This window comes from Callionymus lyra, chromosome 9 (assembly GCF_982586985.1).
Source record: "Callionymus lyra chromosome 9, fCalLyr1.hap1.1, whole genome shotgun sequence".
NCBI lineage: Eukaryota > Metazoa > Chordata > Actinopteri > Syngnathiformes > Callionymidae > Callionymus > Callionymus lyra.
The window spans coordinates 20,555,083-20,627,171 of record NC_141826.1 but is presented as its reverse complement, the minus strand read 5'-3'; the positions used below and the strand labels follow the sequence as shown (position 1 = coordinate 20,627,171).

At 39.6% G+C, this 72,089-nt stretch overlaps 1 protein-coding gene and 1 pseudogene across 1 annotated transcript in view; both read left to right on the top strand.

Moving 5' to 3' along the window:
- Positions 1–29,806, top strand: part of cplx1 (complexin 1) — a 46,229-nt gene extending 16,423 nt beyond the window's left edge. Inside the window, exons 2-3 of the mRNA XM_087799121.1 lie at positions 21,614–21,789; positions 24,641–29,806. Coding sequence (XP_087655247.1) covers positions 21,614–21,789; positions 24,641–24,835 — 371 coding nt within the window. The 3' untranslated portion in view covers positions 24,836–29,806. The remainder of the gene's footprint in view (positions 1–21,613; positions 21,790–24,640) is intronic.
- Positions 29,807–57,391: 27,585 nt separating this feature from the next.
- LOC148072192 (E3 SUMO-protein ligase ZBED1-like) lies at positions 57,392–59,796 on the top strand (annotated as a pseudogene).
- Positions 59,797–72,089: the final 12,293 nt, after the last annotated feature.

Below are 72,089 nucleotides of genomic sequence, written 5' to 3'. Positions count from 1 at the left end.
ATGAGTCAGGTGCTCAGGTACCCTGGACAAATGAGGAAGCCGGACTGGATGCGTTTGGATGACTGGGGTCCAGTTTTTCCCCAAAAAACGACAAATAAATGCTTCTTTTTGGGCTGCAGACCTGGTGGTTACGTTTGGTTGCAACTTACTCAGAAGCGGTTCAAGCGTTTAAACTGCGGCGATCTAAAATAAGTTGTTAGTCAAAACCCACCCGCGACCTGTTTTCAAGCAGATTCACGTTTCAGTCGTCGACAAGAAAATTATCTAAAGAAGAGACGTTGTAATACCAGATATTCGGCTTTTCTTCAAAACACGTATCACTTCTATTCCCGCCGCGAAACATCAATAAGATTAGCACAACGACGACGCTGCCAAAGCTCCATGGGTTAGCTGGCTCACTGAGAACCTTTGTGAAGGTGCACACACACACACACACACACACGCACACACACACACACACACACACACACTGACACACTGGGGAGATGTGGGTGTTGTGAAAAGACTGTATGGGATGCGGTACATGTGTGGGAGTGTGAACTTCTGCTGCCTGCCAGAGGAGTCATGAAGCTTGAAGTCGACGGTTTTAACAAACAGGTTTGACGGATTCTTTTGTTTTGGTTTGATTTGTTGATGAGTCAGATTCAAGCAATCGTTTCGTTTATCTTTCTTTTCTTCCCCACAAGTGTAGCGTTTTGAAAATTGTGTTTTGCACTTTTTGAACACGTTATATATCGTGAATAAGTACTACTTTTTTTTCATTATAAGTTTATTCTTGAAACATACATCAAAGACGAATATCACAAGCATCATGAAAAAAAAGGTAGAAAAAAAGGATAAATTGAGTGAAAAAATTGATTTGTTTGTTTAAAAGTAAAAGTTTAAAATTCACAATCGTACAGATTTTTTTTTTCGTTTTTTTCTTTAAAAAATAGATCCAACCTTTCAAGCAAAAATATTACAAAATAGCAAAGGTAATTATAATGAATTGCATAAAATATTGTTGGTTGTTTAACTTTTTACTAAGTTTCAACCAGTCAAAAATAACATGACTAATACCATCGTTACTATCGTTACCATCGTCACAATCGTTACTATCGTTACTATTGTTACTATCGTTACTGTTGTTATCATCGTTACTAGCGTTACCGTCGTTACTATCGTTACTATCGTTACTATTGTTACTATTGTTACTATCGTTACTATGGTTACTATTGTTACTATCGTTACTATTGTTACTATCGTTACTGTTATTATCATCGTTACTAGCGTTACTAGCGTTACTATCGTTACTATCGTTACTATTGTTACTATCGTTACTATCGTTACTATCGTTACTATCGTTACTATCGTTACCATCGTTACTATCAGTACCATCGTCACAATCTTTACTATCGTTACTATCGTTACTATCATTACTATTGTTACTATCGTTACTATTGTTACTATCGTTACTGTTGTTATCATCGTTACTAGCGTTACCGTCGTTACTATCGTTACTATTGTTACTGTTGTTACTGTTGTAACCATCGTTACTATCGTTACTAGCATTTTTATCGTTACCATTGTTACTATTATTACTATCGTTACTGTTGTAACTATCGTTACCAACTTTACTATCTTTAGCTTAAAACATTCAGCTCCACGATTAATCTATTTGAAGAGCGATCGGACGCTAAAAATGGATTCTCTTTACCCGTTTCCGCCCGTCCTGATTGCCGCTCTTTGATTCCTGAGACTGGCACTCGATTCTGAACAGCAAGTTTTATCTCGATGCAGATGGCGTCGCGCAGCCATTCAACCCTTTCAATAGCGTGTTTTGCGGTAATTTATTCACCAATTTCAGGAGTCCAGATTGGGGCCGGCGATAATGACCTCCTGTCAGCGCCTCTGAATACGACTTTAACGGCGCGGGATGGGACTGGGGCTGATGGTGCTCGAGAAGCGACTCTAAAGGTCGACTCGTTCGCAAACTGTTAGCGTGACATCGCTGGAGTCGTGTCACCGCGGCGGCTCCCCGCAAGGTAAAAGTGATTGAATCGATATCAGCCCGCGGGATCGTGCTACGACACACAATAGCTCTCTGTTGCCGTGGAGATTAGCGGAGGGAATTGGCAGCTTTGTTATCGGGGCGGCACAGTTTAGACATCACAGCCAGGTTTTGTCCTGCAAGACAATAGAGAGGAGATCCAGCGTCAGTCCAGCCACAGTAATGGCGACGCTGGCGGAAGATGAAAACATATCGTTGGCGGGTACCTTTCCAGGGTCACCGTGACTGATCCTGTTTGGATTCAGATGAAAAGTCGTGCCTGAGCTGCAGATATGTTTGTGACCTTGTGGAACCTGGTTGTCACGTTGCAGGAACAGGTGACAAAATGTGCACAAGATTTCATATCCGTCAAATTCCTGGTGCGATAATCACATTAAACAGATCTAAGCTCTTAGTGTGAAACCTGGTCAACCATCTGAGTGACTTACTCTGTAGCAAATAAGTCACAGGGACCATGTGATGTTGATTCTTTGCAGCAGTTAAACCTGGTCAACAATCTGAGTGACTCCCTCTGTAGCAAATAAGTCACAGGGAGTGTGTGTTGTCAATTGTTTGCAGCAGTTAAACCTGGTCAACCATCTGAGTGACTCCCTCTGTAGTAAATAAGTCACAGGGACAGTGTGTTGTTGATTTTTTGCAGAAGTTAAACCTGGTCAACCATCTGAGTGACTCCCTCTGTAGCACTTGAGTCACAGGGACTGAGTGTTGTCGATTGTTTGCAGTAGTTAAACCCAGTCAACCATCTGAGTGACTCCCTCTGTAGCACTTGAGTAACAGTGACTGTGTGTTGTCGATTGTTCGCAGAAGTTAAACCTTGTCAACCATCTGAGTGACTCCCTCTGTAGCACTTGAGACACAGGGACTGTGTGTTATCGATTGTTTGCAGTAGTTAAACCTGGTCAACCATTTAAGTGACTCCCTCTGTTGCACTTGAGTCAATGGGACTGTGTGTTGTCGATTGTTTGCAGCAGTTAAACCTGGTCTACAATCTGAGTGACTCCCTCTGTAGCAAATAAGTCACTGGGATTGTGTGTTGTCAATTGTTTGCAGCAGTTAAACCTGGTCAACCATCTGAGTGACTCCCTCTGTTGCACTTGAGTCAATGGGACTGTGTGTTGTCGATTGTTTGCAGCAGTTAAACCTGGTCAACCATCTGAGTGACTCCCTCTGTAGCACTTTAGTCACTGGGACTGTGTGTTATCGATTGTTTGCAGTAGTTAAACCTGGTCTACAATCTGAGTGACTCCCTCTGTAGCAAATAAGTCACTGGGATTGTGTGTTGTCAATTGTTTGCAGCAGTTAAACCTGGTCAACCATCTGAGTGACTCCCTCTGTTGCACTTGAGTCAATGGGACTGTGTGTTGTCGATTGTTTGCAGCAGTTAAACCTGGTCAACCATCTGAGTGACTCCCTCTGTAGCACTTGAGTCCCAGGGACTGCGTGTTGTCGATTGTTTGCAGCAGTTAAACCTGGTCAACCATCTGAGTGACTCCCTCTGTAGCACTTTAGTCACTGGGACTGTGTGTTGTCGATTGTTTGCAGTAGTTAAACCTGGTCTACAATCTGAGTGACTCCCTCTTTAGCACTTGAGTCCCAGGGACTGCGTGTTGTCGATTGTTTGCAGTAGTTAAACCTGGTCAAAAGCCAGAGCCGATCCGATACTCACTGAGATGTTTAAGATTCAGTTCATGTTGAGTTTGATGACTTTTAAATCATTTTTAAGTATCTAATTGACTCTAATCTCATCCGATCTTCACGGCTGCGTCTTTATCTTCGTTTGCTGGAGGAAGCTCCGCCACGTAACTTCCTCGTCAGCCTCATCAGGAGCCCATTCATCCGACCCCTCAGAGGATGAATGAAATATAAATGAAGGGAGGGGTGGAGGTGAGTCAGGACGTGGGGATGAAGGCACTTAAAGATCTTAAAGCCGCTAATGGCGGATGATTCCAGAAGCGTTGATGAAAGACAACGTTAAGAAGTCGTGACACGACAAGTGTTGATTAGTGATTCTGTGTGACCTGCAGGGGGAGATGTTCTGATCCAAAGGTGGCATCAAAGTTCTTACACCGGATCATCTTTAGCATTTTTGAATGGCGTGAAACATTGTCTGTTATTATATATTTTTAACCTTTGATGTTTTTTTACCTAACCATTCTAACCAGTCTTTGTTTCTGTGTCCCCTTAACAGTATCTTTCAACAATTTAAGATAGTTTATTATTTGCTGGTTTAATTTTCTCATTTTGAATATTACGAACTTTTATGGTTTTCTTGTCTTATTTTCCACTCATAAGTCTATTCAAATATGTTAAAATGTAATGATTTATTCTTTACAACCACTGTTTTCTACACATATATATTTCTTTGTTCTTTTCCAAAGCATTGGTGCTTAAAAAAAAAAACGATGAAATTAATTCAATTTCATCAATTTTTTGTTATTTTTTTTTAATGTATTTTAAACTTAGTTTGCGGAAAACAAATGTTTTTTTCTTTTGTTTCCCTTGTGATATGTTAAAGTTTCTAAAAAATATTGTTGAAATACACTTTTTAAAAGCCTTTTTTAAACCAACATTTCATTTAAAATAAATATATTTTCCTTTTTGGGGTAATAGTTATAATAATAATTACATCTTTTTAGTCATTGTCAGTTTATTTTGATGTCATTTTTTTGTAAAGTTCCTTTATTTTCCTTTTTTGCGTCTTTAATTTTTTGCAATTATTTATTTATTTATTTTAACTTTTCTGTGTTAGAAATGCTTTATAATTATACTACAGGGTCGCAGGGCCGGGTCTAGGCAGGGGCAAGAGGGGGCCTGGCCCCCTCAAATAAATGTTGTGCCCCCTCAAACCAGGGCCGGGTCTAGGCAGGGGCAAGAGGGGGCCTGGCCCCCTCAAATAAATGTTGTGCCCCCTCAAACCAGGGCCGGGTCTAGGCAGGGGCAAGAGGGGGCCTGGCCCCCTCAAATAAATGTTGTGCCCCCTCAAACCAGGGCCGGGTCTAGGCAGGGGCAAGAGGGGGCCTGGCACAATGCCCCCTCAAGATTTGTGGCTGCCCCCTCATACATGCCTGTCTAGACCCGGCCCTGCATGGTCGGCGATTACCTTTTAATTTCACTTCCAGCTTTTTCTACAGGAATTTTCTTTTCGTGTCTAATTATTACAGTTGGTTACTGGTTCAAAATGAGCAACAGAACCAGGAACAGTTCTTGATCTGTTGGCCATCACTCGGGGGACTTTATCTCTATAGAGACTCCCACATAGCTCCAGAGTGTCATATATACGGTCCAGACCCTGGCCCGGAGCCTGCTCACTCGGAGGAGGTTAATTCCCCGAGTCAAGCGTCCTGTCACACGCTCTGGAAGCCGAGCTCGTACCAACAGCTTGCGTGAGTCGTCGTGACTGGAGGACACGGATGTCGGTCAGGGGGTCCGAGTCAGTGCTCCACTGTTGATGTGGACTCGGACCCTCGCGGCCGCTGAGGTCGTCCGTGTGGTGGCGAGTGTGGCGTGTGTGTGTGTGGGCGGCCGTGTGTGAATCACACACACTTTGATGAGTAATGAAGGTCGTTTATTTTCTCATAATCTCCAACAAATTACATCCTCGAGCCTGAAATAAATCACTGACAAGTAGACGTGAGAAAATTACATTCTGGAAAAAGGACTTAAAATGGGTCCCATAACTTAAAATGTATAATACATTAGTATAAATCGAACATTTGAATAAATTGAATATACAGTAAGTGGATTAATGATCAATTTGTCCTGTTTTTTAAAATAAAACATGAACAAATCATTCTGTCAATTATTAAGAATTAAATTTACAAACTGATCTTCTATAAATCTCTTTAATTTAACACATTATTTGTATAGTTACAAATATAACTATGCTACAGTATATTAGGATAATGACGTCAACAACACGATCTGGAGTTTATAATCCATAGGTTTGTGTCTTCTCGTTTCAACTATTGTAACAGTTTATTTTGGTGTCTAAACAAGAAGGAGCTGTTCTAGTAGAAGAACTCACATTTCTCCGATCCTTAAAACTCTTCACTGGCTCCCAGTTCCTGTCAGGGTCAACTTTAAAATTCTGGTTCTTACTTTCAGATCTATTCATGGTAAGACTTTCCATCTGATCCAGCCTTACACCCCAGCTCGGGCTCTGAGGTCTGTGGATCAGAATCTACTGATGGTTCCTGAACACGCTTCTAGACCAGGCTGTTGCTCTTAAGCTTTGGAACGATCTTCCTCTATGTTTGATGATCTACTGACTCCTTCAAGAAACATCTTAAGACATTTTTACTTGTGCTTTTCCTAATCTTATGTGTCTTGATCTTTTAAAGTATATATTTTAACTGTGTATTGCTTGTGATTGTTAAAGTGCTTAATGACCCTGGTCTAGAAAGGCACTTTACAAATAACCATTACATTACATTATAAAGCATGAATAGAATTCTCCATCAGATTGTGATCGCAATAAGACAAGCAGCCCACAACAGTTTTTCTGCCTCCTTTTCCCGAGTGATTCACTGTGCAAACAAAATAATTATGCTCCAGAAAAAAAAAGCATTTCTATTTTCGCTCTGGTGGAGGCAGATTCTCTGCAGACACACTGGAATCTCTTTCAAGGTGGAGAAGCATCAACCATGTCGACGTGATAAACGGGCTCTAATGATCCCCCCCGAGGAGGACCTGAGTTCTGAAACGTCTTTCTCTGTGGTCTAATAATACCTGGCCGACCTTATTTTGACCGCGGCGCTGTTTAGACGCGAGCAGGTTTGGAATCCTGGAAATATTTACTCGCAGTTTTTTACAGTAATGAGCCTGAAATGCGGCCATGATGGAAGAAGTCCTCGGACGACCTCTTGTAAATCAGTTTGGCTGATTCTCACCAGAACCACAGTTTCTGTTTCTCATTATGTTTTTTTCCACTTTTACCGTTTTTTGGTCTTTCCAAATGTTAACCTTTAAATGAACCTTTAATCAACTTTATTATCACCTCATTTCCATTTTTTTTAGTATACTTTGAGAACAGTGTGTATTGGCAATGATACGATAAATAGTGATACTGTAGTAACGTAGATATATTTGTAGTATTGTCGAGTACTTGACTCAGACCACATGACTCTTGACGAAGTCGTAACTGCTTTTATTTGTTTTGAAACCAAAATACGTCCAAACATCAGCTTTAAAAGCTGCTGGAGTCGACTGTATCCTCTCGTCCTTAGTTTTTAGTTTAACCTCTATTGGAAATGTTTTAGTTTACCTAAGTGGGGTTGTGTATTTGCAAAAAATCGAACGATACGATGCCTATTACAATACAGGGAAAACAATATGATGTATTGCGATATGTTGCGATATTGTAGTAACAAGTATATATTTGTAGTATTGTCGAGTACTTTGGTGTTGCAAAATTTACAGACAACATGACTCTTGATGAAGTCGTTACTGATTTAATTTGTTTTAAAACCCAATTATGTCCAAAAATCAGTTGCTGGAGTCGACTGTATCCTCTCGTCCTCAGTCATCTTCTGCCAGGATTTCATCCTTCCTTTTTCAGCGTAGCACGTAATGACTGCTGCCATCTAACCACCACAAGTTGAATTACAACATAAAAATGATAAGAAACGCTGTGCATATTTGCACGTTAACTGTAAATAAAAATGAACTGAAAATTGGCCTAACTTTGAGATCCTCGACATCTCACCTCTCTTGATCCTCCAGTGTCCAGCTGGTTGTGAGTTGTGTATTTGATGAAGATACTGCTACACGGGGGAACCTTCATAACCCTCACAAACGCAAGCTCGCATTTTATGGTCGACACACCCGAGACACTTTCCTGCCTGTCACTGTGACACCGACCCCGGTACCAATCTTTTGGCCAGGCTACTGCGTTCTGGGAGCATTTCCCACCCCCCTCCGGCAACAACGCCTCTTCCTATTAGCATCCTTTTACAGTAACGCGTCTTTATCTTGAGTCTTTATTAAACCACATCCTCATTAAGACAAGTACTGCCCCCCCCTGCACCTCCCCTCCTCAGTTCTGCCACTTGTTCCTACCATCAAGAACTTTAAGAATAGATTTAGATCCTATTTGGAAAAAAAAGCGTTGTTCGAGGTGTGAAGTCGTTTCATTTCGCCGCTGTCAAAGCGATCTACTCTTCACACCCATCCAGCCGGGGTCACTGACAAGATGAGTCAGCGGCGCCACAGCTGACAACAACAAAAACGTCAGCGACTCTGTGCTCTTCTTTCACCACTGCTTTCACTGCTCCGTATCACCCGGGGAATTTTTTTTTCTTAAAATTCCGGGAACGGCATCAAGGAGAGTCCGATCTCCCCGGAGAAGTCTCCACAATCCCACACTGACCTCAATTCCTCGTCTTACACCTCGCTTCTTTTCCACGCTCCGGAGCCACTTCAAAGGGACTTGAGGGATGCAGGGGGTCCGGTCACAGATAGTGAAAATACACAACTCAGCCCGGGAGTGTGCTGTAGATGGAACTGCTCCGGGGGAACGGAAAGATGGGACTTTTAATACTGTGAGGAAGTAATAGCGGGAAAGTTGCAGAAATATTCATTAGCAGACTCATTAAAACAGAGCTGAGCCAGAGGGCACAGAACCTCATTGACTAATCAGTGGATCACCTGAGAAAAGCATCTCTACAAATGAGGTGGTAGAACCGGGTCATCCTGTAATCACCTGGTTGGCGTACATCCACCGTGTTAGTTGTTAGGGGGTAGGAGGGGAATTCAACTCTCAACTATGGACACCAGCTTCGTAGTGGCCGAAAGATCACGGATACAAAAGTCAATTTTCTGAAGGACTCTTAGAAAGACCCACCACCAAGAAAAGACAGTTGCCTTGGGTGGAAATTCTGTGATGGGTGAATCCATCAATCCATTTCCTAACATTATGGGGGAGTCGGGGGGGGGGGGGGGGGTTATCCCAGTCTTTTCGGTCGAGAGGCGGGGGACAACCTGGACAGGATGCCAGTTTGTCACAGGGCACACAAAGACACACAACCATTCACACACATTCCTATGGACAATTTCCCCAAGTTCTCAAACCTCTCTATGTTTTTGGACTGTGGGAGGAAACCGGAGTGCCCAGAGTAAACCCAAGATACACCCGGAGAAAATACAAGCTCCACATAGAAAGGTCACAAGATGCCTCCAGACCGGCAACCTTTTTGCTTTGAAGGCGCTAACCACTGCACCACCGTGCGCCCCAGAATAGATGAATCCCATCCCCATATTATGCACATAATAAAGCAGATTCCCGTCTTCTTCCGGCTTCACCCTGACCAGGAGATATGATCACATTTCCATATCTCGCTGAATCAGTCAGGTTTGAGTGATGGTTGAAAATCCTCCCATGAGATCCACAACCGTACTCTCGGAGGGATGCGAAGCCCCGGTGGCTGACGGCGGTATTCCAGAGCAATCATGAGGCGAAAACACGATTCGATAATGTTTGCTGGGATCACCCCGGAGGAGCGGGGGCGGCGCCAGAGGGGTAAACGAGGAGCCACAATGGGGTCTTTAGGATCAACTCCCATGCAACATTCATAGAACGCGTGTGTTCGTGTGTTCAATCCCATTTGTATGGAAATGTGTTGCTCAAGGCAAAACTCACTTGTTATATAAGATATACAAGAGACGTCATCACGATTCTTCAGGTATTCTCGGGTTAGCGAGTCGTTCCGAGTCAGCGTTATAAAGATAAGTTTCCACTGCACCAGGATCTAAATTACGTTACTCTGACACATCTTCATAGCCACATGTCAATTGAAACTTTAATCACATTTTCTTTAATTCCTCTTGATTGTTTTCAATGAACTTTGACGTCAGGGATTTGTTATTCAATAAGTTTGACTTTCTTCAGTTACAAAGAATCGCTCAGTTTTCAGGGATTCTTTGGTACTTTCCTTTTTGTTTTCTATAAATAATAACTTTCCACACTTTTAATTTGTAATCTGCACTAAGTAAATGGTAAAACTTTTTTATTATTTATGTTAAAAATGTTGTTTTTACGTTGCATATAAGTACATTTTGAGTGCACGAATCCCATGATACAACACTAATAGACTCAGGAACTTATTAATTCCTTGTGCCATTAGATGATGTATTCCATGTTAGCAACTTTCCACCAATAAAAATAATTTTGATTCCCATTTTTTCTCGAGGGACTCTCAGGGACAGTGGAACTTGCACATCTATGTAGGCTTTGAATGCCATTAGCATCTGAGGTCGAGTATGTACGTACATTTCTTGAGTCCGACTCGAATCCTGTTGGGATAAATGAGTCAAAGATTCGCTTAACTTTGTGGCTTTTATACTGTGAACCCAATTATGCTCTTTTGATGTTGAAACTATGAGTTAATGAGCCGTTTTAATCGACTACAGTTCTACACAAGTCTACGATTATTTGTCTCAAGGGTCATTTGAAATCTTTTTTAGGAACTTTCGGGAAAATGGCGTTTTTTTTGGCATCTGAATATGTACGATTTCAGATTCTTTTTTTTGTTAGGGATTATTCCAGCTCTACTTTAAAAACATTGTTAATTACTGAAATAAACCACTAATGAAGTTTTCACTTTACATGCCAGAACTCTCGTCTCCGGTGACTTGATGAATTAAAGATGGATTCCCAGAAGCTACAGAGTAGTTGAAGTTCATCGTCCGACTTCCGTGACGAGTCCTGGCATAAGATCAGTGACGTCCACACCAGAGACCGACGACTCTTTAATAGGATCCCGTTTCACGAAAGGTACACGATCGGGAACAAACCCTCGTCACGAGTGACACAAACAGAATTGCGGTTAAAAACCGAGGGACAACAGGCCGCTAATAAACAAGTCCTTTAATCGAGAGAAGGAATTAATGTAGGCGTCGAGAGTGGGATTGAACACAACTGTACGAGAAACATCACCAGAACAATTAATCCTGAGTCTCCTGTTGACGGAGTCTATTTCATGGATCGAGGATCAGACACTCTGTTCAGCAGGGCGCCCTCTAATGGACATAAAGGTCACTGCCTGTGTAAAACTTTTATACAGAACTTTTCTAGATCATAATTCTTATCAAGTTATCATTTAGCAGGAGGCAAAGTCCTGAGGAAGCTGTTTCAGAATAAGAGTCTGTTTCCATTATTTGTGTAAACCTCGTCACACATTTGTTTTTCGTCCACCGGGTCACCTTGACCCAGAGACAACCCAAGGGTTAAGCCACCCAAATTTGTGATAATGGATGTTATTATGTTTGAAGGGTCACCTGGGTAGTAGAAAGGACTAATCCAGGCTTCTAGGACTCATTATTATCTTGTCTTAAAGCAATGTGTGGAACTGAATCGTGCATGAAATGTCCATGAGTCAGTCATCTAGTGAGTCCGACTCATATCCTGTCAAGCTTTTTGAGTAAATAATTACAAATTCATGATGAGACAAGTTTCTTTTATTAGTGTAAATCAACATAACAATTGTTTTTCCCACACTTTTGGACTTTTTATCGAAGTATATTTGTGGTTTTGGGTTACTCGCTGGGTTAAAATATTGAATGAATCTTGGCTCCTCTGCTGTCACAGTCCCATCACATATAAACGACTCGACACAAGCGGTTGTTCATTAAGGAAGTGAACGACAAACTCTGACACACGGAGAATGCTAAACCAAATAATCTTGCTAGTTTACACCTCAAGGGTCTGCGGGTTGAATTGCCTCTGCAGCCGGTCGGACGATCATCCGTCAAGACGCATCCATCTGACCTCTCCGGGAAGGTAAAGAGATGCTGAACCCTCTCGGATCTGAGGCGAATATTAATCTGTTATGGCAGTCGAGAGTGTTTGCTTCACGCTCCCCGAGCTCTCCTGCGATTCTTCGCCGTGTCGCCCCGGTGAATCGTTTCTTCAGTGACTCGGCGCTAGATTGCTTATGAAGTTCCGCGATTGCTCTCCGTGATCCCTGGCACGCGACCAAGCCCGCCACCCTCAGCTGTCACAGGCCGTTAGAGCGACGCAGGGAGGCCTTCATCTGGGAGGAAACCAAAATGGCTTCCAGGCGTCGCCCGGAAGAGCGCGCCGGCCTCGTAATTAGCTAGTAAAAGTCTTAAGTAGGATATAAAAGGACCCTAAACTGGAAGAAGATTAAATGGCCATCGCTTTACGACAGAACCGATCAAACACTCTCGACAAAAGGACCAAGTGGCACAACATGAATTAGAGCTTGTGCAGGAAAAGAATCTTCACGATATATTCACTGATATGATCGAGTTTCTTCTTGGACAACGACAGCGATTCGTGTCCTTTTCAAATGTGTGAAGGTTTTATTTGAAAGAAGGTTTTAGTTTTAGAAGGTTGAGTTCAAATCTGGCATCTGAGTCTGTTGGATTATGATATAGTTTCCTCATTATCAAAGACCACTATTATATTTGGTCATAATTTCTCTCAATTTTTAAATTATTTTTTCTGTCTTTTCATATGTTTTGTATGTATTTGTTTGATTGGTTTGCATCTATTTATGGATGTTTGTATGAATGGATGTGTTTTTGCTGCTGGACAAAATAATTTCCATCCGTCCGTCCATCCATCCATCATCCATCCATCCATCCATCCATCCATCTCTACATCGACCCATTGAATGCATGTATGTGGCCCTCGTGAGGTCCTGGATTATGTAGAAACTTACTATTTAACATAAAATAAATAACATTATAACAAGGTTATCATTTTCAGACTTCTGCGTTTGTAATTTTTTTTGACAATGTATTGCTGTTAAAAAAGATTTAAGGGATTATTATTACTACTATGACAATAAATATATTTGGTAAGATTATATCAGATTTAAAATAAGTTAACGTACAAAAATACAATAAAATGATTGTATTTAATATTATAAGATAATTCTATGTATGTAGCATATTTATTTTTAATATTTTTTTAGTATTATAATTTTTTGTAACTTGATTTTTTTTATATTTAAAAAAACCTATAAACCTATTACATTTATGCATTTTCACTACTTTATTTAGCTTGATGGACCCTCACAACCATCACTCCCATGGCCCCTGAGGAAATGTAATGGCCCACCACTGGATAAGAGGAATGTTTTTAGAAACTTGCACGAGCGATTAAGAATGTTGTTGTGAATAATCAGTTGCATGTTCCTGTGTGTGTGTGTGTGTGTGTGTGTGTGTGTGTGTGTGTGTGTGTGTGTGGGGGTGTGTGTGTGTGTGTGTCGTCCTTGTCGCCAACCTCGAGAAGTGATAAATGCGGCGTGTCCCAGCTCACTCGCTGTCAGGGTCGGACTCGTCCAGTGATAACTCCGGCAAACGCATGATAAAGCACCCGAATGATGCACCCCAGAGATTTACGGGGGTCTGCGTGAGGAGGAGGAGGGCCGTCTCCCTCCGCGCCCCCTCATCATCTGGACTCATGAAAAAATCATCCTGGTTCCTCAAATCCTTCATCCGTCTGACAGGCGTCGTCGATCATCGCTTCCTCTGAGAATATCAGACGCGGCTTCTATTAATGTCCCTAAAAGTTTATTCCTTCATAACTGTTATTGGATTTCCTGACGATCGGAGTGAAGACATGAGTGCTCGGCTTTTATATCCAATCTCAGATGAAATAACATCGCAGCGGCAGCTTCATGTCAGAGATTTTTAAACATGATTTTAAATACGATTTGTATTTCCTTCCTTAAGCCTGGAGGGGAAGATATCCTCCAGTTGAGGAAACATCTTGATAAGAAATTAGAACATGACTGTAGATAAGAGATTTTAGAGATGCTAAAATATGAACTCTAGACGATACCAGTGACCAGTAAGTCCCTCATCATGACAAAGTTATTACTTTATAAACTTCTCCCCTGTCTGAAATCTGGGTGAACAAGAGGTTACGAGAGTCCAATATGATGCAATAATGGCTTCACTACTCCTCCAGCAAGCTGCAATCACCCCCGCTTTGTTTATACAACGAGTCCCGTGGAGGTGGAGACTACAGGGATTGATGACGTGCAATAACAAACTTTGACGTTTGACCAATCACAGCAGAGTGGGTGTGGTTATGGTAAACAATATTTCATCTCCAGTAAAAAAGTGTTTTCAGTGGGCGGGGCTTAAGAGCATTTTCTAATGTCAATATTTAAATAAAAAGAGAGTTTTGTGGAAACAGACACTGATGATACAATAGAGTCCAACATCTATTTAAGACACACTTAAATAAACACATTAGTTGAACTCTAAGTAAAAATGAAATCTTCGAAAAGACGATTCTTGTGAAGTGATGTGTTGATGAAGCTTCATGAAACAGTGTTTTTTAGAGGTCAGTAGGTGACGCCATCTATTGGACTCTGAAAATATTGACACTGCTTCATGAAGCTTCATCAGACTCTAGTGTTCACCAGCATCGCCTAATGTCTTGCAAAATTTATAAAATTCCCACAAGGAAAGTATAAATAAAATAAATCTGATTTCATTTCAGCCAGATTTCTACGGTTTCCTTCTAAATCCGTAGCATTATGTTGTGATGGGTGTGGAAGGTTTTATGAAACAGATGATGAAGCTTCGTGACACACTGTCCTCACTTTAAAAACCACTAGATGGCACTCTCTGCTCTATAATCTGAGCCTATAATTGAATTCTCCTGATGATGCATGAATCTGAATGATGGAGTCGTTGTCATCCCACTCATGACACCACTTGCAGCCGGATAAAAAGCTTCATTGCTGTCATTCAACAAGAGATTGTGTATATTTCTCTTAAAAGTTTGATCAAGAAAAGATAAAGTTGAGGATTTAGTGGAACTATTTTCCAAAGACAGTTCACCTTCAAGGACGAGCGATAAAAAGCTGCAGCTCACAGAAGCCGTGGAGGACACTCCAGCGGACTCGGCACCATTACGTCCTAAAACAACCTACTCACCGTCACGTCCGACGCTGAAGGACACAGAAGCAATTTTCTCTTCTCTACCGGGCTTTCAGCTCTCTCTCCTGAATCGCCCTCGCCGTTCGAGGACTGAAAAAAAAAAGCCCGGCTGAAGGGGTCAATCGTGGTGATCGACTAAAAGAGAATCAGATCTTCACCCTCGTAACTGTCTGACCTTGAGCTCCGACAGACCTCCCGAACCATCGGCCATTATTGCCGCGTCACATTCGTTTCTTTTCCGTGACTGGTTTTTTTTTCCACCCGTCCGTCTTGCTGGACCACCTCTGTGCCGGGCCCGGGGCGGCAGCTGATAAAGATGGTGGCTGCTGTGAGGCTTGAAGGCTTGAAGACTTCACGGTCCACAGCAGCGGGACGTCTGGGGATGGATGACTGATGAGGGCGAGGGACAAAGAGTCCTTGAGCTGCCTCTCTTTTCGTCTCTCTTTTCTGGCTCCTTCACTCTCTCTTTCTTTACACGGTGCCGAACAAATGCTTCTACTTTCTGTTGAAACTCCAAATGTAATCTTACACTATTGCTGGGAGCAAAACACACAGTCGCATCAACAACTTTATCTATAATTACTACTTCAAGCAAAGAGCACTCAGTGTCTATCCATTCTTCTCCTCCCGGCCAAGGTCATTTCAAGGACTTTCTCAGAACAGGGATACCCTGGATATTGATTGGCCCTGATATCGTTATCGACTGGGCTTTGTCTACAGCAACAGTTTTTGCGCCACGGATATTCTTGGATCGACATTCAGTGAAAAAATAAACCGTATAGAGTTTGTGTTTGACTTCTTTTCAGTAGTTTACAGGTTATTTCTTTTTTAAATAAACTTGACTTAAACAAGCATATTGACGTGTCAACAGCCACAAGCTAATTTTACTTTTTTTGAAAACAAAGCACATTTTATAATTATATAATTAATAATACAAATTGTTATTCTTTCTGTGAGGCACGGTGACAAATGCCTCACAAATCCATACTGATCCCCGGACCGGGGGTATGGGAACCAAGTATATGGGTGTCTATCTTAATAAGACAAGGGCCCAATGGGTGTGGCTCAAACTAATTTTATATTTAACTGTCTCTAGTATCAATTTCCCATCAAATTCCATTCCTTTAGGAAAGTTCCAGGGAGGTCGTTCACTGTGACCCAGAGACAACATAAGGGATACCACAAACACATTTGTATTCATGCCACCGGGTCACCTTGAACCAGAGATAACACAAGGGTGAATCACCGGCATCTTTATAGGTCAGGATATCATTATGGATATAGTCTATTTTCATGTCTAAACAAGAAGGATCTGTCTCGCCTGCAGTTAATACAAAACCCTGCAGCAAGAATTCTGATCCGCTCTAGTAGAAGAACTCACATTTCTCCGATCCTTAAAACTCTTCACTAGCTGCCAGTTTCTTTCAGGATCAACTTTAAAATGATGGTTCTTACTTTCAGATCTATTCATGGTCAGACCTTCCATCAGTGATCTGATCCAGCCTTCCACCCCAGCTCGGGCTCTGAGGTCTGTGGATCAGAATCTACTGATGGTTCCTGAACACGCTTCAGGACCAGAGGAGAGAAATCCTTCCAGACTGTTGCTCCTAAATTTTTGAACGATCTTCCTCTGTGTTTGATGATCTACTGACTCCTTCAAGAAACATCTCAAGACATTTTTTACTTGTGCTTTTCCCTTATTTTCAGGGACTCCTGTGTTTTTCTTATGTAAGTAAGTAAGTAAGTAAGTAATATTTATTTATATAGCGCTTTTCGAGACCAGGGTCACAAAGCGCTTAGACAATCAAAACAATACTCAAAAAAGTACATACTGTCTTGATCTTTTTGAGTTTTTTAAATTTGTAGCTATTTTTTAATATGTGTTGCTTGTAATTGTTAAAGATCCTTGTGAACCTGGTCTAGAAAGACCATTTAAAAATAACTACTACTTACTTACTTACTTTTGACCAAACCATCCGGTGGGCCACATAAAATGAATTGTCAAAGGTGCCCATGACAAATCACGACCAACAAAGGGTCTTGGATTCTCCTAATGTCACCCTTCCAATCGGGCCAACACATTGGTCCTGGAGAAACTATCTAGGCACCCTGCTGGCTCAATGACTAACAAGCCCATCGATCCACATAGTGTTTGGCATGTCCTTGTAAATCTTACACTTCATCTCACCTAAAACCCTTCTGTTCTCCAGGGTTCATCTTCTCAAAGTACTCTGTGTCCATCTGGTTTCACCAGAGCACCGGCTCAAATAGGCCATTTCACACAAATAAACACAGATTTAGCAGCGGAATCGCCCGCAGTACCAAACCCGCCTTCGCTCGTGAGTCGGGGACCGACTGCTATCTACAGAATTAAGGACTGAACATTTTGTTCTCCTTCTCAAATACCCGGCAGACGCCCAGACGAAGCTCCCAGGACTGAAGATATTTCAGACACTTTAATGTGCCAGTCTTTCATAAGACTACACAAAGTCCAGTCCAACAAATGACCGGGCCGAGCAACTTTTTGTCTTGATCTGTTTCCAGTTCCTCTGCTCGTTAAAAACTGTGTCCGACCTCAAACGTCCTCCCGGAGCTCTGACGAGAATAAAGTTTAAAGTTTATTTTAAGCCTTTTAATCTGGTTACAGAGCAGCTTTTATCAACATGAAGTTTAGAGTTTAATTCTCTTTAACCCAAAAACCACATAAGGTAAGGTAAGGTAAAACTTTATTGATCCCTCAGGATCAAAAACCACATACTTACACTGGTAGGTAGGATCATAAATTTGCAATACATTATGACGCAGTTTTATATCTGAAATATGATAATAATCTGTCAATTAAGATTATGATGTACTTGATTGTACAAGAATAAATATTTTAAAACTGGCACGTTGTGTGTGTTAATCCAAATAATCCACTTGAACTTGAACTTTTCGCCAGCTCTATTCTATTATCTTATTTGTCCAACAATTTAACTGATATACTCCTGCTATCCTTCAGAATAAAAGCCTGTAGACTAAACACTACCACATTTACACTTCTAAGAAATATAAGCATTATTTTGAATGCCAAATGTATATAAATGAAAGAAAGAAATTACATTACATTACACAAACGTTGCAAGAAAAACTAACGATTCCGAGTTATTTTCTGAATAGAACACGTTCTAGTGTGTGATGTGTAATTTGTGATTATGTGGGTGGATCATGATGTGTTTTAAAAGTAGTTCTTGAGCCAAAAAAGAAGGGAAATCCTGAAATCTGTCAGGCTTTACCAGAAAGCCAATATCTGCCAATCTGATGTTTAAATGAGCTAATGGCTACAGACAGGATTAATCGAGTTGTTGACTGGATTATCTTGTTTTAGTTCAACATTTTCTTCCAAAGTCAGAGTCGGGAAATTATTGGGTTTTCTCAGCTGTCAAGGTGTCGTGTAAACATCTTTGTAATCGATGAAACTACACAACAAAACAATTTATTTGTCTTGCCTCAGTAGGTCTCAAACGGAAGAAGTGCAGTCGAGAGCAAAACTATGACTCACGGGTCAATGTTTAGATCTGATCTATTGAACAATCATGTTTTTTTCATGTATAAGTTCTACTGAAAAACCAAAAAGTCGTATCTCTAGCCTTTCCTGATCAATGTTAATATCCTGTTTGTCTAATTGAATCGACCTTTCTACACCTGAATCTGAAGTTTGACATTTATATATAAAAAAAAAACTACTTCTTGGGCTCCTTCATTAAGGGAAGAGTAGGTTGTATTTCTTTCAATGGCAACAAACCGATAATTAAGTCGACCAGCTACGGTTCAGGAGATAAAACTCTTTGAAGACTAAATTACAAACGCACAGCGAAGATTAGCGCCTCAGCTAAAATCTCCCGAGTAACGTGTAAGACATGATAAAGGTCAACACAGAATTGAAAAATAGGAAATCCCCACGGAAAAGTGAGAGTTCTGTTAGAAGTGGAGAAAAACAAGACGTTCCCTGAAGCCATCCACTGTAGACAGCATGGATTTGGTCCCACGGAGACAGTTTCCTGCGGCCCCGAGGCTAAGTAACTCCAAATGAGTTTGTGCATGATACTCCGAAAAGTTTTCACCACGTCAGGATGCAAAAAAAGAAGAGCAAAAAAGAAAAAAAAACACTATTTTGCTGTGGCTGCAGGGAGTTTTGCTGTGTGAAGTGGAATCTGTAACCGGGTGCACGTAGAGAGTTTATAGATGATTTGTGGAGAATTCATCTGTTTTCAAGGTTTTTGAAAAGTCGTCCCGCCACGAATAGTTAGACGTCACGCACCAGATATTTAAGACCTGATGTGATGGATGGCAGCATCACCCTCATGCGGGGAAGAAGAATGGAGTTGTGTTCTCGACGTCCTTGTCGAAGGTCTTTTACTGCAGTCTGCGAGAAAAAAACAACAAAAAAAGTAGGTAAACAAGACATGAAATCTGGATCTAAACGGAGCGTCCAAGGAAAACAGCCAAGCAGCGTCTCAGCGGTGGAGCGACAGTTAGCTTTTCTTGGCAGTTTGAAACGAAAACAAGGGGTAATAACTTATAAAAATACTTACAACCCATTATTGTCAGTGTAACGGAAGTTCTACTTTCTATCAACTCGATAAACTAGCTAGCAGCAGCTTCCTGATTGGCTGGTTTGTAACTGCGAGTAATATAGCCAGGATGCTTCCACATCAAGCTCAAAGTAAGCTACTATTTTACATTATGAGAAAAACAATTCAGTAAAGATAAATGTTTCAAATGTACAATGAATATCTGACAACCCGTGGCGTAGGTTTATAGTAATATAGAGTGGAAATGAAAATAATGAATGGCTTGAAAATATCACCCGAGGAAACAAACTATAAACATTTATATGACGTACGAAACGTTCATGCTCACCAAGAGCCCGAACCGAATTCAAAATGAAACGACGCCGCACATGCTAATGAGCTATCGCGGCTCATGCATAATACATGAATGTCGCGCATGTTCGCCGACGTGAAAAAGCCTTGAGATATTGACTCGTGTGTCGAGCGCGCTAAAGACGTATGTGGCGGCATGTTGTTCCTCCGTGTAGATCGTGAACCGGGGAACCCGATCCGTCGTGATGTCGACGGTCCAATCTCAATTAGCATTCAGCAGGGAGTTCAACGTTCCGACTGTGGACCAGAGAGTATTGAACCGAGCGCCAGAGAGCGAGTGTGAATGAAAATCATCTTCACAGCTGAACATCGCTGCGTCTGCTGTCAATCAAGATGTCAGCAAAACCAGCAACAAGACAATGATACAGAAAGAACAATTTGCATTTTATACTTTAACTGTAGCTGAATTGCTGCTCACAACAAAATAACCGTTCCCTAAGATATACTTATCACATATATATGTGTATATTTATTCATCTCTCACTTGTTTACCTCGGCTTCTTGACTCTATAAAAAAAATTGTTGCAGTTAAAAGGGCCACAATAAAAACTGTGATGGTCACAAGGGACCGTCAAGCTGTAAGAAAATGTGAAAATGGAAATGAATATAAAGTAAATATCAGGATTACTAAAAAGAACTATTGGAAAACCATTTAATCAAGACATACATTCACATTTTTCTCTATTCATTTAAGGTAAAAAAAATAATGAAAACAAGTTCAAAATTCAAAGAGCAAAACATTTTAAAAGACTTTTAATTGAGGTGAACAAACTACCTGCACATGAAAAATGGGTGAAAAACTGCTTGATATAAAATACTTCAAGCTTTGACATGACATCACCATCAATTACTATCCTTTTTTTCCAAGTCTGACAAAAAGCCGTCTCAAGGCATTTGATACCAAGTCCAAGAGAAAGTCAGAGAAAGAGAAAATAAAACGTTTAATTTCTGTGGTAATAATTATTATGGTAAGATGTTTTATTACATGTGACTCTCAGCTTGTCAAGATACTATTTCAAGTTTACCTAAAGATAAAGCAGACACAAAAAGTATATCTTGTCCTCAGTTTTATGGTGAGATGTATTTTTTGCACTAAAAGGATTTTGCAGGTCGTATGTTTCACCTGTAGATTGGTCTGTGAAAAAAAATAATGTCGACCAATAACTCAAAGTCCACCCTGTCTTCACTCTCTTCATCGCCTCCTCCTGACTCATTTTATAAGAACCTGATCAGTGCGTTCAAATGGTTTAAGCCGTTGAAGAATCCAGGTACTTTTAAAAGAGAAAAAACATTTCACCGTCTCACTCCCCCCTCCGTGGCGGAGTAAGTTTTTAAGACTCATTTCAAATCCAGTGTCCGAGAGGAGACACGGGAGGTCCAGATCTCATTAAAATCAATTCTCTCTCCTCCGGGTCGAGAGCGAGTTCAGGGTTTCGGTCGCTAAAGCGTTGGCTGCTTTCCAGCCACTGAGCTGGAAAGAAGAGTTTAAGGCCCCCGGAGCTGGAACACACATCCAGCGAGTGTGAAAGTGAAAGTACACTCTGCAGGAAACTCTCAACACTCTGGTTGACACTGGTGATTAGTCTCTGCCGCTTGTTTATTTAAACTCTTGGCCCTCCAAAGTGCTGCCGACTCAAATAGAGCTTTTGATTTGCTCGCCAAGAAAGAGGAGTTTTCTTTCCATGCATCTAAACGCGCATCTTCTCTGCCGACTCAGGGGCCACCAAAGACATGGGCAAGATGCTGGGCGGCGAGGAGGAGAAGGATCCCGACGCCGCCAAGAAGGAGGAGGAGCGACAAGAGGCGCTGAGGCAACAGGAGGAGGAGAGGAAGGCCAAGTACGCAAAGATGGAAGCCGAGAGAGAAAACATCCGACAGGGCATCAGAGATAAGGTGAGGGTGCTCATGGGGAGGAAATCTGTGTCGACATTTGCATGCAGTGGATTAAAGCGAGTCTTCATTTTCAATATGCATTTCATTTTAAGCATTGTAGGAAAAGACTGTGGCGAGTAATGATGTCACATTAAGACCTCAGATAAGAAATATTTGTATTAATAGTCAAAAAGTACAACTGTGCCTTATCTGAAGAGTCTTTCTCCAAACCACTTTGTTGTGCCAGGAATTCCCAAAAGCCGGCATGGGGGCCATTTTGTGGCCAGTTGTTGGATTTCTTGAGCCAGATTAAAAACATTTATACCTTATCCAACATTAGATATCTCTGCTATTCACTTATGCTTTTCAAAACCAGCCATTTACACTTAAATCATTATTTAAAATGTGCAATTAATCACAATTAATCCTGAATTAATTATTATAATCGACCAAAAGGAAAAAGTTAGAGAAATGTGTTATTGGCAGCTGTAGGAAATGTTGTAAATCTAAAGAAATGGATGAATATAGAGAATATAGACAGGAAACATTTTTTAAATGGTATAAATCGGAAATACTGGAGCATCTCTGCAATACGTCAAAAAAAATTTAGTTTGATTTTTTTCTTGTCCAAAAATGCTTTTGTGGGTTAGATTTTGGTGTAATTCCATTTGGAGTAAAGAATGTTTAGAACATTACTTTTTTTCTCATTTAAAACATTATTTATATCTTGAAAAAAGTCAACTTTCATATGACAATATTGTTTCCTAGAATGCTTCATTGCTAACGTCACTAGTGATGCAGTGGTTAGCATTGTTCGTTTTTTGTTTTTTTTAAGCTGAGGTGTCCACTGTCTCAAGCATTTACTACATTCAGGATATCTGCATTAAAATGTATTAGATTATTTTAAAATAAATATAAATTATCCTTTGTTTTCTGGAGCTTCAGCACTTGCCAAACAGGAACATGTTTTCGTATGATTCATTCTTGTTCCTCTGAAGAACCAGGAAGCCTCACGGTCTGCAGTGTACGGACACTTCCTGGTCTGTTAGACGTCTGAACGCAGCTTTAATCACCGGTCGTGAATTTTTAATGCCTCTGGTTAGACGATCAAAGCATCTGCAGCTGGAGGTGACATTTCAACCCGACGTGGTTCGTCCGGAATGTTTTCCTTCTGCTCCCTCCGAGGTCTCGACACTCTCTCTCTCTCTAGATGAAGACAATGATGCTGAACTCAAAGCTTCTTCAGCGACGAAGGACGAGAAAGTGGGAAGAAAGTGTTTGATTATGGTGAGAGGAGACTGACTAAGCGGGGCTGACGCGAGTCTTTCGTTTCCTACGGAACAAACTCCGAGAGGGAGAGTGAGAGAGACGAGGCGGCTCGATGGGAAACAAACGAGCAGAAGGAGATCTGGAGCAGAAATCCATCAAACAAACCCGGATTGTAGATTTTGAATCTAATCAAAGCCTTCATCTGAGAGATACAATTAAAGACTAATTCAAAACATTCTTCATTAGTAATACGGTCTTTAATAACTCTCGTGTTTCTTGTCATAAGATTATGAAAATCCCAACGAAGGTACAAGTTAAAGGTGATTAATTTGTATGGATTTTAAACGGGGCTCTTGCTGAACCTAGAGGTGGTACCGGGCGACCCGTGACATAGGAAGGAAGCCATAGACTCCATCAAGACCAGAGGGACTACTTTGAAGTGGTTCCAGTGATGAAGGTGATCCAGGTGTTGATGGTTGGTGGGGGTTCGCCGGGGCTAGTGTGTAGTAGGTGGTGGCAGGCGGACAGAGGTACTGTTGCCTAGACAGAGTTTGACACAGTCGTGACAAAAAAACATCGTCAGCAGCAGAGGTATGGAATAGCGGGGGTGTTTTGGATAGTCGTGGTGCTTTTCTACTACACAGATCCAGCTCTACTCGACTCTACTCTGTTGTGTTTCTGCTGCATACTCGCGGTGGGCGGGTCCTGGTAACATAGCTTCATGAAAATTTAAGGCGATAGTTTACTTACCAAACCACAAAAGGGTCTTGACCTCGTCCTTAGACCATGGAATAACTTTTCAGACTCACATAGTTCTTTTTAGGCGGATTTATTTCGTGTGGGGGCACACGGCGGTTAGCACGACATAGACTCACAGCAAGAAGGTTGCAGATTCACTTCCCAGTTGGGGGAGATGACTTTATGTGAAGAGTTTGTATGTTCACCCCGTGTTGCTCGGGTTTACTCCGGTTTCTTCCCACAGTCCAAAAACATAGAGGTTCATTGGGGAACTTGGGGAAATTGTCCGTAGGTATGAGTGTGTACTTGAATAGTTGTATGTCTTTGTGTGCCCTGCGGCAGACTGGCGTCCTGTCCAGGGTGTCCCCTGCCTCTTGCTCGAAGAAACTGGGATAGGCTCCAGTCCCTTGCAACCCTTATAAGTATGGATTCTCTCTTGTGTTTCGAGTCCCACTGCTGACCCTTCAGTGACATCACTCTCCGACCAATCAGTGGCCAGCAGTTGTGAACATAACCTTTTAAGAACCAACTCAGCTTGCTAGGTTACAAAGCGGAGCAGGTGGAAACACAAAAAAGTGGGTGGAGTGGAGTGAAGTAGGGCTACTGGAAAAGGGTTACCTAGGTAGGGTCAACCTGATGCGTTTGAAGGAAAGACTTTAAAAGTTTCTGCTGAGCCACGATGGTCAGAATGGGGCTGAAAATACTGAGAGAAGAAGACTCTTGTCAGAGGGATAGAAGACAAGTTGCAGGGGAGAACAAAACAAGTCATCAGTGGGTGTACTTTGTAGAATGCGTGTTCAACTCGGTTGACTGTTGAGGTCCAGAGACCTTGTCTCAACTGACGTTCATCACCTTCTCCCAACAGTACGGCATCAAGAAGAAGGAGGAGAAGGAGGCGGAGGCGGCGGCGGCGATGGAGCAGGCGTCCGAGGGCAGCCTGACTCGTCCAAAGAAAGCCGTTCCCACGGGCTGCGGCGACGAGGAGGAAGAGGAGAGCATCGTGGACACGGTCATGAAGTTCATCCCGGCCCCGCTCATGGATATGTTCAATAAAAAGTAACAAAATGTTCGAGCGAGATCAACGTTTTCGCCCGAAAAGACCCCGCTCCCCACCCCCCGACCTCGACTCACCCCTCACCCTCCATCCTGATCGTGCCGGATCTGCACGTCATTTCATTCCTGATTCAAATTAGATTTGATCTTCGGAGAGTTGTTATAATCTCACGGATCATCTACTCAGATAATCCCGCAATTATAACCTCGTTTAAAAAAGAAAAAGTCATCAAGACACCCAGAGAGCGCGTCTTTGACTTCAAGGCCAATCTGATCTGCTGCTGATCTCACCATCATCCACCCTTTTGCTTTCTCTGTAAATAGTCTGGGGTTGTAGTAAATATATAAATATATACGAGTGAAATATGACATATAACAAGAGTATAAGCCATATTTTTAAAGAAAACGATCCAAATCATATCAAGAATTTTGGTTTTGTTATCTTTGATACACGCGGTGTATATACGAACATTTTATTTATCTGTTGTGAGGAGTCACGTCCATCAGCTGTCTCTTATGTTGGCTTCGTGATTGTCCGACCGTGCAGAAGCGTATCCCATTTATTCGAGAAGTTTTCAGGTTGTTTTTACGCTGAATTTTAAAAAGCTACTGAAATGCTATTGCTCAAAAAATGCTATGAAGGTTGAACACATTAAAACCACTTGATTTATATGATTTAATTTCTTTATTGTATTACTTTATTTTCATTATATTTTATTACATTTTATGAGGATCTTAAAAGTTTTCAATCGTTCAGTTCAAACTATTTAAACAATCAGCGATGCTAACACTTCGCTTGATGCTAACAATTAACCAACAATGAAGCTAATTGAATTAGCATTGCTATCTTTTCAGTGGCAGAATGTATATACTTTTGAAAAACTTGACCTGTAAATGCCGTACGCTTCCAAAAAAAACAGTCGCTGGTACAAACAACTGAACAATTCTATATTTTTAACACTATAATTTCGAAGCATGCAGTTAAATAACGTGCGGTGACTCATCATTCATCCTCGTGACGCTAAATATGTTCAATATTTGAGGCAATAACCTGTTTTCCATTTTTACCTGTCCATGTACAGTGAAAGACAAAGATTGACGTTCGTGTCTAAAATGTTCTTCCACGAGGAGAAAAGTATCTCCAACTGACCAAATGTCGTTTGGAGAATAATTTAAAGTGATAGTTTACACGTTCGACCGTTGAGTTGCTAACTCTACCCTTCACGACTTTCAAACGCCAACAGCGGAGAAATTGAATCAAGCTAGCTCACGACGTAACTGAATCATTTGAAATTATTAAGTCTTTTGAAATTGACAGAATTTTTATCGCAAGTAATTAATTCAAATGTCAAAAACACAATTATTTTTGAAAACTATATTTTAGCAAAGAAATGTTAAAATAAAAAGCTGATAAATGTTTTGCTAGCTAGCTTGCTTGCTAGCTCAGCATTTACATATTCAGGTAGATTACTTTGGCATTTTGAATTTAGCTTAGCAAATTGCGCTGAAACTCTGTGAGGATATGCTAGCATTAGCTAAGCTATATATTTTTGATAGCAACTTTAATTATAATTGCAACAATGGGGATTGTTGAGCAGTTTCAATGAATATCGAAATGGCTAATGTCATTTGAAATGCTAACACATTAGCATTGTTATATTGGTTACACAAAACATGATCCGGAAATTGAACCAAGAATTTTGGGGTATTTCGGATTGCCGTCTTCCCATAAATAGTTGTGGTGAAATTTGAAAGTCATGAAGTGTGCAGAAGCATGTTTTCATCGAGGTCGTTGATTTTTATTTATGTCATAGTTTTTACCATTTTTGTACACAAAGAAAAACGATACAACTTCACAGACACTTGTGAGCAGACAGTGGCAATAGTGCAATATAATGTTGGATATGAAGTTTATTCCCCTGAACCCCCGAGTCCGTCAGTTCCCCTGATGGGAGTCACGTCCCGAATCAGCAACGACAGACAATCTACATTCCTGTGTGTTGAGATTATTCCCAGTAACGTGCTTCTCTGTGGTGAAGCCTTTGTCGGTCCAACTAACAAAAAAACAACAAAAAAACATTTAAAAAAAAAAGGGGGAAGGTGGGACGATTTGTTGCGTGTCTTAAAAGTCTCTCATTTAAAATGTCGAGCACAGACGGTGTTCGGAATCACAGTCAGCAGGGTTTACGTGACATCACAAATGTATTGAAATAACGAGGGAATTCCAAGGTTCCTTAAATGTTTACTGAGTCCAGATTTACATTAAAATGGCACAACATGGTCTAATGAGGATAAACTCGCCTTTTTACTTTAATTTCCTTTTACTGTCTTTTGTAATAGAAACATTCCAAATGATTCTAACATTCCACTAGACTTCCCTGGCAACATGGAAACTTGTTGTATCATGGATTCTAAAGAATCTACAAACATATTGTGGATTTGAGTAAAAAGCAGGATGTCGTACACTAGTTTTAATGTTACTAGATGCTAGCTAGATGCTAACGCACAATGCCATGGTAGCGCCATCTTATGAAATCAATTGTGCTTTTAGAAAAAGGCTTGTCTTCCGCGTTCGACGCTTTACTAATACTAAATTAATTCACTAACAATCGATGTTTTATCCGTTTAGATTATTAGGGGTTAAAAGGTTTAGATTAACGTTGAAACCCGACGTAATAATGAACTGCCTTTGTCGCAGCTACGTGCCGACAAGAGCTTCCATCGACATCGCCCCGGCCAGTTAGCTCCGACGCAAACATCGTGTCATTGCGTAAGGCTCTGGTTACGGGGAACACATTTGAAAATTAGCCTCACTTCCTGCTTGTTCCCTACGTCTTCTGGAGCACCTATCTGCTCAAATTAGACATTATCTTGTTGTTTTTTCATCCTCCACCTAATTCCACTTGTTGTCTCCTGCACCTGTGTGCCCTCTGGTTCACCCTTCTACCACGGTTCACACTGGCATAAGCCGTTTTACCCACAAGGCCCTCTGGCTACCAAGGCAATGCAACCCAGTCATTCCTCCCCGTCTCTAATCAATCAGCTTAATTGCGGATCTTTCACCACAGACCCCCAAAACCTCCTGCCAATCCCCCTCGAACTTGCCAAATCAGAGTTCCTTCTGCCGCTTCCTCCCTTTACCCCATTGCCAGCCATTACATACACACCAGTCCAACCAATCAAGGCGAGAAATCCATCTGGTGTAGCCTCGTCCTCCTTGAATCTCCGTCCTTAACCATCCGCTAATCTCTTCCTCTCTTCCTCCAGGCAAGTCCTTTCTCTTGCTCTCTCTCTTTTGCTCAGACACTGCCATCCTTCGTGATACTGCTACTGTACTTTGGGTCCACTGTGACCGAACGACTGCCCCCTTCCTAGTTAGCGGATGGTTGTCCTGCTAGCATTGTCTTCCTTGTATTAGACAAATGTTTTATGTGCTAAAATTCAAATATATTCACTCAGTCATCTGACCTTCAAGCATGTTCCTCAAATGTAAACTGCCTTGGCTGGAATGTTGTCAAAAGTAGCAACCGTCGGTGCATTTCTTCACATCCACGAAAACCTTCCCTGGTCACTGATTCGATCAAGCCAAAGAGTCGTCATTCTTTTTTTTTCTGTTAACTATCGTTTAGAAATCCTCAGGTACTGAAGATTTACTTTTGAGTCTTTTCACAGTTCTCTCGCCTTATGGAAGGATTAATTTGCACACTAGAGTTCAGGTGGGTAGAGGTTGGCAACAGCGATCGCTGCTAATTTGAGGTGAGACACAATTGGGTGGAGGGTGGTTGGCTTTTTAAAGCTGCCTGGATAGTTGAGGTTATTGGCTTGTCTTCCAAAATCACAAATTGGTCTTTGAACAGCCTGATCATGTGTCATACTTAGTTGCATACTTGGATAAACCTTAGTACTGCAGATGGCCAAATGTAAGCCCTGCAACAGAGATGGTAGGCAACATAGTACCCTACATGTTTACACAGGATATGAAAGGGACAACACGGTAGTACCCTGGCAGGTTGAAAGTTACCTTTATCCAGGTTTAAAGCAAACAACTTGCCTTCCACATAGATGCCTGTTGGGCCTTTTTTTCCAGTGTCGACATCACTTGTCTTAGTACACCTTAAAGTCTTTCATGCGGATGAAGAAACTTGTGATGAAACAGTTGCATCGCATGCGCCTCGCGAATACCACCGCCTGCTTCCCTAGTATCCTGGCAATAGATTCAATTCACACATCGATCAAAGCCAAAAAAGAGGTCAACTTTACAAGGTGCCGTCCGGTCCTTTGGTGAAAAGATGGACATTCCTTGCCCTCGTCTCTGAAGTTCGTCTCCTTAGGGCGAGCAGACGAGACTAGGTAGAGGGACGTTCCTCTTTAATACTAGTCCATCTTCAATACCTACCTTCCCCGTCTTTGTCCGTCACCATCGGCGTCTCAATATTCTTTTCTTAACTTTAGGTAGAGTTCCACAGCTCATCATCCCGTCGATCTATTGTGCTCAAAACCACTGCCTGAAACCCACTGCCGAAGTCGTGATCAATATTTAGTACGAGCAAACTTCATTCCAGCCAATCACGAAAAACTGCCTGAACTTTGTGGATATTTGATGTGATTGAATGTAACCGTCAACTCTGTTTCCTGTCGTCGTTGAGAAGATACTCTCGTGTGGTGTTTCCGTTCTCGTCGACGTCTTTTTGGTGATTTTTTTGTATGAAGAAGATAAAATCGGTGAATTTGTTTTGTACGGCAAAATCTTCTCACCTTTCTCCCCTCCCTGCTCTCCCACCTCTCTCTCTCTCTGTTGACAAAAGTGTATGCATGCTCCGTGGTGTGCGACGTAGGCAAGGTTGTGGATATTAGCGTCTCGTGTCCTGTCTGTGTTACCACCCGTTAGCCTCACTGCATGCCGATTTAGACCGATATTTGTAACTTTCCTGCAAAAATGGAATCACCGCACACTCTGAGAATAAAGTGATTTCATATAGTTTGGCGTTCGTGTCTTGTGTCGGGATCTCAAGTCGGATCAAAGCTCGGTATTTGCACGAGAGCTTGAGGAGGTTATTGAAGACGGGGAAGTCTCCGCCTCTTCACTTCGACCCCGCAATAAAACCTTCAGCAACTCCACTGGGTTTGCTTCTCCCACAACTGTGTTTGTGCCTCTGAGGGGGGTTTAAGAAATAAGAGAACACAGACTTCAACAGAAGCCACGATTTGAATGCTGATTGAGGGTTTCTGTAAATGTCGGCTCTTCAAATATCAACCGGCTCTCACAGCGATGCTGCAGCGCAGACGTGGCATTTGGAAAAATACACCATAAATAAAACATATTCCTGCTTTGAAGGCAGCAGCTCTGTTTCAATTTAAAACAATGTTTGTATATCAACCTTCTCTGGTAACAAGGAAACATATGTAAGATCCAAGAGTTTTTTTTGTCAAGTACAGAATTAAATGATCTATATTTTAATTAATTAATAATTGTGACACATTATTTTCCTTTTTTCCCCTAAATTAAATTCCTCAATTACATTTTTTTATGTGACATTTTAATATTATTTATTGACTTTTTATTGATTTATACAAATATATAAAATATAATAAAGTCTATCTTATCTCATTTAATCTAATTATATATTTGTGTAAAACAAATGAAAGTCGAAATATGACAGCGGAAATTAATAATAAAGGTACTAAAAATGTCGCAAAAAAATGAAATTTAATTTGGGTAAAAAGGGGAAAAAAGGAATAAAACAAGTTAATGCATTCCAAAAAGAAAATTAAGATTGAAATATGAGAAAATAAGCTAATTTAGCAAAGCAAATTATTTGAAAGTACCAATAATATAACATATTTATATAAATAGATCAAATTCTATCTCATCTAATAAAATCTAATTTGTGTAAAACAAAATAAAGTCAAAATATGACAAAGTAAAAAAGTAAAATATGTTGCAAAAATGTAGGAATTAAATTTGTGTAAAAAAAGGAGAATGAAATATGTGAACAAATTCCTGTAAGCAAATTCAAATAAAAATATTTCTTAAAGCAAAGCAACATTTTTGAAAGTATCAATAATATAATTAAGTACTAAAATGTGCAAAAATAGAAATCCTGAAGTCGATTTGTGGGTGATGAAAAGAAAAAGAGTAAAACATGTTCCTATACTTTCCTGAAAGCAAATTAAAATGAAAAAAGTTAAAAATGTCTTCCCAGTTTGATCCATGCTTCTTTCCATCACGTACATCTGTAAAGATGTCGAGCAGCACGAGGATCTGCGCCCTCGCTCGCCCGTATACGTCTCTCTCTCTCCCCACAGGAAGCAGAGCTATAAATCAATTCCATTAGCATTCATGGGCCGAGGCCGCCTCTGCTGCTCCGGTGCTCTTTCAACACCAACGAGGCTGCGGGGGTCCACGGATCCTGCGGGGGTCCACGGATCCTGCCGATCCACGTCGATTCATCTCAATCGCCTCTTTCTGCGGTCACGCCTCGGACCTGCAGACCATCGTCTTCCCACCTTCCACCCTTCTTTGAACATTAACTCATGAGTCACACGTCCTACTAAATCAAGGAATCAGAAACACTTGAGTGGATGAGTTTCTCAATGTATCGACCAGGTTTAACCAGGTTCTTGTTACCAACCGAAAAAAAATCAGTAAATGTATCAGATCAACAGATTTTAAAGTGATAGTTCACCCTCATGTCGACTAAGGGTCGGGATTATTTTCAGAATAATCTGTTATTTTTTTAGTGTTATAGACAAAAATGTTTGTTCATTTTAATGTAGCGACTGGAGCTCAGTTGTCTTCGTCTTCATCTTCGTCCAAAAAGACACTTAAAAACATCTAAACACATACTTGTCTTTAAATTCCCTTTTTAAATTAAAAAAAATAATAATTTTAAATTCTAAATTCAAAGCTTTAATTTTCCTCTAAAATGACACTTAATATCATCCAAACACCTCCATACTGCTCGTCTGTAACGTTCATCTTGTATTGAAGCCTCGACACGAGGAATTGTTCCGGAATTAATTCAACAAATCTATATTTTAAGGTGTTTTTTTTTAGCAAAAGCAGCTAGGCTAGCAGCCTAAGTCTTGAACATACACTGGCACCTGCATTGTGTTTCAATGAAGAAAGACTTGGAGCGGGAGGTAAGACTACAAAAAGACTTACAGACTAATATAATTTCTTTTAGAACAATTTCTCGTCGAGGCTTCAATACTTGATTTTCTGGAACTCCTGTTGTGTTCTCAGTATTATCTTGATCTTTAAAGTATATACTTTATTGAATATTGTTTTGATTGTTTAAGCGCTTTGTGACCCTGGTCTGGAAAAGCGCTCTATAAATAAAAATTACTTACTTACTTACTTACAAGATGGACGTTACAGACGAGCAGTATTGAGATATTTGGGTGTTTTTAAGTGTATTATTGGACAAAGATGAAGCTAGCCTAGCAGCATCTGATAAAAACACACGTAAAATATAGACTTGTTTAAGCTTTTTTCTGAACAATTTGAGGCTACAAGAGGGAGGTTACAGACGAGCAGTATGGAGGTATTTGGATGTTTTAAGTGTCTTTTTGGACAAAGATGAAGCTAGCTTAGCAGCTAGCCTAGCAGCATCTGCTAAAAACAAACTTAAAATATAGACTTGTTTAAGTTTTTTCTGAACAATTCGAGGCTTTAACCCACGAGGGACGTGACGGACGAGTAGTATAGAGGTATTTGGATGTTTTTAAGTGTCTTTTTGGAAAAAGATGAAGCTAGCTTAGCAGCTACCCTAGCAGCGTCCGCTACAAACACACAGTTTTTCTGAACAATTTGAGGCTTCAGTACAAGATGGACATTACAGACGATCAGTATGGAGGTACTTGGAGGTTTTTATGTGTCTTTTTTGGACGAAGATGAAGACGCTACATTAAAATGAACTAACATTTTTTGTCTTTAACTCTAAAAAGGTAACAGATAACTCCACATGAGGGTGTGAAGAAAATGAATGAAGTTTGAAATGTGGGTGAACTATCTCTTCAAGTACAGTAGATGGAAAAGTTCAAAACGATTTGGAGCCAAGAATCAAAGTGAAAGAGGGAGTTAAGTTTTCTTAACATGAAGCTAAATTCTGGGACTCATTGTGGATCCTTCAAATCAAGTGTTTAGGGAGTCTTTCAGAAAGCGTCCTGACGTCTGAAGTCCCTGTCGTTCAACTCTTCCTCCTCCGAGCCGTCAAACTTCCCGGTGAATGGAAACCGAAATGAGTTGTTTTTTTTTGTTCCCGCGCCGATATCACTTCGTAGCCTTCCATCCTCGAACGAGAGGTCGGACGGATTATGCGGCGTCTAATCTTCTCCGAAGGGAACCGACGTCTCCTCGTCGGGACGAACAAATGGATTTTCTAAAAGTTGCGTCGAGGAGACGTCTTCGACCTCAATTAGCGCTCGTGCGAGTGAGGACGCCACGTGACGCACCACGACGCCACGCATTCATTATACATCCTCCGCAAATTGAAGTCGGATGAATTTTACATGCTGCGGGGATTAAAGCGGATCACCGGATGTTTTGTCGCAACTATAAATAAAAACGTGTTTTTGGTGATGTCACTCGTGTGCAGGAGAGGAACCATGTTGCGTTGGATTTAGCTTCATTTTTAACAATTGAAGTCAATGTTGATTTTTAATCCTTTTCTTTTTCTCAGTGTTTGATAATTTATCAAAAAATAGCAACAATATAAGATGTTTGTAACAGGATATATTTAAAATTATCTTGCCAGGTACTGAGACATTTTGTTGTTTTTTAACTATTTTACGATTTTATTACTTCCAATTTACATATCAGTATATGTATAGTAAACAAATTTTATATTTTTTATTAATAATAAATAAATAATGTTTCAAGATTGACCTTTTTTTTTCATTAACAAACGTACAATGGTAACACTTTCAATAAACTGAAAGCGCTGTCATTTAAAATCTCTTTTTAATTAATTAATATATACATTGAAACATTAAATACATTTAAATCTTCTTCAGTTCAACAAAGATAATTCAGATACTGAAAAATCACGGGCCTAAACCAGGTTCACCTTCAGATGAGTCAAATTCTGTAGGCTTCTACGTAAAAAAATTAAATCCTGAATGATGAATTCTAAAGGCTTTTCAAATAATGAACGTAAAAAAAAAAGCTACATATGAGTTCACTGAGAGGGGGTGAGAGAAAGACAGTGTTGTAAAACAAGTTTTGAGCGTTTTTTGAGCTGGAAAGTGAGTATTAAAGTAATTATTTTTCAAGTTTTAAGATGTTTGTCACATGTTTCAGTCAAAACCATCATGAAAAAAATATTAGTTTAGTTTCAGTTCACGATTGTTTCAAATCCTATCAAAGCACCTGGAAACTGACTTGTCATCAAGTCAGTGATAAAAGTCCAAAAGTCAAAGTCATAAATATGTTCAATACTTTGAATCCATAACTGTTGTTTTATCAGTCATGTCTGTCTTTTTGAGATATCATTTTTACTTACTTACTTATAAAGTTGACAATCAAGTTGTCTTTATTTAAACAGTCAAAGATTCACAGAATAACTAAGTAGATTGAAATAATCTGTTTATAGTCGTCTATCTCAAGACATTTTTATTTGTTCAGGCTTTTCCTTGATTTTCTGAGACTCCTGTGTTAATCTCGGTGGTGTCTTGACCTTTTAAGTATATATTTTATTGGGTATTTTTTAAATTTTTTTAAGCACTTTGCGACCCTGGTCTAAAAAAGCGCTCTATAAATACCAATTACTTACTTACCAAGAGCCACATCGCTAACCTAGCTAGTTGAGCTAACGTGCCATATATAGAATTAATCATGTAAGATTTACGAGTGTGGTTATGTCCCAAATCACGCACTTCTCCGAGTGCACTGGTTTATAGTACACATCAAGACAGTGCACATACTCGGCCAGTGCGCAGCTAGTACTGTCTCATATCAAACACTGTCGCTACACACTTACAGGAAATGACTCGACACTGATCGCAACTGTAAGTCGCAACACTATCACCGACACTTTTCACCCATTGAAACAAGTTATTAAGTTGTGTTTCATTTTGTTATTACTATTGTTGTGTTGTTTTGTGGTAAAATGTGTGTTTTCTCAAGACATTTACTTCAGTATCTGCTTCGAAGACGCGTCGTCAGTGACGTAGCTTCAGATTAGCTTCATATACGTCACTAAGATGGCGGACGTTAAGGGTGGAAAGTGTCCATCGATCCACACTCAACTTTCTGGCCAATTGAGTGCTCATTGCGCACTACATTTTCGCACACTGCTAATTGGGACACACTCGTACACTCAAAATATGAGTAAGTTCACTGGTTGAACAATAACAATGTGACAGAAACGAAAGTAGCAGCTGAATCCACTTCAGGTGACGAAGGTATTTTTTAAAGGTGTCGGCGTCGCCTCCTCACACCAGAGACTCGCACCAGGTTCGGTCTCTTCCTCCGAGACTCGCGGCACAATGAGCTAAATATACCGGCACATTCCCGTCGAGCTAAATCTGCAGTCGCGCTCGGCAGAAAGGCTCGTTTGGAATTAAGCTCTGCTGAGCTGCAAAATTGAACCGCCAAGCCGGCATGGAAATTTGATAAGGGAGGGTAATACGCAGAACCTGACATCTGAATTCTGGCTGAAGGTGAGGGGGAGAGGTGAGGAGTGACACACACACACACACACACACACACACACACACACACACACACACACACACACACACACACACACACACACACACACACACACACACACACACACACACACACACACACACACACACACACACACACACACACACACACACACACACACACACACACACACACACGGCTCTGAAACTTAATGGAAACAGTGGCAGTTATTAGTGTAGAGTATTAGTAAGAATCTGGACATACTGTAAAAGTATCACAATACAGTCGCCACGGTACGATATATTACAACATATTGTGATCCTGTAGTAACTAGGATATATGTGTAGTATTGTCGAGTACTTGACTCTGGTGTTGCAGAATTTACAGACCACATGACTCTTGACAAAGTCGTAACTGCTTTCATTTGTTTTCAAACCGAAATATGTCCAAAGATCAGCTTTGAAAAATGCAGTCCACTGTATCCTCTTGCCCTCAGTCATCGCCAGGATCACAGTTAATTTGTTATTGTATCAATACTAGAATGTTTATTTGCAAGAATCTAGCGATACAATACATATCACGATACCAGGGTCAACGATACGATATATCGCCATACTGTAGTAACCAGTATATATTTGTAGTATGGTCCAGTACTTGACTCTGGTGTTGCAGTATTTTCAGACCACATGACTCTTGACGAAGTCGTAACTGCTTTCAGTTGTTTTCAAACCAAAATATGTCCAAACATCAGCTTTAAAAGCAGCTTGAGTCGACTGTATCCTCTCGTCCTCAGTCATCATCACCAGAATCTTGCTGGATTTCATTGTTTCTTTAGCTGAGGAGGACAAAATGACTGCTGCCATCTAGCGACTGGAAGTCTTGATAATATTTTCCGTCCACCATTTTACATATAAGGATAATAATGTTGAAGTAAAAAATGTAACACGTATTAACAAAAACATTTTCGAAATTGAAAGGAAAAATCTTGTGATGACAATTTTTTTTTTAATTTTTTCTTTGAAAAAAGAAAAGAAATCACAAAGGGAATGTTGCTCAACAGTTAAAACGCAACCGCAAGAAAGTAGAATAAAAATCATAAAAGAAAAAAAAAACCACTTGAAACAAAAACAAAAGAAGTAACGACAAAATATATAAAAACATTTAATTGATTAAAAAAGAGCCAAAAAAGTGAGAAAGTTGTAACAATAAAATAATGATTAAAACGGTTAATATTCTTTTCTAAAAAGTTTATTTAATATATGTTTTAAATGTGAATAGATAAGAAAAGGCCTATTTATAAAAAAAATGCTGTATGTATTGGCTACTAGAAAAAAACAATTTATCAATAAAGTTTTACCTTACCTTAAAAAAAAATAAAAATGATACCAGACAACAACAAAATAGATCAAGAAAAATCAATTAGTTTAAAATAACGAAATCCTAATACTTCCTTCAGCTGCAGAGAACGTAACGACTGCTGCCATCTATGGGCCGGAAGTTTAATTGCAACACAAAAATGAACACACACTGAACAAAAATTTCAAAAGTTTTAACTCTCCAGGTTGTCATCGAGTTGGCAAATACACACATTCGATGGCGCCTGGCAGGCTGGAGAGGTTTTCTCTTCGTTCAGTATATGATGAAAATTTAATGATTTTTAAGCAAAATTAAATCAATACTGTATTGTGGAAAAATCGGGATATCCAAGTGTTTCTATGTTTCCCTAATTCCTTAGTTGTGGTGGTCTGTACAGAAGGTTAAACCTGGTCAACATTTGGAGACCAGAGTTTCGTGTCCACCACGAATATGAAGTTCTGTCCTGGTTCTGTCGCGGCCCCGTTTGAAGTTGATTAAACAAAGCAGAACTTTGAACGAGCCGTCGCCTTCCTCTGATCAGAAGGAAGTTCAGTCCAGTTCAACTTTGAAGCTCCGGCACGATGACCCGGCGGGACCGGAGGACACGGAACATCTCAGAGGACGTCCTCTGATGTCAGCGTTTGATGACGACATGCCCACGGGTTCCCTCGTCCTCCCACTCGTCCTCCACTCGTGGTCGTTTGAAAGATCCGGAAACGGCAATTACGAGCGGCGGGTCGGACTAATTGTCTCAAATTCAATTTAAGATGCTCGTTTGTCGAGCGAGGGGCCCTCGATCTGTGCCGGAGAGAGAGAGAGAGGCTCTCTGGGCTGAACGGGCGGCTTTGAAATTGAAATCGGCGTCTTTGTGCGACCGAGGACAAGTGAGGAGGTCATTAACTTGTCTGACTGTCGGGGAGGAGCAGGATCAATACGTGACCTTATCCCTCCTCTTTGTCTGGAAGGAGAAAACGTCTGATGAAGAAGTTTAATTGAATAAACGTTTGTTTGTTTTTTTGTAGCAACTCGGTCAACAATGTCAGCCTCACAGCGAGATCAAGGTGATTCGGATCCTGGACTCTTTTTTTCACCTCCTGGTTTCCTCCCACTGTCCAAAATAAAAGGTGTGCTTTATTCATTTTTGCTTTATTAATTTATCAAACATAAATAAATCTCATTAATCTTTATCTTGACTCGGAAAAAAAGAAGAAAAGGAATTAAGAATAACAAAAGCAACAAAAAATAAGATAAAAATCTTAAAGGAACATATATTGATATATAATATGAATTAAATAGATATTTATTGTAATTTGATACATTTCAATTTCTCTTGACAAAAATCGTTAATTTGATTGTTTTTGTTTTCTTAAATATTCTTTGTCTCCTATTTGACACATAAGGATATTTATTATTATTATTAAAGGATTCAAAAGAACAATCTCGGAGTCATCATTTTTGGAAAATAAATCACTAAAAGTTAAATTGCAACAGCAAAAGAAAGAACAGAAATCCTAAAAGCGAAAACTAGTAGTAACAAAAAAAACAACATTTTAATGAAAAAAACAGCCGGAAAATGAAAAAGAGTTAGAATAACAGAAAAAGGATCATGACAGTGAAATATTTAGAAAATGTGAAAAGTCCAAATGAAAAATGTTACCAGGTGACAACAAAAAAGGTAAAGAAAAATGCAGGTATACAATACAAATGTAGAATTGGAGATGATGATGAAGACAAGACAGTAAAATAGAAAAACAAAAAAAAAAATGAAGAAAAAAATAGTGATAGGAATTTGACCAGGAAAAACCCACAAAAAAAATTTAAACCAATTGAAAATAATTTAAAAAAATTGTCATGGAAAAAGTAAAAAAAAACCTTCACCATGAAAAAAAGAGTACAAGACATTTTAGAAAAACAAAAGCTACACAATGAAAGATAAAAAAAAGAATAAAAAAAAACTGACACACATTTATTAGAATAAAAGGATGATGTTGGAAAAGAGCGACTGATAAACAAAAGAATGATTACGACAGTGAAGTATTTCAAAATTTGAAAAAGCCAAATTAAAAATGTTACATAACAAAAAAGGTAAAGAAAAATATGCAGGTATACAATACAATTTAGACAATGACAGTTGAAAAAAAACATGAAAGATTAGTTAAAAATGAAGTAATTTCGCTGGAATTTTTACAAAACAAACTACAGGTAAAAAAAAAAGCCTGATACTTTAATACTGATTATTCAAGCACTTTTGAAGCAGCAGAACCGTTTCAAAAAGGCAGGCTTGGTTCTGGCATCCCATAAAATCCAAACCTCACAACCATCTGTGCGTGGTTGTCTGCCCCTTTCCAGGGTGTCCCCTTGACTCGACGTGCCTGTAAAGACGACTCGAGCGCAAGTTGATGTTTCTGAAGAGCAGTTTGAAAGTAGGACGATCAGAGTTTTTTTCCACCGCGATGGAAACAGAAGCAGGATGTTGTTCTGCCAGGATCTTATCTGCGACGCCATATGGACGCTCGGCTCGCATCAAACAAATCTGCCGCTGTCGACGACACTCGTGGAAGACACTTCCTCGTCACACACGCCGTCGTTCCAGGAGGAGCTTCTTCACCAGCAGATGTCGAGGAGAAGGAAGCGTCAGAAAATCCCAACGTCCTCCACCTCGTCTTCACGCTTTCCTTCGGCGTCAGACGAGCGAGAATTAATCAGCTGCAGATGTTTGAACATCTGACGCAAGAGGAAGAAGTTCCTTTGTTAGATCTGACTTGATAAGACAAACAAGAGGGTAAATAAACATATAGGTTCGGTAGAACTTTATTGATCTTTGTTTTTTTCCAATTAGCCACAGCAATACAGCAATTTTAAATAAAAAAAATAAATAAATAAAAACAAGAACAAAGAGAAATAAAGAGAGAGAACATAGAAGTATCTATTGAAAATCTAACACCATCAAAAATAAAGAAAACAAATTGTGATAAGAAGAATTTGAAGAGGAAAAACCGCAAGAACCAATCAATCGAAAATTAAAACCAATGTAAAATAATTTAAAGAAAATAAATTAAAAAAGAAAAGTTATCTTAAAAACACTTAAAAAGACAAACAAAACAACAAGATATTGTTGAAAAACAAAGTCTACACAATTAAAGACAAATGATATAAAAAATTCTTAGGGACAGAAATAAATAAAAATTGAATAAAAGGGGTGATGTAGGAAAAGAGCAACTGTTAAAATTGCAAAAAAAAAAACAGTATAAAAGTGCAGGTTAAAAAATAAAAAGTTAATGAACTTGATTTACATATGACCCCAAAACAATATCCAAAAGTAAAAAAATGGCCAAAACTTGTTTGAATCTTAATCATCACTTAATGTGTGAAGAAGTTGAAAAAAATAACATTAAATTTAGTCATTGTTTTGCATTTTATTTCTATCTGTATTGTTTTAAAATGGTACCTGAACACAATTTTTAAGACAAATTAATTAATAAACGACTGGTTTAAAAAGTGTTCAAAAAAATAAATCGGCTAAAAAGTCCAACAAGCGTCGACAAAAGCTTCAACGGTGTCTCGAGGTACTTCCAGCAGCTGCTCTGTCAGCGTTTGTTCAAGGATTGTTTTGACGTTGAAAAGAATCTTTGTTCTGCAGGTTCATCTCCGGGAACCGAGGTCTTCTCATCACCTCCGGAAAAAAAAACAAACCCAGCAGAGAAACAAAGAACCTCTGTGTCGTTAAAAACCTCTGATTTCCTCCTTGTGAAAAGAAAAGCCAGCGTCGCACTTACACAAGAGAAAAACACCCTTTTTGTCTCCGCAACAAAAGTGTCTCCTCGCTTCTCAAATTGGATTTATATTAAAGTTGAGATAACCTGGAGGTTGGGGGGGGATGCTGTCGCCGTGACAACTACTTTCATCCTCACTAAGCTTCATGTCCTTTGATGCTGCCGTTGACCAGGACTTAAGTCGTACAAGTTGCTTTTTTTCTTTACTCAGACTGACCACTAGGTGTCCTCGGATCTGCGTCTCCTCTCATACCCTGCAACCGACCTCGTCTTCCATCAAAACAAAAGTGTCTCCTCGCTTCTCAAATTGGATTTATATTAAAGTTGAGATAACCTGGAGGTTGGGGGGGATGCTGTCGCCGTGACAACTACTTTCATCCTCACTAAGCTTCATGTCCTTTGATGCTGCCGTTGACCACGACTGAAGTCGTACAAGTTGCTTTTTTTCTTTACTCAGACTGACCACTAGGTGTCCTCGGATCTGTGCCTCCTCTCATACCCTGCAACCGACCTCGTCTTCCATCCCTGATCCCTCCTCATAGTGACTCACAAATGTACTGAGCGCAGAGCTTCACTGTAGATCTCCCCGGGACCCATAAATATTCAGGTGATCCATAATTACCTCGATTATAATCAACATCCAGCTGTAATTAAGCGCTGCGAGGAATTCTGGTCCTTTTCTGCGCCGCAGTCACGACGACGAACACATCGATGCAAGACTTAAATATATGCTGAGAACTTTAATCTGTTCTGAAGGTTAGTGTGAACTTTCATCCGTGAAGGGAAAAGGATGAAGAATGATCCAAAGACAAAACTTCTTCAAGCACTAAATAAAAATGTCATCATATTCAACAAATTATCTCAAATCTTCAAAAGTGTTTTGTTTGCTGATAAAATGGCAAATTTAGTTATGTGTTAATAGGGTTTTTGTGACCTCCTTATTATTATGTTTTTACTATAATTTATTGTTTTCATCAGTTATATATTTTTGATTCTTAATATTCAAATGTTTCGTTTTTTTTAGTGTACATTTTCTATTAATGGACTATTGGATTTTTTTTAATCAAGGATCCAATTTTTTCTGTAGTCAGTTTATTTGTAACTTAAAAACGTTTTTTATTTTTAATGTAAAACTTCAGCTGTAATGAACCAAATTACTTCAGAAATTTTGTTAATGGTCTTTTTTTTGTTCTGCAGTTCATACTTAAAGCTTGAAAAAAGTTTTCTTACGAAGAAAATGTTTTTTTTAATAATAAGAAATAAAAGTGTAAAAATCAGATAAAAACTTAAGTACTTTATTTTTCCTGCAGTTTATTTTAGGCTTAACAAAAACGTAAAATATTTATGTTAAAAATGTTTTTAAAGGAAAAAATAAAATAAAATAAAATAATAATGGAATCAAATACTTAGACATTTGAACATTGACTTATAAAATAAATCAAGTATTGCCACTTTAAAATATATATATAATTTAAAAAATGCTATACTTCCTCGCCTTGCAAGTGGCTAAGATGTTAGCTTTAATTGAAAGTGACGTCAAATCAACCCTCGTAACACTTTGTATATATTTAAGATTAGAAAGTAAATTTTAAAATATACAATTAAATAACAAAAGAGAATTTCTAATATAAAATTGACACCATTTACACGAAAAAAAAACTTAAATGTCATAAATTAAATTAAGAAAAGAAGTAATAAAAGATGTAATATATTACTTTAATAAATACTATAAAGATGAAAAGTGTCCAAATAAAATTCACTTTGTCAAACAAAAAAATGTTATATAAAAACTATTGAACAAAAAAAAAAAAAAATCAAGCCATCATCAATAAAAAATAAATAAGAAACAATTATGTGTTTGAGTAGAACTAAAAAACTAAAACTATTTTACTGGATTAAAAAAAAAAAACCCTAAAAAACGAGAGTTTTTACGGAGAACCAAAAATGGTAGATATTTGCCTCGTGTTATTTAAACATACAGTTCAAACATACAGTTTGAATAACAATGTTTACACTAGTTTCAGCTCCACATACATGGCGTGTGAAGGTTCCTCCTGCAGTTTTCTGGTCCACTCCACAGGTCCTGAATCATCGATGAGAGTCGACTTCGAGTGACAGCTGTAAATGTGCGTTGACCTCCAGGAGACTCAGCAGACGTCTTCACTCACTGTTTTAAATTCACTGTTTGTTTGTTGGACTCCCCCGAGCTCCAGGTCCCACAGCTCGACCCGACGAGCCGTGAATGGATTTATTCTCCAGTCTGCCGGAGCGTCTCCGGTCCAGCTGTGGCGCTGGTGGATCTCATTAATTCTCCATCATGAACCCAGAGACGTCTCGGGGAACGACGCCCGACAGCTGTCCACCTTTTTAATTTCTCTCGCGTCACATTCTGATGGAAGAGTCATCGACAGATGCGTTGAGGAGACGAGTGGCGGCTGCTGGACCGGGTTGACCTTCAGTCGACATTCAGGGGAAAATACAATTCTGGAACCTACAACAAGAACAATATGAAAGATTCTGTTTTTTATTGGTAAAAAGAAAACAATCATAACTAAAATAAGATACTCTTAAGTTGAAACATTAAGATTTTTCTCCTTAATGTCTACCCTACACACTGTAACACGTACATGTTCTGTTACAAAGACACTGTTTCTTTAGGTGATTGAACAGATGACATTCAGGGGAAAATACAATTGTAGAACCTACAACAAAAACAAGATAAAAGCCTCTGTTTATATTAGTAAAAAGAAAAAAAATAGTTATTAGATCAAAAGTACATTGATGAACGATTTCTGCAAGTCTTGGACGATTTATTTGATTTTAAAAACGTTTTTAAACAAAACTTTCATTCCTAAAATGATATTTGAGTCAAAACTAGTTTTTCAAATTAAAGATTTGATCATTAATGTCAACCCTACACACTTTAACACATACATGTTCTGTTACAAAGACACTGTTTCTTTAGGTGATCGAACAGACGACATTACTCAAATCTTTGCAGGAGCCAAGGTCTCAAGCAGTATCTACAAAAATATTGTATCTGGGGTTTTTTTGGTAGGTTAGACATTGACTAACAAAACCCTTACTTTGTAGGACTTTTTAAACATAATGCTATACTTGCTAGCTTAGCAACCGGCTAAGATCCTAGCTTGAATTTAAAGTGACGTCAAAGTAATTTTTAAAATCTTCAATTAAACTAAAAAAAACAGACTAATATAAAATTGACACATTTTTACGAAAAAAAAACTTGAATGTTGTCAAATAAATCAAGTAAATATAAATTCATGGATGAAACTGATATAAAATATATAAATATATAACTGGTTATAAAATATAAATATATGTAACTGGATATAAAATAACACCTGGTCACAACAATAAGATCATACATAGATGTCTGATGTGTGACGTGTTCTGTTAAAAAGACACTGTTTCTTTAAGTGAAATTACAGACAACAGATGACATTACTCAAATCCTTGCAGGAGCCAAGGTCTTAAGCATTTTATACAAGCATGTCATCATATTTTATGTGGGTACTTTTTGGGAGTTAGACGTTGGCTAATGAAACCCTTACTTTGTAGGACTTTTTAAACGGAATGCTACACTTGCTAGCTTAGCGAGCGGCTAAGATGTTAGCTTTAATTGAAAGTGACGTCAAATCAACCCACGTAAAACTTTGTATATGTTTAGGATTAGAAAGTACATTATTATATCTACAATTAAATAAAAAAACTGAATTGTTAATTTGAAATTGATACATTTGTACTAAAGAAAAATCTTGAATGTTGTGAAATAAATTAAGTAAATATAAATTATAAATATATAACTGGATATAAAATGACACCTGGTCACAACAAAAAGATAATAAATAGATGTCTGATGTGTGACGTGTTCTGTTAAAAAGACACCGTTTCTTTTAGTGAAATTACAGACGACATTACTCCAAACCTTGCAGGAGCCAAGGTCTCAAGCATTTTATACAAGCATGCCATCATATTTTATGTGGGTACTTTTTGGAAGTTAGACGTTGGCTAAAGAAACCCTTACTTTGTAGGACGTTTTAAACGGAATGCTATACTTGCTAGCTTAGCGAGCGGCTAAGATGTTAGCTTAAATTGAAAGTGATGTAAATTGACACATTTTTACCAAAGAAAAAACTTGAATGTTGTGAAATAAATTAAGTAAATATAAATTATAAATATAACTATAATATATAACTGGATATAAAAACCACACCTCGTCACAACAATAAGATCATACATAAATGTCTGATGTGTTATGTTAAAAAGAAACTGTTTCTTTAAGTGAAATTACGGACAACAGATGACATTACTCAAATCCTTGCAGGAGCCAAGGTCTTAAGCATTTTATACAAGCATGTCATCATATTTTATGTGGGTACTTTTTGGGAGTTAGACATTGGCTAACGAAACCCTTACTTTGTAGGACGTTTTAAACGGAATGCTATACTTGCTAGCTTAGCGAGCGGCTAAGATGTTAGCTTAAATTGAAAGTGACGTCAAATCAACCCTCGTAACACTTTGTATATGTTTAGGATTAGAAAGTACATTATTATATCTACAATTAAATAAAAAAAAACGAAATTGTTAATTTGAATTTGATACATTTTTACTAAAGAAAAAACTTGAATGTTGTGAAATAAATTAAGTAAATATAAATTATAAATATATAACTGGATATAAAATGACACCTGGTCACAACAAAAATATAATAAATAGATGTCTGATGTGTGACGTGTTCTGTTAAAAAGACAGTTTCTTTTAGTGAAATCACAGACGACATTACTCCAAACCTTGCAGGAGCCAAGGTCTCAAGCATTTTATACAAGCATGCCATCATATTTTATGTGGGTACTTTTTGGAAGTTAGACGTTGGCTAAAGAAACCCTTACTTTGTAGGACGTTTTAAACGGAATGCTATACTTGCTAGCTTAGCGAGCGGCTAAGATGTTAGCTTCAATTGAAAGTGATGTAAATTGACACATTTTTACCAAAGAAAAAACTTGAATGTTGTGAAATAAATTAAGTAAATATAAATTATAAATATAACTATAATATATAACTGGATATAAAAACCACACCTCGTCACAACAATAAGATCATACATAAATGTCTGATGTGTTATGTTAAAAAGAAACTGTTTCTTTCAGTGAAATTACGGACAACAGATGACATTACTCAAATCCTTGCAGGAGCCAAGGTCTTAAGCATTTTATACAAGCATGTCATCATATTTTATGTGGGTACTTTTTGGGAGTTAGACATTGGCTAACGAAACCCTTACTTTGTAGGACGTTTTAAACGGAATGCTATACTTGCTAGCTTAGCGAGCGGCTAAGATGTTAGCCTAAATTGAAAGTGACGTCAAATAAACCCCCATAACACTTTGTATATGTTTAAGATTAGAAAGTAAAAACTCTAAAAGAAATAAAAAACAGAATTTCCCATTTAAAAATTGACCTTTTTTTTACAGAAGTAAAAAACTTAAATGTTGTGAAATAAGAAAGTAAAGATAAATCCACTGATAAAAAATAAAAACTAGTCACAATAAAAAGATCACGCATCATGTGTGACGTGTTCACGTCTCAATTCAACTCCTCTTGTGTCAAAGAATTGATTCAGAGGATCTGTGACTCATGGGTTAACGACCATTCTATTCATTTAAACGTCAAGCTAATGCTACTGCAGCGTTGGATGTTTTTGTTTGAACGTTTGTAACCTACTTTCTTGCCTCCACGTCGGGCGGCTCAGTGACCCGCTGACGCGCTTCAAAAAGACTCGCCGTCGCGTTTCATCATCCGAACAGAAACTCTGCCGTTGTTTGAATTATTAAGCGAGTCGAGCGAGTCTGGAGCATCTTTCTTTTGTTCCAGTCTTTTTCCTTCATTTGGATTCAGAGTCGTCTGACGCCGTCGACGCTTCAAAAGAGGAGGTTTAAGCGATGTTTGCCAGCTGTCGAGAAGTCGGCGCGCCGTGAAGACGCACAGCTGTGGAGGGAAATCATTTCTCAATTTGAAGCAAATGTTGCTTTAAAACATGTGAACGTTCAGTCATCATCGCCACGACGACGAGATTTAATTAACATTATACTCCGTTTAGTTTTTGAAGCCTTTAGCTGTTTTTGACGTCGAATCCATCTGCTCTTAAGTGGGTCACGCTATAGAGAAGTGGTCACCGACGTCTTACGTATTACATCTGCGTTTTTAAAAATAAACTTAACGTAAACGAGCGTCTTGACGTGTCACGAGCTAAAGTTACTTCGGAGAAAATATCGTATTTTTGTGAAAACGAAACACATTTCAGACATTTATAATAAATAATGCTAATTGTTATTCTTTCTGTGCGGCCCGTCAACAAATGCCTCACGGATTGGTCTCGGTCCCCGGACCAGAGGTTGGGAATCACTGCTATAGAGCCAACTCGAGGTCCGGGGGCCAATATGGGCTCACCTACTATAAGCTACAGTCACACTTTCCGTGTTTTTATTTCCGTTAAGGGTGTACGAAAAAATCTATATCGCTATTTTTTTTACGCTACTGTATCGATTTTATTTATTGATTTGTTTTCAGCTTTTGAAACATATTTTATTTTTATAATAGTTATTTCATGGTTTATATTTCAATAAAAGTATATAAAATAAAATAAGTCCATTAAATTTTACAATTCGCATGTAAATAATCACAGTGTTTGTTCAATTTGGTGTTGCAGTTAAACATCCAACAGCCAGATGGCAGCAGTCATTACGTCCTCCGTGGACTGAGGACGAGAGGATGCAGTCGACTCCAGCTGATGTTTGGACATATTTTGGTTTCCAGTTCTAACAGCTCGACCAAAAAAAAAGAGAGTGAAACAAAGACTGGATTCCACTAAAATTCAGCGTTACCTAAAATCATTCTGATCAATCAAAATATATTGTGAGCCAAATATATCGTATCGTGGGATTATTGTCTCAATACAGTCCTCGTTGACTTTAAGGGTTTGAGCTCCTGCCGGCAGCGAAACAATACAAAGCTCCAGGCTTCCATTTCTGACGTTATTCAACCTCTTGTTAAAAGTGTCAGAGAGAACAAGTGAACACATTTGAGTTGCAGTCGACTTTTGAAGGAAAACTCAGACGTCTTTCTTGTAATAGTTTCTTGCAGCCACGGTTTAAGTGCGAACAGGTTCCACCAGCTTCACTCAATACCTTTAAAAGGGCCGTGAATCATGAGTTAATCATTATTTATATTAATGTACTAAATTTTCATTTTTAATCAAACCGACATTTTATTTCATTACTTGAGTTTTCAAGTTATATATATTCTAATACCAAATGTCATAAAGCTTTTTATCTGTTGCTAAATCTGCTTTAACCAGAATTCTTGTGAAATCACTTGTACCGAACTTTGTCATCTAAGCCTAGCTATGCTAACAGCCTTAGTTTTTGTTGTACAGTAACGTTAAAGAGCAACTAATGTTTTGATCCAAGTGTGTCTTAAATAGATGTGTGACTCTATTGTATCATCAGTGTCTGTTTGTACGAAACTCTATTTTAATTGAAATATTGACATTAGAAAATCTGCTTAAGCCCCGCCCACTGAAAACTCTTGTCTAGAGATGAAATCTTGTTGACCATAACCACACCCACTCTGCTGTGATTGGTCAAACATCGAGGTTTGTCACTGTGCATCATCAACCCATGAAGTCTCCACCTCCAAAGGACTCGTTGTATAAACAAAGCGGGCAGGATTAGAGCTGGCTGGAGGAGGAGTGAAGCCATTATTACGTCATAATGAGCTCTCGTAACCTCTCGTTCACCCAGATTTTAGACAAACTTTATAAAGTAATAAGTTGAAAACATGGTCATGATGAAGGACTTACTGTATCTTAAAGATTTTAACATTTGAAATGTGAGTCAGTAGAGATGGAGTTTGTTAACACTTTTATTGAGATCAAAGACACAAGAAAAGGGAAAGACTGAGGTAAGATCAAAACTAAATTGGCGCCGAAAAAAAGGCGGGAAAAATTGAACACTACCATCATAATGCATCAACGGAGAACCTCGGGACAGGAAGAAACCATTCGAACAAATCCATGGGGGAGTCCGTGCTGACACCGAATGCAAGGGGAAATAATTGTTGTGACGAGAAGTCTGTCGTACGAATTACAATTTGAAACATTTTTAATTGATCTTTTTTATAGTTCCTGTTCAATGAAGTTTGTCAAGTTATGCTAAATCTAGATCTTTATAAACATTTCAAATGTTGAGTTAAGAATCCGCTTCTACATTTCTGAATCCTAATCTGTTTTACCCCAGAAGTGGTTTCTAATGATCTGGTTAAATTAGAATCTATAATCTCTTAAGATTCACGAGCTGAAGCCATCGATCAAACCCGGAGATTCACAGGTGCTAGAACACGAGCACCGGCTGCCGAGAGGGAAACCAATCGATGCCAGAGGGCGTCGGTTCGAGGGATTCACTCGCACCGCTGCGACGATCCATCATTTCGGGTTTCCAAATCTTTCCCACGCCCACTGGATATCGACAAAATGGCTGATACACGACCACGCTGTGCTCAGGATGTTTGATTCCGGAGTGGAGCGTATGGATTTTTCTCAGCTAGATGGCAGCTCACGCGGCCTTTCTACCACTCCAGTGGTCTGGTAAATTATTTATTTAGCGGCTTCCTGTGGGGGTCGCGGCATAAGTAGGGCAACACGTCTGCTGGAGCGAGGAAAGACCTCCTTCTGCCTGCCACGGGAACCCGTGAGCGTTCAGAACCTTTAACAATAAATACAAACGGGCTCGGCTGATGTTTTAATCACATGTCCTTTTGTTTCCAGCGAGTCGTAGCCTGTCGGGTGGAATCTGAACGAATCCCTGCAGATCTTTGAGTCCCTGATTGACACAGTTTGTCAAATATTTTGTATAATTTCCAACAATTTGCAACAAAAATAACTAAACACATTCAGAAGGTTTTCGTACCGGACTTCTTTTTGTTCTGCTGCCCCCGCGACCTTTTTTGAGGAAGAAAATGATACATTTTTGATGGATTAAAACTGAAACCTAAAAAGGTAGAGACTAAAATGTTCCTCACAAGCTTCACAAAGAAATGTTAAAAAATATCGGCGACAGTGGATGAGACGAGTGGCGGATGCTGGTGGAACAGAATGACCTTCAGTCGACATTCAGGGAAAAATAAAACTCTAGAATCTACAACAAAGACAAACATCTTCTTTTTCTATTAGAAAAAGGAAAAATATTATTCTTATAAAACATTTTATAAAATAAAATGTACTTTTTAATTAATACATAGTTTTTTTTTTTTTATTATATCTACAAGGACATATCTACACAATATTTGCATGTCTGGGAAAACTTTTTTTTTTTTTTAAATGTTCTTTAAACGTTAATATAAACAAATGTTATTTTCTCCATTAAAGTCAATCGGCAGGTTTTACACATGCCCCGTTACACTTGTGTTCTGTACAAAGACACGGTTTCTTTAATGAACCTGTCAGAAAACAGGTGAAATCAAATTCTTGCAGGAGCCAAGGTATCAAGCAGTTTCTACAAAAATGTCAGATTTGATTTCTTTCTTTTTTCTGTAGTTATTGGTTAATTAAACTGACCTTAGTTTGAAGGATGTTTTAAAAAGGAATGCTACACTTGCTAGCATCTAAAGCTTTGAGAGATTTGATGTGTATCTTGCAACAAAAGTCAATCACTTAAGAGATGCAGGAGGTCTTTAATACTTTCATACTTTGATTTCTGCTGCCCCTGCGACCTTGTTTAAGGAAGAAAATTATATATTTTATTGATAATTCAAACTTAAACCTACAGGTAAAGAATACATTTTTCTTCACAATAGTCAAAAGGAAATGTTAAAAATGTCAGAGGTTCTTTTAATCCAGATAATCTGAGCGCAAACGTCGGAGCAATTAAATAAAAAGAGAGAATACGTAATGAGGACGGATGAAAGACCCGTCAGACCCCACTGTGATCTGAAGGCTCCGAGACATTTGACATTATTGAGTTTTCCATTATTTGTTTGAATAATGGAAAACGACAAAAAATGTGAGCTGTTGAATCACCTTTGGCCTGAAAAGCTAATTTGTCCTCCCGTATAATTGAACCCTGCGACGCCCCCCCACCCACCGACGCTGGCAGAGATTGATTTGAAAAGTGGAAATGACTCATAAAAAAATAAAAAATCCTAAAATACATGTTTCCTCATTGCTGGAGTTTCCCCGCGGCAGCTGAGCAATATTTTCTCTTTTAATGGGGATTGAAGCGCTCTATTTAGCAGCTCGACTCGCAGGAAGCTGCACTTTAAATGCACAAGTTGCTGTTGAAATTGTGACTTCAGTAAAAAAGCGGGTAAATGTTTCTACAGCCTTTCCTGCAGTTTGAGACGCGTGGCTTTAATTAAACTCCACCGGAGAAAGACTTGAGCTCAGACACTAAGAGCTTCAGCCATTTTGGGAAAAAAAATTTAAATCAGTGATCCTGAAATTCTTGTCCAACGATAAATCATGGAAAAGCACTGAGACTGTGCATACTGCTGCCAGGGTGCTGATTTCATGACTTCATAAAAAGGAATGTGGGCTCACTATACCAGCAGTGATGTCACAATACTGTATTATTGAGCCCTAGAATCTCTTAAGTCTCCTAAAACATGATGTCAAATCAACAATAATGACATTTATTTTTGTTAGAAAATGTTTGTCTGAATGGAAAAGGTCCTAGCAGGTATGATGCTGCCACCTGTGTAGATCCTGGAGGTCATTCAGGGGTCATTTGGACCTTCAAAACATCCAAGATCCATGAGGTTAGAGGTTAGGAAGAGTTGTGTAGTTTTAGTTTTGTGGGTTTTAGTTTGTGTAACACAGTGTAACAGAGTGTTACCGTCACTACGTTCGTCTGTGATTCAGACCCGGTTGCATAAAACCCCCAAAAGCCGCTCTGAGGGGTCAAAAATATAAATTCAAGCCTCACATTTCCAGGAGCTTTTGATGAGCCACTGTCAGCATTAAAATTCAGAAGAACACTTCAAAGTGGTCCGAGTGAGCCCGGCTGAGGGTCTTCTGGAATCCACCGTGACAAGTTATTAGTACGACGGCAGAACCCCCAGATCCACTCAACTGTGCCCGAGTCTTTCATCAAACTGACAGACCTAGTCACGGTCTCAACACGAGGGCTTTCATTTAAAGCTCCGTGTCCGGTTCTGCTGGCCGGTAAAGACTCCCGACCGGAGTGGTCAGCCATTTTTTTTTTCAGTCCTCATCTTGACGGACTTCTACATCTCTGAGCTGTAAAGGTCAATTTGATGATTCAGTCTCCGGGGACTCTTCTGGTTTGGCATTCGAATCGTCTCACGATCTTTTTATTCAGGGTTTAATTTGAGGAAGCAGCGCCCGCAGGGAATTTAAATGCAGTTTGATACGAACGGGATCGACACATCTGGACTTGGATAATGACCCGAGTTTCAAATTCACGATAAGCAACACGCGACGAGTCCCTCAGAGCGGATCACTAATAATGGGATAAGGAGTCGGATCGTTTCAATCAGAACTAAGATCCATTTTCCTCATCCAATCCCAGTTCTTCAGGGTGACAGAGAAAAGGTTTGACGCTCACCTCGGTTTGCTTACAGCTGGAGTTGAACCGGGGGATGCTAGCTAGAGCTAACTCAGCATAGTGATGGCAAGGATGGATTTAAGGTGTGGGTTAATACTTAAACTAGTACTGTGTCTCAAATCACATACTTCTCTTTGTGCACTGGAGGTTAGTATGCATCAGGATAGTGTACGTACTAACTATTAGCAAATTCTCAACCGATAGTATTTCTCAAATCAAACTCTGCTGCTACGCACTAACTGGAAATGAGGCGACAGCTTCTTCTTCTACTACTATTTAACGATGATTTCAACCAGATGTAGGAACACTATCGCCACCTGCTGGCAGCACATTTTTGTTTGGATCAAGAAATATGAGAAACGAAATATACGCAAGATATTTACGCCGATGTTAGCACCGAAGAACCTACTACTGCTGCTGAAACTGCACCTGTAATTATATATATATATATATATATATATATATATATATATATAACTTTAATTAAGATGGCGGCTGTTTAGGGTAGAAATTGTCCATCGATCCATACTCCAATTTGTGGGCGTTTTAGTAATTTAGTGTGCACTACATTTTGCATACTAAGAATTGAGATGCACTTATGCACTAAAAATACTTTTACTAAATACTAAATACTTTAAGTTTAAGTACACAAGTATGCGATTTGAGACACAGCTTAGCAGTTGACAGAGATCAATAGGAATCGTAGGAACCTGTGTTGGCGTGGATCGGAGAAACATGTGACCCAGATTCTTAAGTACATTGATTCAATGTTGATCGTTGGTCATATTGGTTGAAATTAAAGAATCAATGTTGATTCCGTGTTGATTCACTTTTACAATTTCAACGTTGAAAATCTGTCGTTGATTCAACATAAGACAAGTAGATGATGGGGAGAGAATATTTGGACACCTGTGGGGACAAGTTGGGGACAGTGCTCGGTATCAACGTAATCAATGCATTTATAGTTGAATCACTGTTAGAATTGGTTAAGAATCCAAAGTTGTTTCAATGTCGATCATAGCGAGGATATTCAACGTAAAAATGCAAGACGTGAAAGGAGGAAACTTGTGTTGCTATACTCGGATGTGAACAAATAGAATGAATCCATGTTAGCTAGCATGACTTCAACTCTTGCCTTCAACCTCTCATTAATATTAAGCGACAATGAACATTTTTATTTTGGGTTAAAAGTGATAAACTCAAAGTCCAGAGGCAATTTCCTGTAGTAATTCTTTTGGGCAAAAAGCTATATTTAAATAGTGTACCAACAATGAATAGTCATTTACGAAAGCTTACTTTAATTGTCGAGATTTAGAATTATGGGAATCACTGTGTTTAAGTTTTGTCCTTTTAAAAAACATTTTAAAGCGAGTGTAGTAGGAAATATCGCCAAAATAGAAGGTCATTTTTCACGTCCTCAAAATCTGAATCTGAGCAAGTGGGGAAGCAATTTAAGGAGAAAATCCTTCGGGGGTTTAAGTCCAGTGAGCACAAGTATAGCACAGTATTCCAAATCCCGTCCCTCGTGTTCTTGGTCACGCTCTGTTTTCCTCATTGAAAAAGTTTGTGACACATTTTAAGACTCGGCTGCTCAGACAGAAAAGAATGTAAAAGCATCCTGTCAACCGCCCTCCACCCCCTCTTTGTGACGGACCATCAGAAGATCCACTTTCATCCTCGCCCGGCACACTCGGGCCCATCAGTCTGTGCCAGCCTCTAATGCGATGATCCTCTCAGAACCGGACCAAAAATAGGCACCAGAATTTTTGAGGGAGAGAAATGAATACCAATATCTGTCAAGCCGCTGCCGTGTGAGTCGGCTGCAGACACGTCACCCGCCACAGGAGATATAAATACAGCAGGTTGGCGTCGTCTCTGGGGGGGGGGGGGGGGGGGGGGTTGCCGGCAACAAGTCAGGTGAATATCCACGAGTTCTTGAGATGTTCTCAACCGCATGTCGAGGTATTGACTGGAAATTAAAAATGTTCTGACCCGTTATCGCTCATGTGGAGACGATACCCCATTTTTTGCCACTTACTTCCTTATGGGGGATGTGGGGTGGGGGGGGGGGTTGACCCTATCCCAGTTTCTTGAGGTGAGAGGCAGGGAACACCCTGATTGGGTCACCAGTCGGTCCCGGTGAACACAAAGACATACAACCGTTCAAACTCAACCTCATACCAGTGAACAATTTACCCAAGTTCCTAATGAACCTCTATGGTTTTGGACTTTGGGAGGAAACCGGACTAGACAAGAACTTACCAACTCCACACCAAAAGGTAACAAGTTCCCCCCCCTCCTCAATCTGTAAGCGAACTTGCAACCTACCACTGCACCACGTACCTGTACGCCCAGATCTCATAATGAAGTAGAACATACTTCTCAGATCACGTAGATGTGTGTTTAAGAAGATTGTTTAATATAGTGTTTATTCTTTACTTTGAGTCAACATCGTAACTTACATTGCAATTGCTAATCGGTAGCATATATCATCGCTGTCTGCAAAATTTGGTCGACCTCTATGACACAGTTTGTTCCATAGTTCAAAAAATTAAAGTGATTGTTCACTCATTTTCTTCTCATGTCGACTCAAATACCTCCATACTGCTCGTCTGTAACATTCATCCTCTATTCCTCGACATGAGGACACTCAGTGAGCAGAGAAGCAGATGGAGCACGAATGCTCCTCCCATGATGCAACACTAATAGACTCAGGGACTCATTTATTCCTCGTGCTATAAGACTGTTTAATTCTGAGTTTAGGGGCAGGGGTGAAAAGATGATTCTATTCCATGTTAATCCTTTTCCTTTGTTATTTTTCTCTGATCTATGTTCTTTATCTTTAGATTTAGATTGTGTCATCTTGCACTTTTTTATTGCACTGTTCTTGTTTCATAAATCTATTGTCTGTGTTGCTCCAGACCTCCAGAGTGATCAATCAAGTTTTTCTGATCCAATATAATGAGGAATTGTTTCATTTCTTTAGCACAATATGTTTAACACATTGTGCGAGCGAATATCAGCTAGCATAGCGCATCGTTTCATGCCAATAACATCGCAACCACTTCCCAGTCTTTATAGAACCCAGCTTTTTTTTAATAGTAAGTAAGTAAGTAATATTTATTTATAGAGCGCTTTTCCAGACCAGGGTCACAAAGCGCTTTAACAATCAAAACAATACTCAAAGAAGTATATACTTTAAAGATCAAGATAATACTGAGAACAACACAGGAGTTCAAGGAAAATCCAGAAAAAGCCTAAACAAATAGAAACGTCTTAAGATGTTTCTTAAAGGAGTCAGTAGATCCATCAAGCTCAAAGAGAGAGGAAGATCGTTCCAAAGCTTAGGAGCAACAGCCGGAAAAGATTTCTCTCCTCTGGTCCTGAACCGTGTTCAGGAACCATCAGTAGATTCTGATCCACAGACCTCAGAGCCCGAGCTGGGGTGTAAGGCTGGATCAGATCAGTGATGTAAGGAGGAGCCTGACCATGAATAGATCTGAAAGTAAGAACCAGAATTTTAAAGTTGATCCTGAAAGAAACTGGAAGCCAGTGAAGAGTTTTAAGGATCGGAGAAATGTGAGTTCTTCTACTAGAGCGGGTTAGAATTCTCGCTGCAGAGTTCTAAATCAACTGCAGGCGAGACAGATCCTTCTTGTTAAGACATAATAATATATGACCGAAAGACCAAGAAAAAATGTGCTTTAAAAAAAAAAAATCTTACGTGAGAAAAGTATTCAATGACGAACACGGACCCATGTCAATAAAATAGCCATATCTTCAAGTAAACTCCAGATGTTATGAAGGAAAATGATAAACAACTTCCCCTTGAAAATGAGTCTTTGCTATCAGAGTATTATTATGTTTAACAATGCAGACTCTCCTGCCTAGATTATTTAATCCAACGCTCCCAACATTCCTGATCCTCTGACAAAAGCAGCTCAAAAGATAAACATCCAGTAATTACTGTTCTGTATTTCCAACAGCTCTGGAGATAATCAACCACCTTATCAAACAGCCTCTCGCTGCGAGCACGTGTGTGCAGATGAGGGCGGCGACCGTGTGCAAGTATTTGACATTTTCCCGGCTTCCTCCGGTGCACATGAATAATTCATGGATGTTTGCTGGGATAAATGCAAGCCTGATGAAATTGAAAGTATGTTGCAAAAAGATGCCTTGAATGCGCTTCAGAACGTATGCAAATGCTTTTTAATCCAAGATCGCGGCGCAGTATACGTGCACTTTGATGTGCTGCGGGAACGACCTCGCAAACGTGTTTTTACAGCCACTCGCGCCGAGATGGAGAGTCGTGAAGAAGTCGCCTGTGGTTGAGAAATATGAAGGAATGTAATGCAAGTCAGTCTCTCAAGAGTTGAATGAAAGAGGAAACATGTCTAAAGTCTATAGGACGTCCGACAAAGGTGATAAAAGGGGTTCGAAGAATTAAAAAACAAACCAAGAAAAGTTCACATTGGTGGTAAATATAAGTCGCTGAAAGACAAAAAGATTTAGGGGAAACACTCTTGGAGAACCAGCACTCACACTCACCATTTGTTTTTAATTTCCAATTCCAAGCCAGAGTTAAAAAAAAAAAGAAAAATAACTGTTTGTGTCAAATATGCCTGTTTTTTTAAGACACAAAGAAACGTATTCAATTTAACTTTGTTGATTTTATCGAATTAATATTTAACCTACAAAACTACAGATAAGCTTTGAAAAATATTGAAAGGTACCTCCTGGGTTGTCCTTCTGACCCCCACATCAAACTCCAGATTCATGTGAGGCTAAAACAAAAAATCTATTTACAAATTCCCGGGCAAAAACAAAGCAAAAAGGACGAGAAGAAAAATCCAAACACTGGTGAGTCCCGGAGAGAGCTGTAACGGGAGCCGGAATATGATACGTTCCGGCGTCTGCCCAAGACTCCGAAGACCACTTTGGACCTGCCTCTGTCATCAAGAGAGAAAGAGAAGACCAGAAGAGAAAGTTTTGTCAAGAAGGACACTTTTGTGTATCTCAGACGACTTCTTAAACTCAACCGATTCACAGATAAATGCGGTTGTTTTTAATGCGACTTCTCTATGAGATCCTTCTTCAGATGTTGGAGATTAAAGTATCTTGAGGTCTTGTTCACGAATGAGGGAAGCACAGTCAGCATCTGGTGATGAAAGAATCCTGGAGACGGTAACCATGGAAACCAAAAAAAAAAATTCTGTGAACGCAGAGTGTTGTTTAAAATCCAAAATAAGGCGGCGGAGTCACTTCTTCAGAGATCACTGGATCACACGTTTGAAGTGGAGCTTCAAAGTTACGCCGGCTTACCGAACCCGCCATTCGTTTCTCTGTTCTCCGAAAAATTTCCATCGTTAAATCCTCGGTGACAAATGAAAAAAATAATCAGGTCGGCCGCGACCAGGGCCCGTGATTGGCCGATAATATCTTGCTCCGAGGTCACCAGTGAAGGGCGCGAGTCCCGCGGGGTTGAGTGACACACTTGCTGTGGAGCCATTACCCTCCAGCAGAGACAGTGTCGCCGGCGTCTTCTCTCGCTGCCGACACTTCTCTGCAGACGTCCGTTTGATCGCGCGCCGTGCTGCGAGTCGCGCCGCCGGGAATCGATGTCTCCAAAAAGCAGGAAAAATTGACGATCTGAGTCTTGCTGAGTGGAAGAAAATGACACGTGGTCAAAAAAAAGTTAAATCTCTTCTTTGTTTGGTGTCGATTTCTGTCCCTTAATATTTTGATTACTTTGATTATTGGAGCATTTATTATTCATTGAAAAGAATGAGCAGCTTCTGAAGTCTTAATGGAGGATTCTATGTTGAGTCTCTTCGGGATGACTGAGCTACGAAGTATATATCAGTAGTGATGTGTCCGACTGTGTCGAGTCTTCGAAGCGTGTGTCGAGTAATCCAGGAAGATTTTCATGAAGCGTGTAGGTAGGTAGGTAGAACTTTATTGATACCTCAGGAGGTCTCCTTCGGGAAATTGTTTACACACACATATATAAATATATATATATATATATATATATATATATAGTTTCCATTGGACACGCCTTGTACTTAAATCCATCTTTTTGTTTCATTTTGAAAAGGTGAAGTTTCTGTTTTGTTCCAAGGAAATTGGATACAACAAAAACACTTCATCAATGCTGAGGCATTATAGAGCCCCGCATGAGAGCTTGGAGAAGACCACCGAGACCATTGAAACAACATCTACTTTTAACATTTCATTTGATTTACGGTTTTATTCAGGAGAGAGGAGTGCTGTGGATTAGGCGTTGGTTCAAAAGATCATCATCATCGAGGACTCACAGCCCTTCACAGTTGGGAGGATGAGGGGTTCAAAAAGCTTGTTAAAGCTTCGAACCTGAACTATGTTCTCCCGACTAGGCAGGTATGCATCAGGTACATGGAGCATTTCCCCCAGTATTACAATATTTAACCTTAAAGTTCTCTCTTCAGGCTTTGAAAGCTATGTTGGAGGACAGATATGAGAAGAAGATGGAGAGGGCCAAATTATCTGTTTCTCAGGCCACGGCTGTGAGCTTGACTGCAGATATGTGGACCTCCCTGAACACTGACTTGTATCTTGCTGTGACATGCCATTTTATAGATGCTAGCACCTCACTACAAACTGTTGTTTTAGGGGTGCAGCATTTCCCTCACACGCATACAGCGGTGAATTTGGCTAAAGTGAAGCAGCACTGATGTCAGAATGGGCTATAAACAGGCAAAGTTACAGGCCTTGTGACAGATGGTGCAGCAAACATGGGTGCAATTTGCAAAGGCACTTAATGTGCGTCATTCACATTGTGTCACACATTGCATCAACCTTTGCGTGAAGAAAGCACGGGAGCAGAACCCTGTGCTTTCCGCAATAAGCGCACAATCCCACAGAATTCAAGAGCAGCACAACTGCAAAGGTGAGTTCTTTATCCGACTGATTTCTGGTGAAATATTTCTTTAAGTTACTGCTGCAGTTGTGCTTGAGTCAATTACTTTTTTGTTTTGTCGATTTTTTTTTGATTTTTTAGGAGAGACTGGTTACCGAAGACCACCCAAATGGGCTGTACATACTTCAAGCTAGTTCAAGAGGTGGACACATTGGAACAGCACCTACCAGATGCTCCAGAGGATCTATGATCTGAGCTATCCAGTTGGTGCTGCAATGGCAGGATTACCCACCGATATCCCGCCAATTACTTCAGAAAGCTTTACGATTATAGCGGAATGCCTTAAGGTACCTAAAATGACTTACATTTATTGTTTACTCTCTTACATCTGTCTATCTAGGTTTTGTCTCCATTCCATGACCGCGACTGTGGAGCTTTCCCAAGAGAAGAGGGTTTTCGGATCCAAAGTTATCCCCCTGTTATCCATGCACTGGAGGAGGAGGATCTTGGATTCCTTCAGACGCAGGAGAGTCGAGACTTGGCAGAAAGTCTGAGGCGTTACCTCAGAGAAAAACTATTTACGTACCAATCCCAGAGCCTGACCTCACTGTCCACACTTTTGGATCCCTTTAAAATCGGTTAATTGTACACATTTCCCTTGTGTTATTTTATGTAGTCACTTACATGCAGCTTTTCAGGGAACAAACGATGCCACAGTACAGCAGACCAGGTCGAGGAATGAAACCGTAGATGCTACGGTGGCGGTCAAGACCTACCTGGCAGAACATGATATTAAAAGAAGCGAGGACCCGTTAAAATACTGGGAGAAGTATAAAAATATCCACCCAATGTCTTTACCTTTTAGCGATGAAAATCTTGTGTACCCCAGCTTCATCTGTACCATGTGAAAGAATTTTCTCAAAAGCCGGTGAAATAGTAACCGAAAAAAGAACTGTTCTAATGAAAGATCATTTTTAAACTGATGGCACCACCTACTGACCTCTGAACAACATGACACTGTTTCATTAAGCTTCATCAACACCTGTTAATACTATTAAATATATTGTTTTTTTTTATTATTTACCGTTAACATTCAAAGCGTGAGCAGAACGAATTTGCTTGTAAAACCTGCTCCTGAGAATGTGTAGTTGTGTAAATCCAAGAATGCACTAAAATTATATTTACCACTATTCGAACTTAACGCTTTACTTCATATTGTGCTTTGTTGCGTGAAATAGACGCAGATGCCTTTAAAAACCACAACAACAACCAAAAAATAAATCACATTGGTGTTTAATAAGCAGGTTTAAGATCATGTTCATGATTGTGAATAATCGATTTAAAATCGACTCAATAGACACATTATTTCTACATGATGAATATTTATTTAAAAAATATATATGTAAACAATCTTCAGGTGAACTTCCTGACAGAGGTTTCCTCAATAATACGAGCGATGTTCTCGTCAGCAGGTGATGTAATGGACTGTGAGGTCACTTCCTTCATGACTCAAGTGTTTCTTTTGTGTTTATTTTCCTCCAGTTTCATCTAAAAACGTTAACTTTCATTTGTAATAAGTTCTCTGTTCCACAGATTTTTGCTGTGGAATATATGCTCCTTGTTTAAATACAAATTGAAACACATTTTAATTTTACTCTGACATCAAAGAGAATAAACTAAATTATTTAAAAACTAAAGGAAAGCCATTATAACGATTCGCACCAGAACATCAGATACTTCCTAACAAATTATCAACAACGCACTCAAATAAAATAATGGAAAAAAATAAAAATAAAAAAAATGTCAAGAGTGGGACTCGAATCTTGTCGTCCTTAAACTTCCAACATTGTGACGAGTGCTACTAATTGAGCTAACGGACCTGACGGGTCAATGCGAACCCTGTCAGAATTCTTATGAGATGTATGTTTGGCTGAAGTAAATAAACATGACATCACTGACTCAGAAAAGCGACCCATAGATGTAAAGAATGACGACACAAAACAGTTATAAACACAACATCTATCAATATTGATAATTTCTAAACAAGGATCTGTCTCGCCTGCAGTTAATACAAAACTCTGCAGCCAGAATTCTGACCTGCTCTAGTAGAAGAACTCACATTTCCCCCGATCCTTAAAACGCTTCAGTTTCTTTCAGGACCAATTTTAAAATTCTGGTTCTTACTTTCAGATCTATTCATGGTCAGACCTTCCATCAGTGATCTGATCCTGACTTACACACCAGCTCGGGCTCTGAGGTCTGTGGATCAGAATCTACTGATGGTTCCTGAACACGGTTCAGGACCAGAGGAGAGAAATCCTTCCAGACTGTTGCTCCTAAGCTTTGGAACGATCTCTGTGTTTGATGGATCTACTGACTCCTTCAAGAAACATCTTAAGACATTATTTGTGCTTTCCCTTGATTTCCTGAGACTCCTGTGTTGTCTTTACCTTTTAAGTATATATTTTAATGGGTTATTTTTTTATTGTTTAAGCGCTTTGTGACCCTGGTCTGGAAAAGCACTCTATAAATATTCATTACTTACAATAGAAATATAGTTTATCATTGTGATAAATTCTACAAACATAAAGAATCATCACTATTCATGATTATTTTAAAACTAAAAAAGAATAAATTAAAAAAACAGCCAAATCAGTGGAGCGCCCTCTATGGGACAGTCGCCATCGCTCTTCACTTTAGAAAAGTTTGTTTCTCCCAATGAATGACACCCAGTGTTTGGACATATTTTGGTTTGAAAACAAATGAAAGCAGTTACGTGTCATGTGGTCTGTAAATACTGCAACACCAGAGTCAAGTACTCGACAATACTACACATATATCCTTGTTACTACAGTATCACTATATATCATAGAGACAGGAACTGCACTGGTAAGATGGTGAATGTGTGTAAACATTGTCAAGTGCTCTCTCTGCAAATAGTTTCTCTGAGGATTCTCTAATGAAAAGCACTACGACGAGGGAGCAGCTCTTCAAGAAGTTGGACTCGAGCCTCCTGATGTTCGGGGGTTGCTGGATTTTTGCCGCAGCATAAAAACCCACGAGGCCGAACAAAACCCTCAATTACCCCTCGGCTCGGAGCTCCAGAGGATTTGGAAGATGGGGGAGTCGTAGGGTTGAACAATGGAAAATAGGGACTCGTGGGCTTTAAAGTGCTTTAAAGTGCCTTTTGGAAAAGGCTTCACACTCGCGTGCTCGCAGGAAAAAAATTGACTTTTGATCAAGAGTTGAGCTTCAAGGACCGTGAACTGCTTGTTATTTACTTTCATGAAAATAACATTTAATTTCACAAATTTTACCTTTTCATTCCCATTTAAACACTGTTTTTTTTTTTAAACACAATTAAAATTTAACATGGAATTAAATACATCTATTTCAAATAAATGCATCATTATAATGTTTTTCAAATGTACACTTGAGTTAATGATTCTTGGCATAAGATTATAAAACAAAACTAATAAACAAAAACATATATATGTTGCGTGCATCATTTTAAATGTGATTTATTCCAAATATATGAATAAAATATAATTTTTATCATCCAATTTTTTTTAATATGTTGTTGTTGTTCAATTTTTCAAATATTAAGATTAAAATATAAAACCTAGATTGTGTAGTTCTGATGTTGATATTTAATATTTGTCTTCAGTGTCCAGAGGCAGAAAAGCTGGATGGATTTTTCTTCATCTAAAGATCCTCTTTGTTCTCCAGATGTCTTTGAGCGTGAAGGTCCCTCTCATGTGCGACATCAAAACCAGCTGCAGACCCTCTCCTCAGAGAAGCGACACATGAAGGGGGGCTTCACTTCACGGGGTTCCTCCTCTCACCGACCGTCCTGCCGACCTCTCATCATCATCAGACGCCTTCTGCTGTGATGACCCTCCAAGAGAAACATCATCCACTCTCGGACCCAAAAGGTTTCTAGATGAGGTTTGGATTCGAGTCGAGCATTTGGACTTCACTCTGAAACAAACATTAAAACTTCTTTTTCCAAACAATCGAGGGCGAAAGTGGGTGAAGGAGTCTCGGCGTGTGATGGTTCAACGCCGTTACCTGTCATGTCTCGTCTCCACGGGCGAGTGCGGACGAAGGCGGGCTGTCAGGGCGGCTGACGAATGTTGCCTCCAGAGCACATGCCAGGGGTCACCTTTGACCTCGCACATCACACATGACGGAATATACATGGACTTGATTATGTATCTTTTCAGTCGTTCGTTTTCTTTACCGGTTATGGGGGTTTGAGGGGGGCTATCCGAGTGTTCTTCAGGCGTGAGGGGGACACACCATAAGACACACAACCATTCCATTCACACTCGTACCGACAGACAATTTGTTCCCAAACAACATCTATAGGTTCTTGGACTGTGGGAGGAAACCGGAGTACCCGGAGATCGCGATCATGCCTGCGTCACCTTGCGAGGCATTTGGAATCAATACACTGAAAAAAACAGCAGGTAAGTGTTTTAAATAAGGGTGTTGGGTTTATGTTTCCACAACATACCTGTACATGAACTCAACCTTCTACACCTGGCTGGAGGAGGATTGAAGCTATTATTACATCATAATGGACTCCGCTCTCGTAACCTCTCGTTCGCCCAGATTTCAGAGCAACTTTATAAAGTAATAAGTTCAAAACATGGTCATGATGAGGAACTTACTGCACTTGGAGAGGAAGACTTCAACATTTCAAATTAATAATTGATTTTTTTTTTCTCTACTGGCATTGCTGCGATTGTTGTAAATAAATCAAACTGTGTCTCTGCAGTCATTCCTTAACAAAGAGGTTCATGGTCAACGTTTTTAACCTTAATACTCTTCGTCAACATCAATCTATTGTAATCTAAGTCGACTAAAATTACGTCATTTCATCGACTTTAACACTCATGCACCAGTTCTAGTACAGGACCCGTCACACACCAATAGATTTATAGAAGCCATTGATCAGACTCCCCCCTCATTATAAGACATCCTGGCTGCGAAAGCAACGACAAACTGCAAGAACACACGGCTGGTTCTGACAGAGTTGTTTTTTTTCTGAATTAGAACCAACTGTCGTCAAAGCCGATGACCACTTTAAACTTATTATTGCAGGACTTCTATAGGTCTTTCCTGATCCCTTTTTAATAGTCCTTTTTTTATGCGAAATCCCTCGTTTTTAGATTTAAATATGTTTTTATAATTGATATTTTCTCCAATTTGTATGATATGTTTTAATCAAATGCGTCTCAACGCCTGGAACTAACTGGACTGAAGTTCACGTAGTGACTGGAAATAGAGACTCAACTCAAGCGAGAATAAGTTTCTCACACACACACACACACACACACACACACACACACACACACACACACACACACACACACACACACACACACACACACACACACACACACACACACACACACACACACACACACACACACACACACACACACACACACACACACACACACACACACACACACACACACACACACACACACACACACACACACACACACACACACACACACACACACACACACACACACACACACACACACACACACACACACACACACACACACACACACACACACACACACACACACACACACAGGGGGGAAAAGATGAAGCAGGAAAACAGTGATTTGGATGAAACTCAAACTCACAGAATACACAAGAAAGATAACGGAAATGAATCAGAGCAAGTGTGGATCCTGTCAACAAGGAACTGAAACCAGGAAGCTTAAGTAGCAGATGCAGGTGATTGAACGCTGATTGCTGATTGGTGCCAGGTGTCTGTCATTACCTGTCAAGGTGAAGACAGAAGCGACGGAAAATAAATAACAAAATGAAATGTGCAAAACAGATCCTGACGAAATGCACGTGCAATTCAATGATAAATTAACTATTAGCACAATTTAATTTAATTAATATTCTTTTTTTAAACTTTTTTTTTCATATGGTTCTTGTTCTTTCTTTCAGCTACAACAGTATATACACATTTAATTGAGCAGACACTTGAACCACTTGATTCATCGACTTTGGACTATGGAGTACATCTCAGTCACACCTGTGCCGCGCCACCAATGACATGAAAGGTTATCAGGCGTTGCTTTACCAGCCGTGGTCACGCCACGCTCGTCATCCATCGCCTTCATCACCCTCGACCTTTACAGCGAACCTCATCTCATCGCTGACGCCGGCGCTAGAACGAATGGTCTCCTCGGTCGGCGAATTCATTCCATTTCCTCTCGCAGGTGAAGAAGGGATTGTCGGAGCGCTTGGGAAAGCCACAAGAACCCCGGAGAGTAATCTGCCGCCGCCTGGTACTGAGAAGATGAATTGGACGCCGCGATACTTCCCTTCAGTGTTCGGCGGAGGAGACGGAACAAATCCTCTTGTTGTGATTTCTCTCTTCATTCTGGAGGCAATAATACAATTCTGGCGCCGGGTTTGCGGTCGTGGAGGCTGTGCCAGGGTTTGTCTCCGGCCGGTTGTTTGGCACTTTACGTTTATTATTCCGATTTGGCAGTGGAGTTGAAAACTTCTTTTTTACTCCAGGCTTCGTCCAGATGTAGATTTCAGCGTCGACACTGGAGTTGAGGTCGTTGGTATGCAGGGTGGGGGGGGGGGGGGCGTGATTGACGTTTAAAGATCTTGAACTTGATAGATTTTCAGTTCACCATAGCAACAACCTCACGATGGATCATCCGGATTTGATGTCCCTGTCAAGAACGCTCAAATCGACGGGATACGTGTCGCGACTTATACTTGCCCTGAGAGTGATCGCTGCCTTCAGAGAGTCCTCCACCAAGAATCTCCAGTCCAGACATAAACGCATCTTTTCGGATCCAATCTTTTTCTCCATCATTTCAGAGAAAAATAAGTGCTTTTTAAAGATAAAGCTAATTAGACGCCAACAAAACTTTATTTTACAAAACACCTTTTTAATTTCCTATGGAGCCCCTGAATGCACATAACCGTTTTTACTTTTTTATGAGCTCGTTAAACGAGTGGGCGCTCGATTAAAAGCTGCCACGCCAATGATTAACAGTTCATACACACTCGCGTAAAGGCTTTTACAAGCTCATATGAAGATTATTGCAAATGGCGTGATATTTTTGCTGGAAGTTTACGCTCGATAAATAGTTTTGATGACTTTGATATTCTTTATTAATCTCCTGCAGACACCATAGAAACATGGCGACTTGTAATCATGACGTAGGTTTTCCAATGAATGAAATGCGTACAGGACGATCAAGTGATCTTCACTTGATTTTATCAAAGTTTTTACATGAAAGCTTAACACTTTTTATGCTCGTGTATTCACTATTAGGTTAGTAAGTAAATGATAAATGACTGTTACGTCTATAGCGCTTTTCTATGCTTTTCAGCAGATTTATACAAAGTTATGCATTCACACACACAATGATGGGAGTAGGCTGCGACGCAGCAGGCCAGCTCAACCATCAGAAGCAATCAGGGTTAAGTGTCTTGTTCAGGGACACTACGCCACAATCTCGTCCGGAACTAGGATTGAACCCAAAACCTTTCAGGATAGAAGCCAAACACTCGACCACCTGAGCTATGACAATAGCTCAATTTGTTCCCATGAACCTCCCCGGTACCAATACGTCGTGGTGGTAAAGAAGGACACAGACACAGGAATGAGTTGAAGAGAAGTTGGAGACACAACTTACATGATCATGGGCCTTGGCAAAGCAGAGATCTATCACAGAGACGTCTTTGAGGCGCAAAGTTCTAACGAAATGGCAGATCTTTTATAGTATGAATATTCAGGTAAACGCATCTGGTCATTCCCGCTTGTATGATTGGACAGCTACTCTAAACACTTAGCTTCTAAGATGGCCGTGCCGCATGATAGTTGTGGAACCTCTGTGAAGTTCTAGAGAGAATCTGTTTATCAGTCGACTTACGCAGATGTCTGTCCTTGGCACCATCGAGAGATTCCTTTGTCCCTGTGTGAGTGTAGGCTTGACCTGACCTGAAGAACAGCTGAGCACGTGGGTTTAGATCTTAAGATGTGTTTTCTAACTATTCTTAACTTGATTTAAATAAAGTTGTGGTTCTGGTGACTGAAAATGTTAATTTCTCAGATTTAGAACGACTGATATTGGTTCTTGACCCAAATCTGTTTAAGATCTAAGTTCAAGTTCAACTAATCAGTTAAACCCCGACAACAATATGAGCGACTAACAGCATCTTCATTCTTAGTAGATCCCTCCAAAATGTGTGTGAACCTCTGGACCGTTTTGCAAAAGTTATTTCTTTGCATCTACACACAACTTTAAAGCAAACCAAGCCATTCAAATGTATTTTGAAAACATGTTTTCTGATCCAATCCTTTTCACAAGATGAAGCCATTTAAGGCGTCCTTGGAAAGCAACATGACAAATACTGAACATGGAGGCAGGTCAGTTTACACTGCGGACATTTTGATTTTGCTTTAAAAAGGTTTGGATCTTAAAATGTGTTACTTATCTTTTCACCACAAGGGTTTAAAACGTTTCCTGTTTGGTAACATTTTGAAGATTCAACCCACTTCCTCTTTGTTAGGATGATACCTTAAAATGGTTCTTGTCCCAAATCTGCCTGAAAAGATACTTCAAGGCAAATTCATCTTAGTTTAAATGAATATAATTACTTAAACCTTGTCAACAATCTGAGCAACTAACATCATCCTGACTTGTTAATCAGTCCAAAATTTGTGTGAACTTCTAGACCTCCACACAAAAGTACAAAGCAAACTAATCCATTAACATTTTGTTTTTCTGATCCAATTTCAATGTTACAGGCGTCCATGCAAAACTGTCGAGCAACATGGACATGTATAAATACTTAGATACTTCCAGGTTAATTGATCTTAGTTTCAAGATCAACTTAACAGTTAAACCCTGTCAACAATCCGAGCGACTAACAGCCTCCATATACCGAGGTGATGCTCCGTCAAAATGTGTTGAATTCTGAGGGTTGCTGTCTCGTGACTCGAGTCCCCTGATCGTAAGCATGGAAACATTTTGATTGCATGTCTGCGGCTGTTAATAATTAAAGGCACTAAACCACTGCAGTTATTGCTGTATAATTAATCAAAGTACGCCTTCTAGAACTTATTATTAATGATTTGGAAATCCTGTTGTGCACATTTACTACCCGGGCTTGGCTCGGAGATATTATATTCCCCCGGACCCTTGAGAAAACACCCCCATCGTAAACTTTGAAAGACCGTCGAACGTCTGTCCCGCATCTCCCTCCAAACCGGCTGCGAGCGCCGCCGTGCATTAATGGATGGTATGGAAATGAAAACAGAGGATTAAAGATTAATTCGGGGGTTTTAGTGTCGTACATAATTGCCGGTTGGAAATTCATTCCACGGGCGTTTCATCAGGAAAATTACATGCCGTGTTTTCTCCCGTTGAACTGTGAGCCAGAGCTGACTTCAGCCAAAGTGTCTTCTCTTGGCAGTCGAGCGCGTCCTTAATTCCTCCGTGAAAACCTCCGCATTAGTGGGAGTAAAATATCACTTTATAGACTGTTGTGATCACTGCTCTGGCTGCAGGAGTTACGTCTTGTCGCACACCTGAGGTTGAGACACAGATCTTCATCTTGTTAAATTCTACTCTGAGTCTCGCTTGGATGTCCGAGGCTCTCTAAGAACTGGACGCTGGTAGCAACCCCCCCCCCCACATCTCTATCTCTAACAAGACACTTTTATATATACACATCTGGAAGGCATTCTGAGGATCGTGGTCTTGGAATTAGACATACTAATGCTGACTGAACCAACGGAACCTCAAGATCCTTTTGTCCTGGACCAGAGGAGTAATATGAAATTTGGCTCAGCAACGAAATGTACCCATGAATTATTGTCAAGTTAGGAATCTGACATAAAGCTGTCAACTTAAATAACAGTCATCAGAGATCAGAAGTGGTTTAAAGTCACAACAATTTTACTCGCAAATACAGAACCTTCTTCATAGATTGTCCGACTTCAGTCTGAAGTTAGAACTGTTTCGGCTGCATCTTTATACTCCATCGTAAGCTATTGATTGTCCGTGACATGAGAACAAAGTTCACAACTGGAAAAAAACAGACTAGAATACAGTAAAACACAGCTGGTTTTAAATAAAGCAAACAAAGGTTAGTGTTCTTAGATGGCTTATCTGAGTAAACCCGTGTGTCCCATTGAGACATTCCAACAAATTTAATTGCCAAATTAAACCAAGCACTGTTTTAAAAACACAAGTATTGAATAACATGTAGATACCTTTGCTTGGATACATTCCAAAACACTACACAAAAGCTCAGTCATTTTACTACACTTACTTCGGCAACCAAGTGTCATGTTTTTATTTTGATTTCAGGGCAGTGTTATTGTCTTTAAAAATTAGTTTTGAGAGAGTTTTTCAACCATTACTGAGAGTTTTTGTCTGTTTAAATGTGAAAAAAACGACTTCCTGCTCCGTCTTTGATTTTCTTCCATATAAGAAGAAAAAAGAAAGTTGGGAACAATTTACGTATTGACGTATATAACATCTTGATAATCTTGATATCATAATTGAATCACTTGTTTACAACAGAAGGATTTAACTACTACCAGGGAAAAGGGTAAATTAGTAAAGAGAACTGGTTGATGAAAGCACAAGTGTTGGCTCACTATCTGGCAGCTTGATATTTCTCATATTTCCTCAAGGTATTATCACGTGATATAAATCTTACAAAAGAGGTGGAAGAAAAGAAGTAAATGGATTAACTGAACATGATTTTGTCAGTGAGCCTCCTACTCTCTGACGCAATCTTTACACTTTTGGCCCAAAGTTTGATGAACTATTGTTCAAATTGTTTCTACCTGTCACTGCTGCCGTACACCCACACACACACCCCCTCACACACGCACACTTTATTCGTCAGGTGAGTGATGGCCCACGATGAACGCTGTCACTCTGTCACCTGTGAAGAACTACCGCTGTGGGAAATATTTAAATAAAAAAGCTCTTTCCAGAGCCAAACAAAAGCCGAGGTGGAAGATTGACAGTCGCTTGACGTCAGAGACTCACAAACAAAAGAGCAATGAAGCAGAAGGAAAATAATTCAGGGAGGATTTGTCCTGAATGCTGCTGAAATGCCAAAATATATGCTCAGTTTTACAACGTAAAGTTCATGGCGAGGACTCGCAACGACCCCTGGAGGAATGCGTGAATGTTCTACATGATAATTATACTTTGCCTCCGGCTCTTTATATACTGCTTCGACTCGATGAGCTTTGTTATTCACCACATAAAGATCATTCTCTGGTTTTAATGAAGCGTCGACAGCTGTGATGTTGACACTCAGTCAACGGTTCCTTCGACTCCGACTCGTCCTCCCGACACCCCCCAAAACTTCAATTTAGAGATGAGGAACGTTTGATCAGGAAGAACTCGACGACGCCGGTAGAGTCTCCTTGTCATAGAACTGTCACTTCGAAAGCACCATCCAAACACAGACCAGACTCACCTACACATGAGTCAAGAGCTACACATTCTTGTTAAAACAAATCCTCATTGATCTGTAATCGAAAAAAACACAGCGACAGTGATGAGTTTATTGAGAGGGAGTGAGTCCAAGACAGAGCTGTGTTTCTTGAGTTAGAAAATGAGTCTGAAAGTAAGTAAGTAATTTATATTTATAGAGCGCTTTTCCAGACCAGGGTCACAAGTCGCTTGAACAATCAAAACAATACTCAATAAAATATATATATATATAATATATAATTTTTCAGTGTTATTTCACATGTTTGAGTCAAAAACCATCATATAGAAACATTGTTTTAGTTTCAGTTCAAGGAATGTTTCAAGTTTTACCACACCTGAACACTACTATAATTGAATAAATCTTGTAAATATGTCAAATAGTTCAAAATCCTTCATCTCAGTTTGATTCTCCATGTCTGTTTAGAGTTCTTAGTGTAGTAAATGTAAAGAAAATGTCTCTATTTTCAACGTAAACTAGTCAAAAACTCACATGTCATGTGGAATAACAGCCAGAAAATGTAATTTATCTTGAATAAATGGACAAAAACAATCCACTGAACATCGATTTAAAAAACAAGCGACCATGAAATGGTAAATCATGATTGTATTTTCTGGTTTACTCTGTAAATAATGGGATGGTTGACATAGCAACACATATCTGACCAGTGATTCTCTGCAGCAGATCGGGGGAGGAAGCTGTTGATTCTGACCCTCCTGAGAATAAATGGAGGAGATCAAAACGAGTACATTTGTTATTTCCACGCTGCAGTTTTTAAATCGCCGGGCCGGAGAGAAACATTAGCTGATGGAGGTTAATACAAAGCAAACTGAGAACGCTAACTCGGCACATTTGTTCAGCTGTTCAGCGAGCCCTTCTCTGCCGAAGTAAACATATTAATCTTTTAGTTAAAGCTTTATCTCACTTTAAATGTTCAGTTTTATTACCATTATTCACGTTTGTTTTTTGTTGCCGAACGAGAGGAAAACAAGCTCAATCGTGTCTGATGTGGACAAATGACTGGAGCTACTTTCACGTAATTGAATTGCCCTCAAATGGCAACATACCTGACACACTCATGGATCTTGATTTCAGATCCCGGTTTTGCTTCGCCGCGCCACCATTTCTCTTCATGGCGCCGACTGACCTTTGTTTTTAGGGATTTGAGTTTCTCGAACAATTGTGCCAAGAATCTCCGGATGTGTTTTTGCCGTGAACCACCAGAGCGGGAGGTGAACTGTACCCACAATCTTGTCTGATATTGACGAGTTTAGCGTCTGGTTTTATATCAACTAGTCATAGTAGACCTGCAGTGAAGACCAAGACTGATACTAGACCATGTTCTACCACTGATTCCATTCGCAGGGTTGCAGGATGGATGGAGCCTATCCCAGCTACCTCGGA